The sequence below is a fragment of the Centroberyx affinis genome, unplaced genomic scaffold (genome assembly GCF_046629955.1).
Source record: "Centroberyx affinis isolate AG114_WGS23_722 - 3 ecotype Tasmania unplaced genomic scaffold, CSIRO-AGI_Caff_v1 ptg004355l_1, whole genome shotgun sequence".
NCBI classification, from domain to species: domain Eukaryota; kingdom Metazoa; phylum Chordata; class Actinopteri; order Beryciformes; family Berycidae; genus Centroberyx; species Centroberyx affinis.
In genome coordinates this window covers 129,832-200,301 of record NW_027282052.1, presented here as the reverse complement: position 1 = coordinate 200,301, position 70,470 = coordinate 129,832, and the positions used below count along the sequence as shown (strand labels likewise).

The window sequence follows — 70,470 nt, the reverse complement described above, 5'->3', positions numbered from 1 at the left end:
TTTACGTTTCCCGATAAGCAAGATAAACGTAAACGGTCGGATTTTTAGATGAGTTTTGGCGTGGCCCTCTCTCCACCTAAGAGAGAACGGTATCGGCTAAGGTGAAAAGTGGATAGACTACATGCATGGATATTTTAAAGCAGTAGTAGCCTAACCTATCTCTGCTATCATTATTTTCAATTATATTTTTGTGTATATTTCAGGACGATTCCTCTTCATTGGAGTCTGTGACCTGTTGCGTTGTCCCGGGTTCATCCGCTGAGTCCGTGCGGCCTGTTTTAGTCGGCACCAGCAAATCTGGGGCAAGAGCGTGATATTTCAAGCCGTTGGCACCGTCACCCACAAGCGGAACAGATGAAGATATCATCGGGGAGGCGAGGCGGTAGTCCTGGGTGTGGACGCCTGGATAGGCTCTGAAATCCAGCCTGGCTCGTGGAAGGTACTGGGCTGAGACTGGCGCTGCAGAGAAACTGGAGTAGGGGTAAAAGAAAAACCCTCCAAAGTGAGAAAGGCCCACCAGGTCCTGTTGATCCAAAACAGAAGATAAAACAGATTATAAACTGTTTTTAATCGATAAAAGTCACAGCTCCAGTCCTCAGTTTCGATTGATATTGATATAATATAGCCTAATATTTTAATATCTAAGAATATTAATGCAGTGACCCACGTTGGTATTGTATTGTTCAAGAACTATTTTGCTTGGCGGAAGAATAATTATTCGAATAATGATGTGTTTTTTTTAATGATTCTTGAACTAGCTAAAACCGCTCTAAAACCACTGTCAGTCACAGTGTTGGTTAGAGTTGTTGCTTTTATAAAACAGCGGTAAAACAACATACTAATAAAAAAAAAAGGAATGCAAATGTTCAAGGTTTTTTTATGTTTTAATCAAAGTAATAACTAAATGTTATTCATCCGCCAATTAAAATAGTTCTAAAACAGCAGTTGCTAAGCTAGGCTACACTTTGGTATGAGTGTTTATATATCATAATATTATATTATTACATTTAAAATTAACTTTTATGCGCCAATGTGTGTGTTTACTGGGTATTTTACAACCGCTTCCAAAATGACACAGCAAAGCAGAGTTCATGACTGGAACTATCCGACTTGTTTATTACTAATATCTGCCATAGGCTACTAATGTATTCCAATAAGTCAAACACCGGGTTGTTTCTCCACTGTTTACCTGCACCAGCGCGTGCTGTTGAAGGTTCATGGGAAACCCCGGAGTCCTGACAGGTGACGCGATGCTCACTCCACACGGCAATGCGCTGTCTAACGCCGCATAACCGTATAAAGTCCCTCCTATGTTGACCTGGGCGGGGTGGAAAAGATTGTTGGCGATACTCAGATCATGCAGGTGTCTGGTTAAATCCGGTGGATGGAAATAGCTGTGCGCAAAACCGCTGCGTAATTTGCGTAATTGTTCCCTATCCACAAAGTGTCTGGTCGGCTCCGGGTCTTCTGGTGCACAGCAGCCCGCTGCATCGGTTATGACATCGATGAGATGGTTTTGTCTGGGATCACTTTCTCTCTGTGTCCCGTGCGGGGTGTTTACTGTCCTCTCTGCGTCGTGCGTAATGGCAACGTTTGGCTCAGTTTTGGTTTCCTTGGGAGTTTTACGCACGTCGTGTCCAGGATTGTCCTCACCATTGCAGTCTTGATCACTGTCACTTTCGTGGGCGTCTTGCGTAAAAAAGATATATGTGAATGTTAGGTTTAGGTTCATGTTTGTACACTAGCAAAATGTTGCAATAATAACCCCAATATGGGCCTAAATAAAAAATTAGGCTAGTATTAGGTCAAATCAATATGAAAAAGCCTGGCTGGACCATCTTTGAAAAATGAATAAATACATAAACTTTTTGTACCTGAAGACTTTGAGTTCTCTGAATATTCTGAATCCTTCACAGGATCAGCTGTCATTTCATTCATCCGCATCTCTTTTGACTTTTGTGATGTGTGTTGTAGTTTCCTAATATCACAAAAGAAGGAAAAATTATTTTAAGTGGCATTGATTGATTGTCTGATAAAGCATAATAGTGAACATGATCAGATATGGGTCAACCCAGAGGATAGCAGATGAAAGCATTATACACCACACTATAGTCCTAGATGACAGGTGTTTGTTCAATCACAGAGCTGATATGGCTCTGGGGCAGCTGTTCAATATCTAAAGTGTTAAATGAATTCTTATGGATGTGGGCTGATAGAAACACTAGCACAGTTTGGTTACACTCTAAACTGAACACTGAAGGTTTTGCTGTCCAGAAAAGTTGACATATAGCCTCTGTCAAAGCCTCACTTTTTATTGCATGCTTGCTGAACCAATGCTGCGCTTTTGCTCTGTTGTGTTCTGAATTACATTTTCAGGATGTATAATTGAAAAAAAAAATGTAAATAAATAAATCAAATCACATCAAATCTCTTGCACAAAGGATGTGACAGTTATTTAGAGTTCTATATATGAGTGTCATGTCATCTGGAAGACACTTATGTAGACACTGTGATTAAAACACAAAAATGTGCAGGGCCTGTCTTAGGGATATCGTAAATTTGAGATAGTGAAAAGGCCTTTTTAGGAATTCAAATAAAAAAAGTAGCATTGCAATGAAATATCCAATAAAGTAAAATGGCAAAAAGCTTTCTTGGAGGGTCAATTATAGAGGCCAAAGGACAAAGCAGAGTTCAGATGCATTAAGGTGAAATAGTCCTTTAATTGGTTTGGCGTCCCATCAGTTAACTCACCTCTTTTCTCTCCTCCCATTGCCTGTGTCTCGGAATCCCTTCGCGAAAGGATTGTTGTCTATTTTCAGCTGTGTGATCTGAAAATGAATATAAAAACAAGAACATAATGCAATGCAAAAAAGCTGCTCAGAACTGTAGACTTCCCCTTCAATGTTGATAGAAAAACTGTAACATGCTTTAATAGTATACTTATACTTATATAAAGCCCAAGTAAAAAATCACTGTGCCATCCTCTCTGGCCTTTGGAAAGTTATAGGTCAATGTGTTACATAATAAACCATAATGCATGTGATTATGTTAAGTCTTTTGGGAGTGTAGGTGTAATGAATGAAGAAGCAAACCTACCTTATCATTCTGGTAAGCTGTTACCGCAATGAACTCTGTCTCAGAGAACACATAGGTCCTAAAGGTGCTGTAAGGCAGTTTCAGGATGTCGTTTGCCTTTACTACATGAAACCTCGGTTGGTATTTGTGCATCGAGTTGAGAATTGTCTGCAAATAAGAAGAAGTACATGAAAATGAATAAGTGAAGAGATTTGAGAGATTGGAGAGATTGGATATGGAGAGATTTGGGGAAATAGGCTACAATGTGGAAAAACTCATTTTTTAAAGCACTGTATTTTGTCCTGTTTTATGTTTACAAATAGAGCAGAAACTCAGAAGAGCCAAATAGCCTTTAGACCCAATATTTTATATAGGACTTTATAGCCTAAAATTCAGGTGTTATATGTGAAAACTTAAAAAAAAAAAAAAGAATAAAACAGAAAATTAAAAAAATAAAAAGGACATGGCTTACGAAAAAGAACTATAACAATCAATACATTTAAAAACAGATTAACTGTAGTATTTTATAAAACAACTATAGCAGTTATACATTTAGAATACAGATATCACAGACAAACTATAAAGTATGTATACTATTCTATACGAATATTATAGGAATATTATAGTGAAACTATAGGAGACAAAAAAAGAAAATACCACAAAGTCCCATAAGATCAATATACTGTAGATATTCATTATAGGAATATTATAGTGATACTATGGAAGGAAAAAAAACATGCAGAAAAGTAAGGCACAGAAACACTATTATAGGGGATATTCTAGTGAATTTTCGTTCGGGATAGTGAGAATGTGCAAATAAAATGAAAGCTGAAGCTTACAAATCCGTGCTTGTCAGATATGTTGTTGGTCAGTTTGAGTTTGTGGAAGTTGACCACTTTGGACATCCACTGCTCGCCGGTGGCCGGGCTGTCCGGGTGGATGTACATGCGCTTGGGCATCTCGGGGTCCGCCTTCCCCGCCACCATCCAGCGGGAGTTATGAAACTTATATCTGCAGTCGTCCGCCGCCACGATATCCATCAGCAGAATATATTTGGCTTTCGGGTCCAGCCCGGTACACCTTGCTTTGAACGGCGGAAACATGCGCCTGCGAGGAGGAGAGAAAATAGAACCAAGAGAGTGAAATCTTTCTCGGGGGCATGCACGCATTAAAAAAAACAGAGATTGCGTCACCTTTTCGATATTTACCTCCCGGATTTTGTAATGACCATTTCGGTGCCGCATTTGTGGAACTGTCTCCAAAGCTCCCTGGCTTCCAGGTGAACTTTAGGGTCATCTTCTGCCATGTCCCCCCTCCCCAGTACGCCCGGAGGCCCGCGGAGCGTCGCGGACTGCTCCGGCGGCGATGTGTGGATCACGGGCTCGGCACGGGATCCAAACTGGGATTTGATCCGCGGGACGTCAGCGCGGGGAACAGCGAGGGTCCGGCCAGGATGGTGCCGTGAAGGGCCACATCCCCGAGCCTGCTCGCCGGGAAAGTGTGCGGCACCTCGCCGGGGACGCACGGCTCCGAGAAACTGCGCATCGTCTCCAAATACAGAGGAACTTTTTTTTTTTTTTTTTTTTACGCACGACTATATTCGGGTTACAATCTTGTCGGCGTGCCACATTGAAACATGCGAGGCGAATGTTTCTGCATCTTCATTTTAAGAGGCAGAGGCAATAAACTGCATTGAAGGGTGCAGCCTCACTTCTAAGTCCAACATTATCCTCGTTTCTGGATGTTTTGTCTTAGGAAAAAAACGAGTCCATGCAGTGCGTCCAGCTGCTTCCCAGCCTGTGTGTCCGAGGTGATTTGCTCCTTGACACGTTTGGACTCCGTATATGACACCCAGCAGTGGGTGGGGTTTCCCTGGTATTGCATTGTATGTGAAGGGGAGGCAGCAGGACTATCCTGCTTCAAGTTGCTCCACTTGCTGATGGAGCTCTCCTTGAGAATTTGAGGTTGAAATCCTACATTTTTATGAATGAAAACAGAACCAAATACACAGTAGGCCATAATGCACCGGCTTTTATCATTATTTGGGACTATAGGAGTGGACTCACTGGGCCTTCTTCCTCCTCAGTGTGTTTCAGGCTCATGCTGTTATGTGTCTTACCCCATCTGAGATGTTCATCAGCCCTCTATAAACACTGTAATGAACACCATAACTGCACCATCCATGAAATATGAGTGACAAACCCTAAATTCTGGCACGCACATTCCCTCCGTGCGATTCAGCCTTCCCACATCATTCCAGCGCCCTGCGGTTTTTGACGAGGCTCCGGGGCCCGGCGCGGCCCTCCCGCCGCACGGGGACGGGTCCGCGGGGGTTTCGGCTCTGTGCAGACGAGAGCTCTGCCAGCGATTGTCCAGGCCGGATTAGGCCCTGGGTTCGGTTACAGGCTTTTTATTGCTCAATGGCCCATGACAGGCCAGGAACGTCCCAGTGAAAACTCTCAGTGAGTGAGGGCGGCAGGTTCAGGATACATGGCTGCCACCCTTGATGTCCAGCGTGTGGGACGGCACAGTGTGTCAGCATGGGGAGCTGGAATCATATAAATTCCTGTGAGTAAATGTCTGTCATGCTGCTCTCTATCACCAGTTGATATAGTGCAATAGTGATTCAACCTGTAGTTATCCTTTACATTTGCTGTTCTAAACACCCGGTGTCTGGTAGGTCTTTCCTCTGGCGCACAGGAAGTGATGCGTTTTTACGTTTCCGGTTTGTTTGGAATAAACAGAAGAAGAACTGGGTAGTTGGCATGAGCAGCGATAGCCACCATGTGCAACTCAAACTGCATCAACAGAAAATTCAAGGAGAAAGACGTCACAGTACTGGACACACTGTTTGATTGACAGGTGATCTCTGGGAAGAGCAGTGCAGAAACACCACAGCAATGAGCGCTGAGCAACAAAGATGGAGACAAAGAAAAAAAAAAGGATCTCAAGGATAAGTAAATTATGACTTGATATTTTGGAAAATTCCTAGCAACTCTTGGGTTGAAATAAAGTTGACTTGACTTATTATATATTATCATATTAAGGCCCATTTCAATATATAAAATAAGAAATACTTTCCTCCTATTGGATGACTGCTGATTCAGTTCCCCTCTGTTATCCCCAATGGGAAACAGCCACATTACAAACGACGACAAAAGTCCACAGCATACATAAACTCAATGGTGATAGCAGCAAGAATTAAAACAATGAAGGCAATAGTCGATCAAATAGTTACATAACAATAATAAGGTAATCAGTGAAAAAACAATAATCAACAGTCAATCAGTTATAGGCTTTGTAGCACCATTTATCAGTTTTATTGCACCTGGAACGAAGGAGTTTTCACTGTATTTGACTTGGCCTTTGGGAGTCTGCATCTGCTGCCAAGGAGCGCAAACTTACTGTACAGAGGTGAGTAGGACAAGCTGGGTTTTTTTGCAGATCTTTTCTGGCAGATTTGCTTCAGTAGGGGCAATTTCACTGCAGTGATTTTACTGTCCACCTTTACTATGTCGGACAGCCTGTTTCTGCTTGTGATGGACAGGTTGCCAAACCATGCAGTTATGCAGAGAGTTAAAATCGATTCAATAATAGAATTCTGAATTATAGTAGTAGCAGAATTAGTTGTTCTAGTAGTTGTACTATTAGCACTAGTAGTAGTAGTAGTAGTAGCAGCAGTAGTAGTAGTAGTAGCGGTAGTAGTAGCAGTAGCAGTAGCAGTAGCAGTAGCAGTAGTAGTAGCAGTAGTAGTAGTAGTAGTAGTAGTGGTAGTAGTAGTAGTAGTAGCAGCAGCAGCAGTAGTAGTAGTAGTAGTAGTAGCGGCAGTAGTAGTAGCAGCAGTAGTAGTAGTAGTAGTAGTAGTAGTAGTAGTAGTAGTAGTAGTAGTGGTAGTAGTAGTAGTAGTAGTAGTAGTAGTGGTAGTAGTAGCAGTAGTAGTAGTAGTAGTAGTAGTAGCAGTAGTAGTAGTAGCAGCAGCAGCAGTATCAGAATCAGAATCAGAATCAGCTTTATTGGCCAAGTATGTACACATACAAGGAATTTGACTCCAGCTTTTCCGTTGCTCACAATGTACTTACACAGAATAAATATACAGCTAAAAACAAGGACAACACAATGGACAGAGGTAAACCTAAACATCTAACTACTATGTACAATATGCATATATATATATTTAAAAAAAAAGTATAATATAGTAGTAGTAGTAGCAGCAGTAGCAGTAGCAGTAGTAGTAGTAGTAGTAGTAGTAGTAGTAGTAGTAGTAGTAGTAGCAGTAGTAGTAGCAGCAGTAGTAGTAGTAGTAGTAGTGGTAGTAGTAGTAGTAGTAGTAGTAGCAGCAGTAGTAGTAGTGGTAGCAGTAGTAGTAGTAGCAGTAGTAGTAGTAGTAGCAGTAGCAGCAGTAGCAGTAGTAGTAGTAGGCTAGTAATAGTAGTAGTAGTAGTACTAGTTGTTGCAGTAATATTTGCAGTGGTATAGTTACTATCTGAAGTAGGTCCAGTAGTTGAAATAGTACATGTAGTAGTATTATAAAACAGGCCCATCAGTGATCTGCACACATGAAATGAATTTAGCTTCCCCAGAAAAAACAACTGTTGCTGTCCCTGTTTCACACACTGCCTCTGTGTTCTGGTTGGTTGAGGTTCAGTTTGTTGTCAATAACTGTGGGTAGGTATTTATAGCTCGTTACAAATCCTACGCCGTGGCCTTTGATGACACAATGGCAAGGGGTCACAGCAGTTTTTCTAAAAGCAACACACTGCGGCTTGTATTTCATCAAGGCCTTCGCTGTGAAATCAGGAAATACCTCACTGTGGACCCTTTGTTACGGCTCCCCGACGGGTCTCTGATCAAATCCCTAAGTAAGCACGCTTCTTATTCGGGGGTCATTCAAGATATGCGGCGGGTGGCGGAGCTGTGGATGACCCAATCTTTTTCTGGCGGAGGAGCAGGGGAAAACCCTGCCTGTCCGTCCGCCAGCTTCAAAGACCCAGTGAGTAATCTGAAACAGGCCGGAGAATGACGGCAAACAAAACGCCTGGCTGTTATTTGTGGGTTTGGCCCACAAGCTGCGTGTGAAACCTGTCACTGAGGATAAAGCCGCAGATCTCCACTGGGTCACTGCCCAGTAACACGCTCTCCCCAGTAAAACCTTCCACATAGCTGGATGTCCCGCTTTGGGCATGGGGATAAGGTCCGTAAGGTCTGAGCTGTGGGACACTTCAGAGAGGAACGCTTGATAAGAAGGGGACAAGATTCTCTGCTTTTCTGCCACATTTTCATATAAATAAATGTCAGTGCATTTGCTGTTCTAAACAGCCGGTGTCTGGTAGATCTTTCCTGGGAAAAATCCTCTGCTGCACAGGAAGTGATGCGTTTTACATTTCTGGTTTGTTTGGAATCAGTAGAAGAAGAACTGGGTAGTTAGCATGAGCAGCGATAGCCACCATGGCTGAACAGACAAAGAAAAGAGAAACTCAAACTGCATCGACAGAAAATCCAAGGAGAAAGACGCCACAGTCCCGCCCACACCGTTTGATTGACAGGTGATCTGTGGTGCAGAAACACCCCAGCAACGGCCAGACGTAACTATATCATCAAATCGGGCTGATCAGGCTGCAGAGAGGCCAAGACGAGGAGTGCGGAGAGTGGAAAAGCGGCAGAGCCAAAGAAAAAATCAAACGTGTCAGGCAGTAACACAATCCACTGACACCACAGGAGGAGCGTCGCATATGAAAACATCTGCCAAAACAGCAATTAATCTCCATTTGAAGAGCGTCACCGCCATGTGAAAAGCACCTGCTCTCCCAAAAGGGTCGAGAGGCAAAATGAAAACAAATTCTGTTGCTTTTGTAAAGGATAGGCGAGGCTGTAGTGGAGGGTGACCCAACCTAAACTCAGTTTACCCATTTTATTTGTTAGGCCCACACAAATCTTTATGATGTAAATTCATAGTGTACATCAGTTATTCTCAACCTTTTTCATATCAAGGACCCAAATTGAGTCCACATTACAGCCACAGTAGGACCCCCATTTGATGAGATTTTGTCTCCCAAATCTGAGAATATTTTTATTGTTCGATACGATTTTGTCCAGAATTCCATGACTATCTGTATTGTAGGTAGAGAGATAACAGAGAAACTATGATCAAAACAGTCATTCTTCTACATTCTCTAATTGTGTTAACTTCTTGTAAATGAAATAATGGTGAAGTTTCAGAATTCATCAATTTGCTGGGGACCCACCTGGAACCCCCTCAAGGACCCCTGGTGGTCCCTGGACCCCACGCTGAGGAAGTAGAATCAAACTAATGTAAGTTGTAGGAGAAGAGGTGCTTTAAAGGAAAAACTAAACTAAACTAAACCAAACAAGAACGCTTATTTGAAAATGTAATTGTTTTTTTGCTTCTATTGGTGGCTGTTTGCCTTATGATGATCACCAACTGCAGCTCATAGTTCACCCCCCCTTTGTATCTACCACTGCATCACTGATGATGGTCGGTAACTGGAGTCCCTTGGTTGAGAAGAAGATGACACTTTTATTGACCGACTAACTTCAGATCATGTTATTTTTTTATGGATCATATAGTATTTTGGAACAATACTCCTCACTTCCAGCTTCAGAGTCCATTGCCTTTGAGAAGAATTCAAAACACTGAAGCACTGAGGCTTGAGAAGGGACATTAAGAAGCTGAGATAGAAGAAAAAAAACACTTTATTTTAATTTGACATGGTACAAAAAGATGACATTTCAGCCCCCATCTCCTCTTTTGATGGTGTTTTTTTTGAACCAACTAACCTAAAACGCTAACCTCAAAGACTTTATTCACAATGTCTTTGAGAAGAAAGCCAATCGGCAATCATAAACAACTCCGATCGAGTCTCCCCCCCCCCCCCCCTCCCTCCACCGGCTCTTTCCGGCAAACTTAACTGTCCTCTATAGCTGGAATCCCTCTCTCCGCGCAGCCGGGGTCACTGGAAAGCCTCCAAACCCACTCTGGCCGCGCCGTCTCCCTAACACCTCTGATGTTTGGACAGTCCAGCGTTTGACGAATGGCCTAACGGTAACGGGTTGGTGCGACGGAACATATTTGGGCCTTCGGAGGTGGGAGGAATGTAGTTTAACGGCGGAGCGGAGGTGCTAAAAGAGACGGCGCTGGAGTTGATATCAAACACACACACACACACACACACACACACACAGCGGCCGCATGTCTGGAGGCGGAGCCGGCCGGGGGGGGGGGGGGAGAGAGGAGCCATGAGAAAGTGGAGCGCAGTGCCGTTTCATCATCACTCCTTTCATGTCAGCGGTGGGGATTTTTCACAGAGCGTAAGCGTGGAATATGAAGGTTCCGTTTGAGTCATTTGGAGGTACTGCAAAGGTTTTCATATGAGCTGTCTGTTGTACCCACTTTAACTTTTTCACATCTCAAACTTCTGCCGTGAATAGAACGATATATGCATAACTGGTAACACTTTACAATAAGGGTCACTGAGTTAAGGGTTAGTTAATGCTTAATAAGGGTTAATTAATGCTTAATAAGGGTTAATTAATGCTTAATAAGAATTAGTTAATGCTAAATAAGCATTGAGCATAATAAGCAGCAACAGTTAACTAATGTGTAATTTACTAATGGTGTTCATGTTAACTAAGGTATTAATTTATACATTATTTAATAGTTTATAAAGATGACTATTGAGTAGTGTAGAAATTAATACCTTAGTTAACATGAACATCATTAGTAAATGATTACCAGACACATTAGTTAACTGTTAATTAAGGGTTAGTTAATGCTTATTAAGCATTAACTAACCCTTAACTTAGTGACCCTTATTGTAAAGTGTTACCGAATAACTTTAGAACTTTAGAATCCCAAGATCACAAGAGGGGAACATGCAATTTTGACAGGAATACACCCTAATAAAGTATGTTAAAGCATTTTTTTTCATCACCCTCTGTTAATGCAACATCAATGTCTGCATAATTAACTAAATCAAATAAATGTAGTATGATGTCACATTTCCATTCGCAACTCACTAAACTCTAAAGGGTTTTTTCCATTTTAGATCTCTATCATTCATGGAATAGGCATCCATGTAGGCCACTGCTGCTTCCCCCAATTTTCAACAATAATTTCATTTTGCCAGTGTATTCCTTTTTAAATATGCATTCAGCTGATGCTTTTCAAGAGCAAATTACAATGATTCCAGTAGTAGAATGTGCTACATTCATAGCTTGCCAACATTACAAGCAGCCAGTAGTAAGGAATGCGAGGGCCGGAGCCACAGCGGCCCCCGATACGTATTCATTCACAGTTCAGATTTGCCCGCGAGACACGATTCACACCGAGACGGCTCGGTCCAAAACACGCTTCAGGACGAAACTGTGTGCGTGCAGAGACGAGGGCCGGCAGAAGATAACCTCGGGGGCCGCGGGGATGAGTGGGGGGGTTCTGAGGCGCAGGATTCACAAGGTGGTGCTAAGCATTCCTAGCATTTCCCAAGCTCCTCAGATCCTCTTCGGGAGGTGGGAGGGTGTCAGACACAGTCAAGACACGTGTTCGGTAGGGTCTGAGTATGGAAAAACAATACCCATTAGCACCGTACACATTTTTGGTGTCGTTTTTTGAGGTATCAAAAGGTTTCAAGGTGTCCAAATATTCAAATCTTTAAATAAGAATTTTCTTCTTGTTTATGGGAGTCTGTACAGAGGAATGTAGCAGGTGTGTAACTCTGGGGAAATTGTCTGGTTGCATGCCAAGGACATATTAAGTGGAAATGTATGAATAAAAAAGTATGAGCATTATGAGGGTGTGCAAAATAGCAGCAGTAGAGCATACTGAGAGAAAATGAAAATATCTATGATCTGAAAATACCATATGATTGTGATATTTTTGTACGACATGAAATATATACAAATGAGAAACAATATGGGCATAGGAAGGAAATAAATATGTGAAACAAATTAGGAGAGGAAATAGAGGTGCTTTCATTCAGCAAACTAAAGTATTAGGAACAAAAGTATTGTAATGGAACCGATACTGAAAATCCACAGATACCCAGCATTAAAGTCCAGTTTCATATTTGTCTTAATAAATGTCAGCTATGCCCCTTTGAACCCTGCAGATAAAGCCTGCTGAGGCTAAAGGTTACTCCTCACTGGCCAATGCAAGAACCTAAACTATATGTTCTCTATTATGTATTTTAGACTAGTTTACAGTCTATTTTAAATCTCTTAAAGTCATTTTCCATGTTTCTGTGGGTGGCAAGTTACAAAGTACATTTACTCAAGTACTGTACTTAAGTACAATTTTGAGGTACTTGCACTTTACTTGAGTATTTTGTGAAACTTTATACTTTTCCTCCACTGCATTTATCTGCTGGTTGGAGTTACTTTGCAGAATAAGGTTTTAATGCTTCAATAATTTAACCCTCTGAAACAATGAGTACTTTTACTTTTGATACTTCAGTACATTTTACTGCTAATACTGCTATACTTTTACTTCAGTACAATTTTGAGTGCAGGACTTTTACTTTTAATGAAGTATTTTTCCATTATGGTATTGCTACTTTTCCACCACCAGCCTCCAGTTAGAAAGCCTACATTCCTGCCAGCATCCCATAACAGCAGCCGTGACACACTCCACCTCTGGACTGCTGCATGTTCCTCACAGCATTATCTTTGGAAGGGCCTCGGGTCTCAAAGGTGCTGCTCTACCCACTGACCTTTAGCAACAAATCTAGATGTTTGCTCTGTTGTTTGTCTCATCAACAAACGGGCCGGTGCACTGGACTATAGGAAAACAAGGGTCTGGAGGTGAAAGGGAGTCTCATTTATGTCCCTATCTCCATTTGTTTTCCTGAGGAATTTCAGATGATATTTTGGTGAGAAGCTAGATGAATATAGAAAGGTAGTTGTTGTTGTTTTTTTGCCTCAAATAGTAAATAAACAGCTGAGATTTAGGTAAATTCTCCTATAGATGTTGGCTGGAGCCTGTCAAGTTCCATTTTGCATGCATTCATGTTTTTTCTCCTATCTTCATGTACCTTTCATCAGTTTCATATTACTTACTATTATGTGTAATATGAAATGACTGCATGTCATAAAGATTTATATGAAGCTTAGCTGTGTTCACCCTCCTCTATCCCGGACTGTAATGCAATGAGAATAAAGGTGAAACCACACAGATGTCAAAGAACACTGTTTAGCAACACCGTGGCATTTAATTCACTTCATATTTCATATTACATATTTTCTTTTATAGTACAGTATAAGCTCTCCGAGGGGTTCTCTGAAGCTTTCGACTGAGGTTTAATATTCAGCAAAGTTCACTTTCCTCGGATTGCAAACTTTACACAAAACAAAGGTTTATGTAGAGGAAAAAAAAAAAGAAATCAATATGTTTTTTTTTTCAATAGCAACAAGGCTATAAATCACTTGCGTGGCAGGGTGAGTGAAGAAAGGGAATGAGAAAGAGCTGTGGAGGGAGGAGGCAGAAGGCTCCTAGAAATCAATTTTCACACATTAGAACTATTAGCTTATTGAGAGGTGAAAGACAGATTGACGGCTCGCCGTTAAAGGGAGCTGTAACTGTAAAAGAGCTTCTGCATTGATGAGCTTTCTCTAAAGTGATGCTCTGTGAGGAGCCACAGCCAAATATCTCTTGCTCATTATTTTCCTTCACTCCCTTATGTCCATAGATATAATGCAGTGAAGGACAATAATGAGTTTAAATCCTTTAAAAATGTATTAGATAATTGAACCCAATATTAAGAGTTTTGTTCCATAATGCGATATTAACCGTTTGAAAATATCCACTCTTACATAATAATTTATAGCACAAAATTCAAACAATTACTTTATTATTAATTATTCTGCTTTTTAAAGGATAGTAGGTGACTTATGTTGTTGGTTGAAAAAAATGATAACGCTTTAGATAGACTGGATCCATAATATTTTACAAATATAGAGTGCTAAACTTCAGACTTCAAGGAAAAAACAACAACTTCAAGTTGTTGTTTTTTCTAATATCTAGTTGGAATAGAATAGAAATACAATATTACATGCAGAGTTATTTATATTTCAACCATGCCGTTCTTTTCTGCAGATTCTTGAGCTCTCCCTGTCATCACTATTTTTAATTTAATGTCTCATTCCATCAATAACCGATTTATCCTGAGAGGTGTGAATAGCTTGATTCACAACTCTATAGTTCAGAGGATTTATCAGTCTGGATCGATGATGAATGTCACTACACAACACTCAGTATTGGACAGTTTACCAGTTAAGTGATGAGAACATAGACACCAAAAGACACCATGTATCCCTGGTAGATCATTGACCTCGGTGTTCCATGCTAACACTTTAGCATACACTATGTTGAGTGATAGCAGGCTCCATGCTAACTCTTTAGCATACACTATGTTGAGTGATAGCAGGCTCCATGCTAACTCTTTAGCATACACTGTGTTGAGTGATAGCAGGCTCCATGCTAACACTTTAGCATACACTGTGTTGAGTGATACTGAGTGAGAGTAGGCACCATACCACCACCCTAGGTGAAGGTGGTGGGCAATGGGAGACTGTGTACAGCTAAAAATCACTACACAGTGGAGGAATACGTGGTTGCTTGCCTGAAACAGTTCCAAAAATAAACCTGGCTAGATCTGCTACATTGAGTTAAAGACATTTCATTTTAAAATGTATTAATTAATAACCTTTTATTACTAAAAGGTCATCTTTCTTACTTTGGATAATGCTGGTGGCTTTCTATCACTCAACATAGTGTATGCTAAAGTGTTAGCATGAAACACCGCAGCCAATACTGGGAACACTTGATTTTTTTGTCAATGTTCTCATCACTTAATGGGTAAGTTGATCAATGGGCCAATCTCCCAAAAACTTGGTGTATTCCTAGACTAAGACTATTTGTTATTAGAAATAGGATGTTTCTCCAATAATCAGTGTTTACAAAAAAAAAAGCATCTCATAATGAACAACAATCTTGACAATTAATTAATAATTTCGCATTTTTCATTTCTTGCCATTTTCTAATTTCCTATGACTGAGATAATAATAACACAAATATTTAAAAGAAGCGCTGACGGATAATTAATTAATAGCCCCTCATCTCTCATGCCTATTCATTTCCCTGTCTTTCCCTCCACCGAGCATTCAAGTTTGATGCTCTGAACTGAACACCGCTGCACTTTTCAGCACAATTTACCGACGCTGGCAGACAGTCGCTAATTTTCCGGAGTAGCTTTTGACTGCGTGAGGGAGTCAATATTTTTAAGCAGAAGTGTGCCACACAGTTACAAATTCGTTCAAGGCCCAGACAACTTCCTGCACTCCATCTTTAGCTGGCCAGTGGGGTGAAAATTTGGATAACTCGCGAAAAATGAATTCTCAACTTTCTCTTGACTGATTTTTCTGAACGGAGAAATACTGAACAGAGCTTGTCAAGTAAAGCCTCATGGCACTATATGTTCATTTTGATTAAACAGAAGAACTACGACATTTACAGAGCATGTTTGTAATATCAATTTTCCTCCCTTCGATAAGTAACCTCAGACAAATTATGACATTATAATCAATTTGGTGTTTATGAGATCACCGCGGCTGTGAGATATTGACACCGAAAGTGCCTGGATAAACACGCCCAGAAGAGAAAATAGTTAGGAAATGAGCGCTTCAATTAAGAAGATGTGTTTTTCCTTTTTGTCAGCACAAACAGGGGAGGGAGGGGAAGGCCCATTAAAGCGGATCTGACATGAGGGAGCGGCCATATTTTACCCTGACGATATTCTCTCAGGGCCGTTGATTTTGAATAGTGTGAATATTTATGTCCAGAGGTGTTTCGCCCGTTCTTAATGTCCGCCGTCTTTAAGTAGATAAAGAGGGCAGTTATTGTCTCCCATAAGTGGCCATAGATTAGAGGAGGCTTGTCCTGCCAGAGGAAGCATTAAGGCCTCTTCATTATTTAATCATTCCCCCGCTACACACTGTGGGGGTTGTGTTCGCCGCATATGTGCAAGGGAAAGCCAAGCCACACTGTGTCTGATTAGCAAAGATGATGTACTTTAATAGATTATTCCGTATAGTTCCTATAGAGATATGGTGGTAAATCTACTTCCAGTTGGTGATCATCAGAAGGCAAACAACCCTCAGTATAAAGAGAAATCAATTCTATACTTTAAGACAAGCATTATTGTTTGTTTTTTTTTGTTTTTTTCCCCCTTAAATCAGTGGTTCTCAACGTGGGGTCCGGGGACCGCCAGGGGTCCTCGAGGGGAGTTCCAGGGGGTCCCCAGCAAATTGATGAATTATTAAAGTTCACCATTATTTCTTTTACAAGAAGTTAACACAGTTAGAGAATGCAGAAGAATGATCATAGTTTCTCTGTTATCTCTCTACTTACAATACAGACAGTCATGGAATTCTGGATCAAAATCATATCTATTCATCACTCATCAAGTGGGGGTCCGTGGCTCTAATGCGGACTAAATTAGGGGTCCTTGATATGAAAACGGTTGAGAATCACCACCTTAAAGGACCCTACTCTTGTACAACTTCAAGTTCAACTTAGTAAAATATATGCTAAATTAGGTCATGAACATTTAATGTCATCCCAAAAAGGTAGTGAAACTCTTATTCCCGCAAATGAAAAAGTGTGCAAACTGAGTTGAGGTTGGGTTTACCCTCCGCTATATCCCTGGCCCCTATCGCAAAACTACAGTATGTAATCAGCAAACAACAGGACGGACGGAAGACTGTCTTACCTTCAGTACATTTCAGGCATTTCGTCTGCGGAATACAAGAGAAAGTGTGAAAGATGCACAAATATCAGAGCATGAGGCGCTGATGGTGTACCATACGTGGCCTTGGACTTCCACTGTCACTAGTGAAATTTGAGTATGCCACGGAGCTGATATCACTGCAGATGGAAAAACAAATGAGCAAATGGCGTCAATAGTTGTCAATGCCCATGTTGTGTCTCTGAAGTACTGTATATTATATATGCAGCTATGTATATTATTTCTTCATTTCGAAACGTGTATCGCATGTAAAAGCTACAATGTGTAGAGTATGGTCATATAAAAGTGATGCCATCCACTCCCATGGGCGGCGTTCAACCCCCGATTGTTTAGACGCCAACAGGTGTGGCCCGCTTTCAATAAAGATGTGCATCGAGCGAGAGGATATTCTAATATCTCTCGACCTCGCAAACACGGATTACGGTGCGGAGTCTGGCTCAGCGGGGGCCCGACGCGCCCGGCGACCCTCTACGCTCAATAAGCCGAGGCACGATTTACGGCGAGGCCCCTATGCGCTCTGTATGTGTGTGTGTGTGTCGGTCTCAGAGGCGGATTATGGGATACGCCGATGGGTGATGTGTGGGTGTCGGGGAGACGGCGGCGATGTTTCGAGTTTCAAGGTTCAGCTAGGAATTCTGCGGGGGCCTTTTTTCCAGTGGAAGTGAACCGCTATCTTTCCCCCAGGGGGACGTTTGGAGGAAATACTGCGGGCCCCAGAGTCACTGCAGGATCATAAACATATGATCTACGGCGGTCTTAACACCTTCCTGTTTGCTCTCTTATTTCCGCCCTTATCTCTTTGTCTGCCCGTCCGCCGAGAGGCCCGTCGTCTCCGAGGAGCAATAGGGTCCCCGCGAGTCGGCCGCATTAGTGTGATTCCTCCCAGGATGTTGACACAAGCCCGGCAATTAGATGTCAATACTTGGCCGCGGCCGCCGATCGAAGCGGCCGCCATTGTTTTTACGAGGCCGGGTGAGCGAGCACAGGGGAGAGAGAGAGAGCAAAAGAGCTGAGTCAGATGGATTTCGCCGTTGCCATCGAGGTCTTCGTTAAATCTGCCTTGTGAAGAGGCAAAATGATGGGAAAATGCAGGGTTTCAAAGTGTATTCCATCACAGATTACCGATTACCTGCTTGAAATCAGTGCCATAATCCGCTGGAATATTCATAATCAGCAGTGGTGGAAAGTAGGGCTGGGCGATAATTCAATATTATCATTTATCGTCTTTCAGTGGAATCATATCGTGATGATATGAAGATATTTTGATATCGTGACACACATTTCTGCTGTCTGAATTGATGATGACAAGCAAATTTTACTAAAAAACTCTAGGAATATTATTTGAATATTTCTGTTTTGTTTGACATCACACCTAACGTTACCATTCGGTTCAATGAGATGAACATTCATTTGATTATTTAACGTGATTTTGCATACATGAACCATATCGTGATAAATATTGATATCGAGAAAAATCCTTATGATTATCATGATATTGATTTCAACCATATCGCCCAGCCCTAGTGGAAAGTAACTAAGTACATTTACTCAAGTACTGTACTTAAGTACAATTTTGAGGTACTTGTACTTTACTTGAGTATTTCCATTTTATGCTACTTTGTACTTACTCCACTACATTTTAGAGGGAAATATTGTACATTTTACTCCATTACATTTATTTCACAGCTATAGTTACTCGTTACTTTTCAGATCATTACATTTGATCATCTTTATAAAATAACTATAAAATAGCATTGTTATAGATTAGACTACCCAAAAGTATAGCTAAATTGTTAAGATTAGCTTCACGTTGACAACTTCAAAATGCTGCTTACATGTACGTCAATAAATCAGTATTAATATTCCAATCATTTATGAAAAATATAACTCTAAATGGGGACAGTTTGCATAATGAGTGCATTTACTTTGATACTCTAAGTACATTTTGCTGCCAATACTTATGTACTTTTACTTAAGTAAGATTTTGAATGCAGGACTTTTACTTGTAATGGAGTATCTTTACATTGTTGTATTGCTACTTTTACTTAAGTGAAAGATCTCAGTACTTCTTCCACTACTGATAATCAGTAACATCATCTGATTACTTGCAGTTACATTTGGATTTTCCCCCCAGCCCCATAGAATATGCATTTAAAATAAATATTTTATTCCACTTTACAGACTGTAATTTGATGTTACCATCTGCAACCGGTGTTAGTACAACCAAAAGTTAGTTCAACATATCAATGAGCAATCCAACAAATCTATTTTTAAATTATTTTTTTATCTGATTACTGTGTGTTGATGGGTTTTAGTCATTTGAATACTGCAGCCCCATCACATGTAATCCATTACTCTCCAACCTTGCAAATAGTGGCAAACTTGCAAATATGAAGGCGAATGTGAAAGCAAAATCATCCATCCATTTTAGTCACTCTGACATAATCCAATTTGACCAAAATAATGCCATCACACTTTTTTAAAAACTTTTTTTCCCCCTTTTTTTTAATCCATACAAATACGAAATCAACAAGAATTTTATGAATAATATCAAAATGTGGTAATCTCCTCCTGGAATTGGCTATTTGCTCATTACTTCAGATTGTGTTTCCATATCAGTTAGATTTGTTTGAATAGGCAGACAGCCAGAAGCCTCGAAGGCTACATTTCCATTATTCATGATCAGAAACCTGCATGATCACTCAATCCACATTGAGTGATCAACTTTTTTTTTATTTCTTTTTTTTTTTATAAAATCATGCTATTCAGAGAAACACACAGAAAACACAACACCTACATTTATCTGAATCATAGGGTTCCACGATTTAATAGAGTTAGACTGAAGCACTCTTTTATACACCAGTCAATCCTAAAATTAAATATGGAGCTTAATCCCAGATCAAATGTACGTTGAAGGGCCTTGAATATTGACTTCGTGATTGTTAATATGTTGAATGTATGTATTTTTGTGTCCTGCCTTAATTTTTGTCTTTTCTGTGATGCAAATGGAGCTGCTGTGATGCAAGAAAAATTTCAGACTGGATCTGACAATACAGTATTATCATCATCATCATCATCATCATCATCATCATCATCATCATTTTGGAAAATAAAATGATCAAAGCTGTTATTTATGTATCTTTTGCTATCCATCAGCGTGGTTGTAAATTATGACTTTGTGACTTTTTTGGTATTATTAGGCTACGTTTTGACTTCACCATTTTGTTTTGCACTACCAATGCCTTAAATTGGTCCAGTTCTGTTCAACCCACTCATGATGGTGACCGTATGGGACACTGGACTACTGCACCACTGGGCACTAGGGCTGGGCGATATGGTTGAAATCAATATCACGATAATCATAAGGATATTGATATACATCATGATATGGCTCATGTATGCAAAATCACATGTTAAATAATCAAATTAATCTTCATCAAATGAAACTGACATTTTCAAATAGTATTCCTATCATGAATGCTCAGGTCATTCAGAAGTTCGTTTTGGGCAGTTCTCAGAAGCAGTTCTGATGAAGCATAACCAAGCCTTTAGCCCTTATTGTGTTTGCCTGATCCCAATCATCATGATCTGGAATAGCCATGCCTTACATCATCACACTGATCTCCAAAGCAAGCCATCCATAACAGTTGTATATCTCTAGGTCTTGGGTTGGAACAGTGACACACTGTGGTTAACTGGCTCATAAAACCTTTCATCTGCCATTCAAATTGGTTAACCATTGCACATAATTCTGAAGGAGTCCATGGTCGATAAACCTGTACACACATCATTTTGTCCAGGTCCTGCAGGCATAATACGCATTGGCATTTGTGTTAATTTTGCTCTGGTCCTAGCCACTAATGGGGGTTAAGTCTTGTGCATCGCCATAGTATACATAAATCATATACATTGCGGTATTAAGAAAGATGTTGCCGATGTGTATACAAATGAACATTACGTTAGAGTGAAGAAAATAAAAAAAAGGAAGGAATAAGAAAAATACATAAAACATTGTAAAACATTAAATTCTAATTGATTTTCTAATTGTACTGATTCATCCCAGAGCAACGTCTAAGCATCAGCCAATAGGAAAAGGACTAGAAGCTGACCCGTCCAATAGCAGTTATGGGCGGTGAGATTATTGTGGCTGCATCAAGGTAGGCAGAGTTAGCAGGAATACTACCGGAAGAAGGCGATTTTCCTTCAAAATAAAACGGTTTATGGTTGCTGATTTATTTGCAGAGGTGGAAAGAATAGACGTAGCCTACTACTACTAGGCCTACTTAAAATTTTAAGGATTCTCATTCAAAATGTACTCAGAGTAAATGCCACTGAGTTAACAATACTTTACAAAATAGACAGTATAAAGACGTTTGACCAGTTTCTGATGTGATGGTTACGGAGAGCCTACAAAATCTCAGTTCCATAATGGATGTAATTTAATTTTTTTTATTTATGTTGAAAAGTGTAAATGTTCAGTCATAGCACATTTAAATAAAAGAAAAGATACTGACTTCAAACAATATTTTAAAAAGTAAAAAAACAAACAATAAAAAAACGACTCAAATAGGCTACAGTAGTAATTTATTTTGTCTATCTTTACTCGTACTGTGAGAGAACAGGCCACAAAAGCAGCAAATGTACTCTGATTTCCTTGAGTAAATTCATTTTCACTTCTGTTCTTTACTTTGCATAAACCAAAAAACACCTTTAATAACGGTCGTCAGTGAGGTTTGCATTTTGACAGTTGTGGCCGGAAGTTACGATTTTTTTTCTAGCTAACTTGACAGTAACTGATTAGTTTGAAGTGGGAGGGGAAAAATGGCTGCCGCCGTAACCAAGTCTAATCTGTGTCGACTGAGAAGTTTCTTTATTTCACGTTCAATGTTTCGTTTTAAAAACATCCGTGAATTAACATGTTTGTTTGTTGTGTTTTGTACTTTGATAAGCCAGTCGTTGGCAGATGACGAATACGAGATGGACGACTTTTTGAAGCGGGAGTATTCGCTGACAAAGCCATACCGAGGTAACGTTAACTGTAAACTACGTTAACTAGCCAAGTAACGGCGTTTCAACCAGTTAGTTAAACTCAACCAGGTTAAGTCAACCAACCACTGAAACTGCTTTTATCATTAAGGTGTAGCAAATTCATACCGTCTAGCCCCATTCTAAGGTATATTCGTGAAATAATTAGTGTTAACCAACAAGAACTTGGTTTGTCCGCCTCGGGCACTTGTGATTGCACAACTAAACAAATCTTACAGCACGGGAGGTGACAGTGATATTGTCATTATACTGCTAGATACATGATGAATAATAATGTAAAGAAGTTGAACTTACTCCACTAGTAGCCAGTTATTTCTGCCTTTTAGTGGCAAGCCCCGATACGCGCAGTTCTCTGGTATGGAGAGAACGTCACGCAAAACTCCATTCAAAAGTCTGGCAATTTTAATGTCGCCTTCCCTACCGGCAAATGCACATACCTGGTAGAGCATGAATCAAGACCGTTTACGAATCGGTAGAGTAAACTCTTAAATTCGGCGTACATTAGATATACCGAGCAGCACTTCTTTCAATACAGTTTCAACTCTTAAAACCACTTTGCCTGTTATTACAATTGTCCTCTTCGACCAAAATGTGTGAGCATGTGAGCCAATTCAATATTTTTTTAAGATTGTATTGTAATAAAGTGCTGCTTGGCGGGTCACTTGTATGCCGAATTTACCAGAAGAACCTAATGATTCAGCCAAGGTCTCAACTAATGTTTTGCGAGGTGTTATTTGCCAATAATCAACGAAACATAAATGCCCAGATTTGTGAATGGAGTTTGTTGTGTCGGTCTGTCCATAATTAATCAGCGGCAAACCAGCCTGTTTCATTGTGATCTAATGACAGAGGAACGCTGGATTAATCCCTAAAATGTACCCCATACAGTGATTACTCTAATAGGTCTACTTTATTGTTGTGTAGGGTTGGGTTTCTCTAGCTCTTCCCAGTGGGACCTGATGGGAAGTGCCATGGTCACCCCTGAGCATGTGAGGCTGACCCCAGACCTGCAGAGCAGACAGGGAGCGGTGTGGAGTCGAATCGTAAGTCCACTACAACAAACTGCAAAACCTGCACAAACCCCGACCGCTGTTGACAGTCTGAAGGGCCACAATAGACCTTCAGTTTGCATTGTACATCATCACCAACCATCCCACACCTTACCTCACTCTCACCCAGGTTCACAATGCATGTTTTTACACGAGATAAAGCGGGCCGACCGGTATGAGAAGAGATGAAGACATTCTTGTAACAGCTTTTGTGTGCACTCCCCAGCCTGGCTGTTTACATTTCAAGGTTGTGGGATGACATTTGAAAGAAGTCCAGTGGGAAAAAAAATCATTCTATCTCTCAATAGTTCTTATTCTGTTGTATTTCCTTGCACTCACTCCTACATGATTGTTCTATGGTCACAGGGTTATCATAAGGGCACTAAGGCACTGATATAGGAATTGAAGCTTATTCTACTGTTGCAGTCATTCTAAGTTGCTTTGGATAAGAGTGTTGGTTAAGTGCCTAAAATGTAAATGTAATGTAAATGAGTGCCACGGGACAAGAAAGCCTCTCTTTGGTAAAAGTTTGTGAGCGAGAAAAAACATCTATAGAAGCTCACTTGTTGAAGACTTTCGTTTGAAAATTAGATATTAGATGGCCGTTTGAAAAAAGTGACACCTGCTCTTTACTGATACTACAAAATGAAGACAAATTATGCCACTTCTAAAATGATAGTAGGTTACTTAAGCCCTTTGTTGACAAAGGGTTGTCACCTTTACACACTACTTTTACAGATTGTTTATATTTTAGAGTTATTGAGTTATAGAGTTATACTATGCATAGCAGAACCCCTACATCATAAAGAATAACCTGCTTGTCTTCATTCTTTGTGTGTTTCTAGCCTTGCTACTTGCGGGACTGGGAGCTTCAGGTGCACTTTAAAATCCACGGCCAGGCCAAGAAGAATTTGAACGGAGACGGAATGGCCATCTGGTTAACCAAAGAGCGCATGCAGGGCGGTAGGTAGAGATTGAATCCCTCCCCGGGTGGCAAGCCTCATACAGTGGAAAGGAAACTAGATGCTGCTAATCTTGTGTAATTGCGTAAGTCGTGGTAGTCCCAGTTATCCCGAAGTGCTTCGCTGCTTCTTTGCAGGTCCCGCGTTTGGCAACCTGAACCAGTTTACTGGACTTGGCATCTTTGTGGACACTTACCCCAACGAAGACAAGAACCATGAGGTGATCCCCCATGCCCCAATCTCAAATTTAAAAACGCATAAACACATACGCTCATGATCTTTAAAGGTGTTGCGCTTAGCATTTTGAAATATCAGTATATCATCGACAAGTAAATTGCGATACCGTAGTTTAATTACCATGAACAAATGAGACCACGGCCTAGTGTTTCTGAAAGGTTTTGCTCCAGCTCGACTCTTGCACCCCTGATCCAATTAAGGTGTTGTGAAAATGTGTAGCCCTTAATTGGATCAGGTGTTTAAGAACAGGACCGGAGCAAAACCATGCAGTACACTTGGGCTTTGAAGACTGGGCTGAGAAACACCGGCCTAGATGATTGGCAGGCTGTGTCATTCTAGCGGTATTGTTACTGCTAGTGTTTCTCAAAATTATGACCACATTTCCCATAAACCCAGCTGCTTCTTGCCCTCCATCTCCCTCCTTGGCGTCTTTGGCTTTTACTGAAGAGGGTAAACATGCTGATTCCTCCTCCTTCCACCATCTGCCATTGCCAGAAACTCTTAAAGGCTTAGCTCTGTTTGCGCCCTCTTCTTCTTTTGTGCTGTAAAGCAATCCATCAAATTTCCGACCAAATCTGACCTAGTGGCACACAGTGTAAAATGCAGTGTAGAGGCCGATAAAGGCTGCCAATCTTCTTGGAAGTGGTCTTGCTTGGTAACAGTGATTATGCTAAAATCTCAAAATGAATGTGGTCATGATATATTGATGTTAACATGCTGCATGTAGCGCCTTTAATCGACTGACAACAGTTAGGACCTCCAATCCCAAACAATCCTATACTTATATGTATGTGATCACACTTTGTCATATTTCTTTTCCTTCAACCCTCTTGGATATGCAGAAGAGGCAAACTGGAACTCAGGTAGCTTCAGTAACATCCCAGCTAGTCAGTCCATGAGTTGTTTATCCTTTACCTGAACCAGTGCACCGTCCCACCATGCAAGTTATCTCATCTGGTTTAGAATTTAGAAATTGTTTTGATTCATTAGTGCCATATGGTGTCCCTTAAAGCTGAGTCTGATGGGGTGTTTTTGTGGTTCAGTGGCATCTATGGTGTGTATGTGTTGTGTGTTCAATTCTAGTCATAACCTCCCCCTGTCTGTCTCGCAGAGGGCTTTCCCATACATATCGGTGATGCTGGGGAACGGGTCTCTGATATATGACCACGATCGTGACGGACGACCCACCGAGCTCGGCGGGTGTACAGCTCTGGTGCGCAACACCGTGCACAACTCCTTCGTCCTCATCAGATACTCCAGAAACAGGCTGACGGTGAGAGACACTCCAGGTTCGACTGATAGAGGTGTTTGGAGGCCAGCATGCCACTGATATTTTTAGGTTGAAGCTGCGGATATTTCATATTTCGCGCCAGTATTCAATATCTTTAATATTCAGAAATAAAACACACACAGATTTGGATCAAATAGTGACTGTAGATAACTCCTAGTGTTTGTTTTAACCTTACTGCATCAGGACAATTAAGATAACATTGGGTTACGTTGTCACCTACCCATCCTTCACCGGTGGTTCATGCTGACCCTTCCTCTACCCTCCAGATAATGGTGGACGTAGATGGCAAGCGGGAATGGAAAGACTGCGCTGACATCACAGGCCTGCGGCTACCCCTGGGCTACTTCTTTGGTGCCTCCTCTGCCACCGGAGACCTGTCGGGTATAAAAACCTCAACAATCTATCATCTGAAGGATGGATGACCACTGTGATCCTCTCTTCGCATTAGATTAAATGAAATGAAACTGAAATGGGGTATTAACTGTCGGGTTATGTGTTTGCTCTAGATAACCATGACCTCATCTCTATGAAGCTGTACCAGCTGACAGTGGAGAGGACTTTAGAAGAGGAGCAAGAGGAGGAGGTCTCCATCCCCAGTGTGGACAACATGGCACAGTTCAAAGGTATAAACAGCACGGTCCTTAACAACTCATCAAGCCTTTGCCAGAATATTTGAAAATGCAAAATCTATTCACCACCAATGTCTCAGCACAAATCTTTTTTTTTCCCAGCATGTTCACAGCCTTTGTTTTATAGCTTTGTGCTGAAAGGTTGGTGCTCAATAAATTTGGAGAGACAGACTGGAGAGAAGAATGTGCAACTATCAGCTATATTATAACTATTAGCTTAACTGTTTTTTCAGCATGGTGTCAACAACACCATGATAAGAGGTTTATAGGGTTCAGTGTTACCAGGCAAGCCAAAGTTGTGGTGCCTGCAGTTCAGGATAAAGCCCCAGCTGATGTGGCTTTTGAAGGTGTATAAGGTACCCATAATGACAGTAGAGAAGTCTGAGAAAGCTCTTCCTATGTTTAGGAAGCATTAAGTTTCGCCCAAGCAGTTTCTCAAGCTAAGCAGGGACAAGGATGAACTGGGAAACTGTAGAGAGGAAGAAGCTTAATTGGAAAGATCTTTGGAACATGGAGGCGTCTTACAATTAGATTTAGTGGTGGAGCAACCTATGATGTATTACTGCCGAGCCTAAACCTCAAACCCCATGACCAACTGAAGACCTCACATCTGCTCTGTGTTCAGAAACAGCAACTTTCAGACATTTCCTATCAAGATGCAAAGTTAGTCTTGCCTGAGGACGATGCACTTGAGCGTAACCAGATGTTAGTCTCCAGCAGAGGCAATTGAGAGCAAATTAATTGAAATGTATTATTCAATTTTCTCTTTGGAGGGTTATCAGGAACAAGTTAGGGAAGCTAGGACTTGGGAACTTTGAGCAGACATAGGGCATCAACCTAAAGTTCTGCCAAGAGATAGTCAGCACCAGCCTAAACCCTGACCTAGTGCCGTGGTTGCACCACAGCAGTTTCAGTGTTTACTTTGTAGAGATAACCGTGTAATAGGAAGACAACCTGTTGATCCGTCTCCCAACCGTTTGCCTTGCAGTGGAGGTTCAGGAGGAAGGCATGAGCGGAGTCCAGTTCTTCTTCACCCTCCTCTTCTCCGTCATTGGCCTGGGTGTCCTGGGAGTTGTGGGCTTGATCCTGTACGGCCGGTGGAAGGAGAACAGCCGCAAGCGCTTCTACTGATATCCAGCGATCCACACAGATTTTCACAAATGTATGTTTCTTAATCGACATGCAACGCAACAATGGTAAGACCGCCGTAGCTTTACTCAACCAGACAATTGAATGAACGAAATGAACAAACTCGTGCGTCTCAAGCCAGGAGAACATGAACAGGCGAAGCCATCTGTGAAATTTGCTGGAGTAAGTTGTCTCGTTAGTTTTGACTTTTTTCAGCGTTACGGAAGATAGAAAAGTTAAAGCTGCACTAGGTAAGATTTTATGTAAAAGAAAATACAGCCATGTCATCAGCCTAAAATCACAAAGGGGGCTATAACTGAGAAGAGCGTCCCATCCCCTCTTAATTGAGATCCTGTAGATTCGCCGTATTTACCCAAATGAAATTCTGGTGTCTGGTATGGTCAGTCAAAACTTGAGAGCGAAATCCAAGCTAAGCCAACATTAGATCTTTTCCTCTCTCGTCTCTTTGGTATAAAGCATCACAGAGCGGCCGGGTTGGTAAACATGAGCGAGCTGTGTGCAGTTTACTGACGTCTCCGCATAGGATTTTTTGGGTATTCAAATTTTTCAAAATGTTACCTCTCACTGACCACTCGGGGCTGTCAGAGTAGCCTAGTGCAGCTTTAATCTGAATGCTAGCTGCTGTGAAGACCGACAGTAACCTGTGGATCTCAAAACCTCTCATTGCACTGATTTGAAATGTCCATGCGAGAACATTTTATTGAACTCCCATGGATTTCAGAGAGAAAAACCAGGCAAAGCACTTATGTCAGCAGCAAGTTGATTCCATGTTTGCTGTTGTAGATGCCGCAACAATATTCATGGATACATCATGTTCTGTATTGTACTTTAAAGGAGCGAGCAAGGTAGCGGATACTGTCTGAAGTGCCTAGCTAGGACCAATTAAGACCACGTCTTACTTTACATGTCATGCCCTAGTCTTGTGGTTTGAGCTTCACCTGTATTTTGTGTTTGACATCGCACGACTTCACTCAATTTTTGAAGTTACTGTTAGTTCTCAGTTAGGATTTGATTATTTTCCTAGATCTATTTTTAACTGCTGGCAACCAAATATTGTCCTTGGCACCAGCTTTCATGTTTAGCGCACACAAAACTCAAATTCAAACTAAATCATCAGACCTGTGATAAAAGAAACATTGATTCAAACTAATCATGTCATCAACTAATTCATTTGTGATCAGTTTTCTCGTTGATTTATTTTATTTTGAATTTTTTTTGTTATATGGGGAAAATGCACTGGGTATTTAAATGTCCATCCACCATATCATGAGTCAAATGTGAATTTGAGTAAATTGAAGAGTATGTATGAATGCTGTTTCGCGTTCAGCTGTTCAACCTGTGATATATACTGCTGGGCTTTTGTTGCCACTTACATGCTGGTGCCTTACTCACGTTTCTCTGAGATCAGGGCCTGTTTTCATTAAAGGGGAAGTCCACGGAAATCACTAGGGTTTCACTCTGCAGAAGTAACACTTTTTTTTCAGTTTTATGAGTGTTACACAATGAGTTTTTAAGATCAAGGAAAATAAATCTGTGAGAAATGAAATTGCTTTGCTGGAGGTGGTTGAAAGAAAGAAAAAAAAGAATACATGTATGTTTGTTTGTTTGTTCTAGGAATTCCCCTTTACACCTGTAAGAGTAGCGTTCTACCGGTTGAGTCATATGACCATACGAACTTTACCTAAAGGTATACTGAGTCAGCTTTCAGGGATTTTTCTAAAGCTGAAAGTGTAGGTGACACTTTATTTGAATAGTCCAATGTTGATACTCAACTTCCTATCAAGTGACTATGATGTGTCACTGAAGAGTCCACTGAGGTTCAAGTGAAAACTAGTCTATAGATATTCAGTGTCTGGGCTAGAGTTAATGTTAGGGTTGGGTTAAGGTTAGGATAAGGTTAGGGTTAGATAGTGGAGATGCCCCATAGGTAAGTGACATCTACTTTTTGTCACCTGATAGTTGAGTATTAACATTGGACTATCCAAATAAAGTGCTACCAAAGTGTATTTCTCACATATTCATCTCATCTCAGCACTTCTGTTCCAGTGTGTATTTATCTCGAGAGCTGTGTATTCATCTGTACAGACCTCCTACTAAGACCAGGGGGACATTTCATGGCCTGGTTCCAGTTGTTTTACCTGTGAGTTTACCTATGGAAATAACACTCTATGAGTACTTCATGATATTCTCCCAAATACATTATGTACTTACGAGGATGTAACAACACAGTTAAAGTACAAAGTGCACAAACATAATGTACTTAAATAAGCATGCATAAAAAAGAGCTCCAGCACCGTTAAATAGTCAATTATTTTTCTTATTTTCTACAGGCAAATAATATAACACCACCTTATATATTAAAACCTGTCAGTTTATCACTCAGTGAAACACAAGTAAAGGAAACAGCAGTGGTACATCACTGGGAAACCCTTTTTCTAAGTACTTATTTCTACACTTTACCTATATTGTGCTTTAAATTGTTGTAAAACCAAGCAAGAGATGGAGATTTCCATTTAGTGTTACTGTGTACCTAAAATACTTTCCCATTTGAAAATACACTATTGTAAAGTTACCAAAAGTATTTTCTGCAATTCCTGAAAGTTTGAATAACTTCAAAATATTTTGTGTTTTGGTTCTTATGGCTGTTGCATAGCCATATCAACCCATAAGCGCCTATTATGAAAACCACTTGTTATTTTCTGGTCATGTTTAGAGTTATTCAGTTTACTGACAAGTCCCACTTCTTGAAATTTGCCCTGGCGAGGATGGACACCCATATTGTTGTCTTTCTAATAAGTTTATTTGAGTATATCTAATCTAATAGTGTACTTAGGTGTTTTTTTTATATAGTTCTTTAGTTTACTGTATACCAAGACTAGTGAAAATAATTTATTGCACCATGAGCCATCATGGGGGGAAAATAGCCCTACAGTTGATTATTTAGATGATCATGTTTAGGCAATGAAAGTGTGAATGCTCTTAGCTTTAATCAGACTTGTGAAATCTTCTACTTTAAATCTGCCAATCTAAGCTCTTCTCTGAACATTGTAAGTGAAGAGCATGTACACTTTTCGTGCTCCTGTGTCCGATTTTTTTTCCAATAAAAGTTTCTATGGTGATCTTGTTCATTTGATGATATGTCTATTGTTGTCGGTACTACTAATAGTTGAATCGATACAGTAGCTGTATACAATACATGAGGGTCTATCAGCAGAACTGCTTGGCCCATAATTATCACTGACATATCTTTGAACCCATGAGTCTCTAATCCACACAGCACAATGCCTGAGTAGACATAAGTATGTTCATTCTGCTTCACCCGGGACTCGAACTCACAACCTTCGCCACCAACCTTCGCCGCGATCAAGTTAAGTTACCTGAGAAGTGGGAAAATTAGAGGAGGCTTCACACTATGCCTTAGCCAATCACCAGGGTGCCCAATAACAGCTGTCCATGCATTTACAGGCAGATTTCAAACTAGTGTAAAAAATTCAGCACTCAAGACAAAATTATAAGAATTTGCGTACTTCATGTAGACAACATAGAGATGTCTGTAATTTCTTTTTACAAAGATTGATTGCTCCATAAGTGGAAAAACTGATGTTCAAAGATGCTCTATTTCCATTGACTGCAATAGTTTACATGAGGGCAGAATTCAAAATGCTGTAAAAAATTTCGTTTTTGAGAAACAATTATGAAATTTTACACACTTCATCTACCTTCACTGGAAAATTTTGTCTTTTATTTTCATGAACATTAGATGAACGTTTGATAATTCAAAAATCTGGCTGGATCGTTTGTGGAGGACAGTCTGAAGATGCAGTGTAGCAAGTTTGGTGTCAGTTGAACAAAAAATGTTTTTGAGAAAAACAGTGATGGACTTCATAATTCCTGGCAGCTCGAAGCATCTGAACATTTCTGCTCACTTGGGCCTACATTTTGTTGAAAGTTGCAAAGGCGTAGCACGTACGACTGATTTGTTATGAATTTTCAAAGTTTTAAAATTTAGACGGTTGCTGTAGCGCCACCATCAGGTCTATTGACCCCCAAAGCCAGTTGAGTAAATTTGACATGGGACCGGACCTATGTGCAAAGTTTCGTTTATTTTCATGCATGGGAAGGCAGATTTCCTCGGAGGAAGAAGAAGAAGAAGAAATTGGGAAAAACAATGATGAAGAAAACTATTTGAATTTACAGTGGTTTTTTTTACATCCGTACTTAAAGAAAGCCTCTATGCCTGCAAACATGGATTGTGAAAAATGATCTCATCAAATTAAAAAAAATATCCAAATTTATACTAGACACCAACATTGTTACAGTAGAACAGAACATCTCCAAATGTCTCCTGCCTTTAAAGAGCTGCTATCACTAAAAGAACTTCATTAGTCTGGGTTTCAGTGGAGAGTTTTAGTGTCCCATGATGGTCTAAATGTTGTTTCATAGGCTTTTCCACCCTGACAGGAATAACAATAACAGGAATAACAGGAATAATAATTCTTGGGGAAACACTGTACTTTGATATTGAATATTGTCACAAAATACCAGCAGCTTCAATACATCAGTAAATATCGCTATCAGCCTTCAAAAAACCATATTAGCTGAACCCTAGTCATTTCACACCATGGTGTTTAGCAGCTCCTCTTTTTGTGATTCTTAGGTGAAGTGTGAACGCCCCTCCTTCTCCACACTGTTAGTTGTGTAAATACATGAATAGACATTTCTCCACTGACTATTTTGAGACAGAGGCCTTTGTTGGCTGTCCTCCTCCCTCTTTATTTCTCTTCCTCGTACCTGTCTGTCATTAGTTAACACTGGGAATGTTTGGGAGCAACACCAGAGAACTGGTTACTGCATCTGTCGTAGCAACTAGTGGGAACACTGCTGGGCATAGCCTAGATAAGGTAAGTCTTGAGATATTTAATGAATTAGAATTATTAGTTAAAATGTGTTTAAAGAGATATTAGGAAAAATGTGAGTTGGAGCATTTTGAGGGTGTGTAAAATAACAGCATACCGAGAAAATGAAATGTATGTGGTATGAAATCATTGAACATTGTAAAAATATAGCTAAATGCGATAGAACGGGTGTTTCAAGAGTAGGTATGCATTTTTTTTTTTATAACGAAAAACAAAGCTGTAGAATTTTTGTAAATTTCCTCAATTGTCAGATTTCCAGCCATGACCTGAAAGAGAAAGTGTACCCAGAAACTGTAAAAAAATATTGAATAATAGAGTAAGTATTAATACTTTATAGAAAATTGTATACCTACTTTTTGAAACAGGCTGTGTATAAGTAACAAGAATAGGGAAATTAGAATAAAAAATTCTGTGTTCTCAGCAGGAGGATATCTACTGTACTTTGCTGTAAGCTGCTTTGAGGAAACGACTGTCTAGATATAGACATATAGAGTAGAAACGCAACAATGAGGTTTAATCCTCAATGATTAACCTGAGATGTGACTTGGGCCTGAATAGGTCAAGGGCCTCCATTGTGCCTGATGCCTGTGTTGTCACACCAAACACTGCTGTCCTGTCAACACTCTCTGCCTCCAGGAGCATCGCCCGCTTCACTTGTTTTCCTCCACAGCTTTTTACAGTTTATCTATCAGATCGCCACCTGATCTAACGTCTGTAACACTTAACTTCTCTTATTCAGTCTTACAGGTCCAGAGGAAGACCATCAGGAAGGGAGGATGAATCGCTCCTGTGTGAACTGCTTGAAGACCATGATGATATTGCTCAACTTCCTTTGCTGGGTAGGTTACAGAGCCATACGCATTTCAGCTTCCATATACTAAAAAAAAATGGAATTTGTTAATACGTAATGCCTAACGCAGCCAGTAGATGGGATAAAAACATAGATCATGGTTATGTTGCATCTTGGAATGAAACCCTAAATAATCATTTTGGACTTTGCGGGTCATCTTTTTCTTCTGTAGAATCAGGTCTACTTCAATGAGGGTTAGACAGATATATGGGGCCATATCTGGTCCAGTCAGTGTCGTCCACCTCTGATATGATGGATATGATGCAGTTTGATTGATTACATATTTGTTGTAGAATTGATCAACACGACACTGGTGGTCTACCCTGGGTTCCATTGGAGAGTTCTAGTGTCCCATGATGGTCTAAATGCTGTTTCCGAGGCTTTTTCCACCCTGACAAGAATAACATTCTGGGGGAAAACTATGAATACTTCCACTATCGGCCATCAGAACCCATATCTCCCATATCCCATATCACCCATATCTCTTGTCCCTGCTGTGTGTTGCAGCTGTGCGGTGCGTTCGTGGTCGCGTTCGGAGAGTTCCAGATGATGCACTCCAGGTACGCCTCCCTCGTCACCTCCTTCTGGCCCATCTACCCCGCCAACACCCTGGTGGTCACCGGCACTATAGTGACCTGCGTCTGTTACCTGGGAGTGTTGGGAGGCCTGAGGGAGAACCGCTGCATGCTCATCACTGTGAGTCTGTCACATACACACACACACACGCTTTATGGGACAGCTGTAGTCAATGACATGATATTAAATTCAGTGTAATTTTCCGATGTTTGTCTGATGATTACATTGTAAGGAAAGTTTATCTACACGTCTAATGGGTTTTCTAATGTGCTTTTAATGCAGTTCATATTAAGTGTTACCAAGGTTTGAAATATATTGAGTTCAATCCCATTCCTTTGTATAGATGGATGGGGTTTGCCATACAATGATGGGAAAGTATTTGAAAGTCAATTTAGAATATGTTTCTGTGATTGTCTATCTTAGCACTATCTTAACTGTCTTAAACCCCACCCATCTGGTCCACCATACAGTTTAAAACAAAGAATCATTTGACCCAAATCTGCTCTATACTTCTTAATACTACATACTCTAATTGCAAACAAACGCAGAACCTATAAACTCATTCTTGTTTGAAACTGATTGTATGATTTGCAATGATTGCAGTTTTTCATCCTGCTCTTCATTCTGATGTTGGTGGAACTGGCCATGGCCTGTGTGTTCCTGGTCTACAGTAGAGAGGTACACACATCTATGTCTTAAAGTATAGCTGAATATAGATATATATATATATAAAATACATACAAAATTATAATTGTATGTCTTAAAGGTCCAATCTGCAATTAAAGTGGTTCATTCCAAAGCGCTACATATCCATTTGGGGGGAAAACAATTACCTGATGTTACCTGATGGACTTTCAAAAATACTGGTTATATCATCTAAAATATTACTTTTTTTGTAAGCAAAGGTCTTATGTTACCAATAATTTCACTAATAAGCCCTACAATAAGTTTTACATTAATGCCAGCAATCAGTTTTTTTTTTTTGTGGATTTGCATTTTGGGGTGAATCCCTTGTTGAGACACTGTCAGCTCACAAATGGCTTTGTTTACATTGTGATTTATTGGATTTAAGACATGTATGACCAGAACTTTTGAAAGAAAGACCAGCAAGGGACAGTTCAAGAGTTTTCTATGCAATTTGAGGCTGTAATGACTCATTTCTGTGTGATGCTTTGTGCATGATGGCGTAAAATCGGACCTGTCTTTTGAGTTATGATGGGTGAAGACAATTTTGAAAAGTTTATTTTCAGTCTCCAAATCCAGAATATTATATGAATTTGCACTGATGATTGACCTCGTCTCTTGTGCAGATTGGCACATTTGTCGAGAAAGACCTGATGCGGAGCCTGGAAACCTACAAGGAATCCAGTCCAGATGGGAACCAGACCATTAGGGATGACTTTGACGCTGTCCAGTACCTGGTAACTGCTCCACTAGACTGCTCCGTCCATTTGTTTTCTTCATATTCCCATATTCTGTTTCATTTATACATTCATTCATCTTGATATCATTATATTTTTTTCACTTATTCCATGCATATATTTCATTTTTGCTATATTTACATATTTTCATAATTTTTTTTAGTTGTCTTAATATGTTCTACCGCTATTATTTTACACACCCTAATGATGCTGTAAATCATATTTTTTCATACATACATTTTATTTACGTTCTTCTTTGTATTCTTATTCACAATCATTCTCATTTGCCCTTTATTTCCTTTCATGTTTATTCCCATTTTTATTCTTATATTATCCACAATCCTGTTCTTATACGCATTCGTATTCACAATCTTATGCCTCTTCTTAGAATAATGCGTCACATCGATACAGTTTAACACATTCACACCAGAGGGAGCTGCCCAGCACAACCACAGTCTCCTCCGGTCTCAGTTTCAAATAAACCACATGGTCTCGTTTTGCAGTTCAGGTGCTGCGGAGTCCACAGTGAGGCCGACTGGGAGGGGAACGTTCCCATCTCCTGCTGCGCTGAAGACCCCTGTAACAGCGTCCCGCACACCAACTGGCGGGAGGTGGGTCATATTGTCACCATCTAAACCAGGGGGGTCCTCAAACACATCTCCACATAGACACACATTTGATCCCATTTGATCAGACGAACCTCCAGTTAGTAGTTGCACATAATCCTTTGTCATTTTGAAGTTTTGAGTGAGGAACATCCAGGAACATTTTCATTCCTTTTTTCCCTAAGTGGATTTTTTTTGGGTGTGGAATGAAACGCTCCGTCTGTTGAATGAACAGAAGCGATATGAACTCTTTCTTGTCTTTCAGGGATGTCATGTGAAACTGGGGAACTGGTTTGCCAGAAACTTCCTCAGCACTGGCGCAGGCGTCGTTTCCCTGTTTATCATACAGGTACGTTCAACTGTTTGGCCCAATCCCAATGCCCAGAGTCCTGAGCCCTCACAGACTTAACTGAAGTCATGAGGGCTCGAAATGGTACAGGAGGAACGGGACGGCACTTTGTGGCATCACGCGTTGCCTTGACGACGTCAGACGTTACTATCTCCCGTCAAGTAATCAATTTGTAGTTTACTCTTTGTTTGCGCTTTTGTCTAAACAGCATTATTTTTTTTTTTAACAATATGTTTATTGAAATTTCACAATTGAAAACATAGACAACACATCACGTACATCCTCACTCATACACGCGTCAAAAATAAATAAAAAACAAATAAATAGTGAAATATATATATAATACATATAATAGTAATAATATGAATCATAACAATAACAGAGAAAGAAAGAAAGAAAGAAATATTAAGAAATATAAAAAAAAAAAAAAAAAAAGAAGGCAGTCTTCTGTCACACTTTTCCTTTTCCCTCCCTCATTCAGGCCATATTTGCATTTTTTAAAAAGTCCATAATTGGATTCCAAATATTAGCGAAGTCCTTTTGTTTCCCTCTAGCAATGTATGTCAATCTCTCCAATCCAAGACAGCTTGACAATTCTTTCATCCACATTTTTAGTGATGGAGGGTCTACATTCCTCCAGTATAATGCGATCACTCTCCTTGCTTGAAGAAGTCCAAAGTCTAATAGTTTTGTCTGCTAAACAGCATTATTAAGCTAAAATGAAAAAAAATGTTGATGAATAATTTTAAATAGGCCTAGGTATATGGTTTGCAACATTGCAAAGTTTACACTGTGCTAATGGTTGTAGAAAATACTCTTCATTCTACTAGAGGTTAACCTGCACAACATCATTACAATATGTAAAAAGATAACAAAAAGAAACAGTAGGAGGTATGTTGAAAGCAAACAGTACTTTTAATAAAGCTTAATGAGCACAAATAAACAGATAAGAAAGGCTATATTACATGCTGCTTATATTAGCAGCATCTAACATCCTTCTTAAACGTTTAGGAAAACATTCTTTTTTCTCAAATGAGCTGTTTATTCTGTTTTAATGATGCAATGTTTTCTCTTTTACCTGTATCTTGCATGTAGTTTCACCCTTTCATTCCTGTTTCTCTCTAAGTTCTTGTTAATTTTTTTTTGTGGTTATTTTTCCTTAATTATGTTTCTTTTTTTCTCTTTTGTATCGGGTGTATTGGCTGATATTTTCCACATACGCGAATAGTAACGTCACAAGCGCTATGAACTGTGGGTAATTCCCTCAAGCAAAGTCTACAGAAATGCGGACTTGCTGAAAGTCTGCATAAAGGGCTCATAAAGTCCGCCAGTGAGCCCTCGCGCGCTTAACCGATTTCACAGTGGGACGTCCTGAACCCTCGCGGACTCGTCGGGAACGCGCGTGAAAGTCCGTGAGTCTGTGAGTGTGGACATTGGTATTCACTAAATATCGCGATATTCGATATTATTGAATATCAGCCCAAGCCTCCTGCAAAGCCTCTATAACAATTGTCCCGGTTACTTCTGTCTTACTATAGTTTCTTTACTCAGTTGGAATCTTAAGGACTGCGCATTTTCTTTATCAATTTGCATAGTTGGCTATTCTGTTCTGTTCTGTTCTGTTCTGTTCTATTCTGTCTTTGCATGTAAAAAGTTGTTTGATATTAGTTTTACATTTAATATTTCTTTGCCTTTGTTTGCAGTTCATGTGTATGTGTTTCACCGTCCCCCTGTTCTGCCACTTCAGGCGACGTGGACTGGGTTACAAGTGAAAAACCCCCAGTGGCATCGGCAGTGGATGCTTTCACCACAGCGACTTTCCCATGTGTCAAAAGGTTATCTTCTACACTTTCCCTTTACTACCATGTATAGAATTTCTGTAGAGACCCTTTATGATTTTAGTAGCCATGAATCCCCTAGTTCAGTAAAAGGTAAAATGACCTTTAAGTGCAATAACTTGCCCAGTCTTTTCTTTACGGGTTTATGTGTCTCTTGAAGTGTTGGGGATGAATTCTGGACCATTATTTTGCATCTTTAATCACAATAGGCCTAATTTATCAATATTTCTGTATAAAAGGTTGAAAGTCAATAAAATACTGTGCCATGATTTCCTTTATACATACAATATGTATGCCAACTGTTTGCAAAGACTCATAAGTGGAAATGACCAATTTTTTTTGTGCATTGTTTTTTGCATTTTATTGTCTTTGATATATGGCACAACCCTGTGTAACTTCAGTGTTTGTACTCTATGCTACTTCTCAGCCTCAGGAAGTATGTATGAAGAATGCACTTAGTGACTGAATGTTGCGTGATATGTATAGTCTACTATCTATTGTTGGTCCAGCAGTGTCTCTTTCTACTGTGTGTGTTGCACTACTATGTTAGTTGTCAGTATGTCTCTGCACCAAAGCCACAAAATCCTATATATAGGTTATGCTTAGATTCTCATCAGAGTTGTTTCAGTTCAGCAGTTGATATCAACTGGCTTTGAATAGAGGAGTTTGCTCTATGGGACTCCCAAAAGGGTGTGGCACACATTTACATCTGAATATTGTGTGAAGTCCCTGAGCAAGCAAAGGAGCCCTGCACTACCACCCTGTTTCTGACATACTTGATAATGGTAATAAACAAACAATAGTTTGTTATTTCTTCATTAAACTCAATAGGAAGCTTTACCTTGGAGAGATGTTACTTTTGTGTGGCGTAATGTAAAGTGGAGGAGTATGTAAAAGTAAATGTACAAGTGAACAACATATTCAGCTGAATGCGATCGCAACTATTTACTAAAATATTGAATATTTTGTTTAATCTTTAGTATTGAAAGAGTTGTAATTCTTGTTTGACACCACATTCTGCATCCAAGTTTGATTATCCAACCTTTGATTCAAAATGAGAGAAAACAACAGAGAACCAACTGTAGTAGCAGTTCCTCATATTTCAAAATGGTTTTCTCTGAAATGTAGACAGTTACCCTTCATATCATAAAGAATGTACTTTTATTCTGTTTATTTTGAACCATAAAACCACTGCGATCAGCTACAGCTGCCGGTCAGTCTTCTGTTCTAATGTTGCTTGACCTATCGGCTGCCTTTGACACGGTTAACCACCAAATCCTCCTCTCCACACTCTGAGCTTGGCCTCAGGATCTGCCCTCCGCTGGTTTGAGTCCGACCTCTCAGGGAGATCCTTTAGAGTGTCTTGGAGATTGGAAGTGTCTAAATCCCACTGCTTGTCCACAGGGGTACCTCAAGGGTCAGTGCTTGGACCCCTTCTCTTTTCAATATACACCACCTCACTTGGTGCAGTCATCCGCTCACATGGCTTCTCATTCATATGCTGACGACACCCAGCTCTTCCTCTTCGTCAGACGACCCCGCGGTCTCGGCACGGATATCGACATGCCTCGCCGATATCTCGGCTTGGATGAAGGAACGCCACCTTCAGCTTAACCTGTCAAAGACTGAGCTCCTTGTCATCCCAGCCAGTCCCTCTGTACAACAACAGATCAGTATCCAGCTCGAATCAGCTCAGCTCATTCCTGCAAAGTCTGCCAGAAACTTGGGTGTCATGATTGATGACCAACTAACCTTTAAGGAGCATGTGACTTCTGTTGCTCGGTCATGTCGATTTGCCCTGTACAACATCAGGAAGATCAGACCCTACCTGTCTGAGCATGCGGCACAACTCCTGGTACAGGCACTTATAATAGCACGCCTTGACTACTGGCAGGGCTTCTGGCATGTACGCTCAAACCTCTGCAGATGATCCAGAACCGGCCCAAAAGAGCAGATGTCACTCCGCTGTTCATCTCCCTCCACTGGCTCCCAGTCGCTGCCCGCATCAAGTTCAAGTCCTGGATGCTCGCCTACAAAGCGGCAGCCAAAACCACAACAAGGCCCTAAGTCTCTAGCCAGACTCTTCTCTTCTGTGGTTCCTCAGTGGTGGAACGAGTTACCAAACTCCATTCGAGTCCCTCTCGATCTTTAAGAAAAGGCTAAAGACCCAGCTCTTTAGTGAACACCTTCTCACCTGATGGACTTTGTAATTGCTAAAAAAAAAAATCTTTATCTGCCTCTATGCACCTCTGTCGGGTCGGACTAGAACTTAACTTTATGGCACTTACTCTCGATCCTTGCTTGGTGTTGTATTAAAATCTCATGTGTAATAAAGGTGTTGACTGTTGAGGACTCTTTTGGTGTTTCAGTGGTTGGGCTCATTCTCTATTGTAAGAGTTCACATCGGGGCTAAATATAAAAGCAATGCGTCAGACATGCATCGTGGTCTTTTTTTTAAGTTTTTTTTTTACAGTGCTATTTATGTTTGTCCCCCAGTGCACTTTCTCAGTCATAGATTTTCCATGTTGTGTTGAGAAAAAAAAAAAGGAAGTGAGAAAGGGTGCTGAAGCCCCAGGCGATTTATACTCAGCAGCAGTATGAGAAGGGGAAGTGAGGGCAACAGCAGAGTTCACCGAGAGACGCGTTAACCTGTCTCGATCTTTTAAAAAAACAGAGGCAAACCCGACAATCCACCCGACCAGGTAAGCCCTAAACTTTTATACCAATATCTAACCTGTGACTACACTGTATACGATCTTTAAACTGTTATAGTGTTAAAGTTATCATGTTTCGCTGATGTTTCCTGACTGACGTGACAGACAATTGTTGATGTTACGTCTCCGGAGTGTGTCTGTACTTCTGTAGGTTCTGTATGTCTGTAGGTTTTTATTGACAAGGCAGTAAAACTGGTTCTAAACAAGAAAAGAAAATGTCCTTGATAAAAGCATTGGAAAAGAGGAACTTCAGTGAAATTATTGAAAAATCTTATTATGGCAGCTATAGCTTTAGGAGTGTGTAACACTTGAAAATCGACCAAGAACAATATTATAAATAATTAATAATAGGAATAATTATTCTCAGGCCCTAATAATTATTTGGAAATCAGTACTTTCATTCTTAACCATTAGTTCTTATAGAGCAACAATTTGATTTATTGACACTATGAATGGCTCAAACATATTTGGGTGATAACAGTCAAATGTGTTGGGGAAGACCTTTACCCAAAAAAAGGTCCCTTTTACATTTTGGGGAACTTTTCGAACTTGTGGTATTTCCAAAATATACCTACAGTTGTGGTTTCCCCTTGAAGTGTTGCGCAACATCAAAACTCGAAAAAATTCATTCGACCTTGTCATAATTTACATTAGTCGCATTACGCTTCAAATCTCGTTGAAATGCAGTTTCGGGCAAAGGAAACACAGGAAGTGAGACGCATCAGGATCACTTCCTCGTAGTGTGACTATGACACTTTGACAGCCTTAAGATGGAGGCACGCACACACACACACACACACACACACACGCAACAAACAAAACCGTAAATAGGGGGGAAGTACAGATGTGATTCAGACACTCTGCCTTGGACATTTTCTGGTACCTTGGTCCTTATTGGACGATAACGTGCTAACGTGTTTTTGTCATTTTGATTCTGCAGGTCTGACAAGAGGTTTTCAACAATGGCTCAAGGTTGCCTCAAGTGTCTGAAGTACACCATGTGTGTTGTCAACTTCCTATGTTTTGTACGTATGCCTCAAGTATCATACCACTTACCACGTATTATTATTCTTTTCCCCTCCCTCACTAAGTGTTGTGGAGGAGCCTTTGAGTAAGGCACTGAATTATCTAGAAGTTGATTAAATGGAGGGCTTGGAGCCAAAGGGGCGTAAGTGCGTTATAGTAGATTTTACAGGAGAGCCAAAACAAATTTTGATCAAACTTGGATCAGCTGCCACATACTAAACACAATATTTAAACTTTTAACTTTTTGTGTCATCAGATTGAGCATTACTATAAAAACAATACTGCTACGGTTTAAGTTGAATTATATTTGTTAACTTTTTTAAAAATGGCAAAAGAGTGAAATACGCCTTTTTGGCACAAACATTGTCCCAATACAGCCATGCAGAATATGGGCGTATGTAAGTAAACAATTGTAAAACACATTCATTTTAATACAAATCTAGCAATTACACTTCAATCAACACTGAAATATAAAACAAGATTAGAATGAATATCTTTATCTTGAAGTAATGCTCAGCCACTTTCACCAAGGCCTTTAAAATTGTAGGCTACATGGAACATATCAGATTGATTGATACATTTTTTCTGTTAAAAACTTTTAATAAACCTCTATAGACATAAGAAACTACTTTTTCTTTTGCTAGTATAATACATTTTTGTATGTGTCCCAGGACACATCACTTATTGATGTGTCCTGGGACACATTCAAAGACCTGTAAAACTCCTCATAACACTGAGGGAGAACTTCAGCTACCAGCAGTCTGACTATCAGAGCTCATCTTGACCAGTTCACACTCCTAATATTATAAAATAACATTTTGAATCTATAGGCCAAAGTATTTCATGGTAATATTAACATATTTACATTAATCTAATATTGACCTAGAATATTAATTGGGATATGAATAGGATACTAAAAATGATGTGATCATGCTGCCATGCTAGCATTACTTATGTCAGCATGCATTCTGAGCTGACCTAAGTGCTGTTAGAATCCTCTACCCACAATGCTTGTTCAGTGTCAAAAGTGAGGTTTTGCTTGGGCAGCAAACAAAACCCTACTTTTACTGTTACGGCTTTCAGTTTTTGTTTAATAAAAACTTGTGGGTCATGATTTCAGTTGTGTCCTTTTGGCACTGAAAAGATCTCACTGAGACCTTTCAATTGATATATAAAACTCATATTCGCCCAAAATCTCAAAATCTTTGGCTCCAAGCCCTCGAAATGTTTTTTGTGGTGATGTAGTTGGTATAGGGACGGGACGATATATATCCAAATTCAATATATCGCGATACAAAAATGTGACGATACGTATCACGGGGCAGAAAAATGAATCACGATATTACATGTCATTCTGCTGTCATAACCACAAATGAGACGCTTGACCATCACGATTTCACGAGCTCTCCATCCAAATTATGTTATTTCTAATGCCATTTTAAAATTGTTGGTTACATTCTAGCGAGCCAATGGCATCGCTAGAAAGATTCGTGGCTCAGAGATCAACTGAATTCTGCACAGTCATACTTTGAACTTTTATTTATGACACGGTATCGTGGTTGTATTGAATCGTGAACCCCGTATCGCGAATCCCGTATCGTCCCATCCCTAATAACCGTGTCACTGTGTTCCGTTAACTTGATGACGTGGCACACTGTATCTCACATCAGATATGCGGCACGGCGGTGCTGGGCTTCGGGATCTACATGCTGAACTTCAGGATGGACTCCCTCATGCCCAGCCTGGCCCAGTTCAACATGTCCAGCGCGCTGCTGATCAGCGGCATCATCATCACCTGCGTCTCCTTCCTGGGCTTCCTGGGGGCGCTGAAGGAGAACCGCTGCCTCCTCCTGACGGTACGTGGCCCATAGCTCTCTCCCCGCCCCCCCTGCCCCAAGCGGTCCCACAGTGCAGAATGTATTGGACCATCTAGCTTCTAACCCTAAAGGCCACATGATACCCTAAACATGCTTGGCAGGCCTCAGAGTGAAAATAGGAAGATTTTCAAAACAGAAGTGGGAAGTCTGGGGTTTTCTCTCACCCAGTACATTTTAAGATGCAGAGATCTTATTTCCTGCATTGTGGTGACTTTCCCATGTATAATAGTATAGTACAAAAAAAAAAACTGCATCTGCATTTTTTAATTTAGTTATATTATTTGAAAAATATGAATCAATTCATAAAATTACATATTTAATATCGGGTCCAAGCGTCCCTGAACTAATGCAATACAGACTACATTTTTGGTGGAATGTGTTTTGTTGATCATTCAGTAACAGCAGTGATAGCATAGGGCCTAGACTTTTTGTGTTACTATTTATAACAAATATAGCGAATGAGCAGATTTTGAAATTTAATATGGGAGAAAAATGAGAGATACGACGGGAAGCGATGATACACACATTTGAATGCGGCAACATGTTGGCCTGTTTCCAAAATGGCCCATTTTAAGTATATTCACATACTATGTTTGAAAGAAAATCAGCTTTTTGGAAATTTGAAACTCTCCACAGTGCGAGACTACAGTGGAATAAAGTGGGATCTCTGTTCACAGTTCTTCCTCCTGCTGTTCATTCTGATGCTGGTGGAGCTGACTGCAGCCTGCATCCTGCTGGTCAATGAGGACATGGTAGGCGTGTGTGTGTGTGTGTGTGTGTGTGTATGGTCCATCACTCAGGCCCTGAGTCTTCATTTGAAATTGTACAGAGCTGTAGAGTCATAATAGAATATTTTGTTGATGAAAGAGTGCTGCTGAATGTCCATTCCAGCCCAGCTGAAGATTTTATGCTGCGTTTAGGTCCTATGGAAATACTGTTCACCTCAGCTTTCACATAGTAAATACAACTTGTGGAATGAAGTTTACAACCCGTTTTAGGCTGACACAGCTCTGACATCACCAACAATGAAATACGCGTAGTCAAGTGTAGGGAATGATTGGTTAATTTCAAATATAACACATCAAATGTAAGTATTTTTTATCACATAAGTCATTCTAAAATGCCTTGGCAGGACACCAACCGCTTTCTGGATTTGGTAATTTGTGGTTCACATTGCAGTTTAGTTTCCTAGTAAACATGAAGTCAGATGCATCATCACTAAGTGCATGGGTGTTAAGTGTGAAACTGTGCAATGATGGGACAAGTTACTGATATCGTATTCTTATTGCTTAGATTGGTAAGTGGGTGGAAAAAGACCTTCTCAACGGCTTGAACAGAAATTCCACAGCCATCAGCAAGGACTGGGATCTGGTTCAGAACACGGTGAGTAAATCCCAGACATATTTTTGAACTCGCATAGTAACACAAATGCACACATGAAGGACAACAGAACCCCACATTCAGTGCAAAGTGACAGTTGCAAAACATATGGACAGTAGACTATAGTGAAATACTGACAGCTACTGATCTCAGTCTATTGAAATATGACAGTATATGTGTTTTTTCTGAATTGTATGTTGTAGTTGGATTGCTGTGGAATCCATAATTACACCGACTGGAAAAACGAAGTGCCTGATTCTTGCTGCGTGACAGATCCATGTGACCACCACAACCCCGAATACAAGAAAATGGTAGATATAAATAAACCTCTATTACTCGATTATCTGCTTGGAATAATAAGGTTTGTTTGAATAATCTGCATTCATATTTATTGATCCCCATAGGGAAAAGGGAAAAGTTTTCACACTGAATAGAGCAAAACCTGTACGACCTTTAGAGTTTTTTTTCACCTATACAAAGAAATACTCAGCAACGCGTTCATACGAAATCTCATGGATGTTCTTCTTGTAAAGGGTTGTTTGGAGAAAGCGAAGGCCTGGTTCGAGGAGAACTTCCTAACCACTGGGATTTCTGTCATCGTCATCTGCATCATTGAGGTAAAGTTTCAAATTAGAAATGATACTGAGATATATCATGGCTGGTGCAAGATGTAACATCAGGTAACGAGTGGATGTGTAGCATTTTGGAATTCAATTCTTCAATTTTTTTTTTTTTCTGTTCTTCGACAGGTCTTGGGAATGTGTTTCGCCATGACTCTCTTCTGCCACATCAGCCGATCTGGACTCGGCTACAAGTTATAGACCACATTCTCTCTTTCGACAACCCCCCCATTGTCTATACTTACTCTACTTATTATTACTGTACAGTTCTGTCCCTTAAATATCTCTCTTAATGCCGCGGCGAGATTGCGAGCGATTAAGCTATGTGAATGCTATTTCAGTCTCAGCTATTCGTAATGAAAGCACTTGTGGTCGCGTACCAACACTGCATTTCACTTTCTTTGTTCTTTGTTTCAAGTCAACCTCTTTAGATGCGTTTATTTTTTAAAGTGATTGTACATTTTTGCCAAGGGAATGAAGCTTATGAAGTGAAAACTGTTTGTGTAGAATATTATATATCCTTAACATTCATCTATAAACTTTTCACTGACATCTTTTTGGAAATACATCAATAAAATATTCGAAAAAGTATGACAGCAGTGTGTACACGTGACTTGGTAAAGTGTAAGGAGTGGCACCCAGATGATCAGCGTTTCCCGTCTGCAGCTCACTGATAGGTGTGGTGGAGCTGAGAATGTAACCACTTCCTCTTTGGGTGCTGCTGAACCATGAGTCGGTTCCACTAAGCTCATAGTTTGCTAGGTATGACTGTTAGTCTTGTGTCGAGAGCACCAACGCTTTCACAATTGTTTGACGTGCGTCGGAAGTGACGCCATTTTTGTCGTGGAAGCGCATTCTACGGAAACCCTCAGGACTCCTAAGAATCGAAGAAATTAGATTCCCAAAATTAGGACCCACTCGTGAAAGAGAAAGTTCCCTCAGTCTGCTTTAAAATAGAAAAGAACTAATATAAAAAGGGGATAACATATAAAAAACAAAAACAGCAAAGAACACGGATGTTATTTCTTAAGTATTCCACAGTTTTATTTAAAGAATAAATCCTGCATCAATATTTTAAGACAAAAAAACTAAAAAAATACTAAGATTTCCTTTACATTTTAAAATATTTTTGTTCTTTTTGAAACCATCACACAAAAAATAGAAACAAGTACAATTTTTTGTAATTTAAAAAAAAAAAAAAAAAAAATGTAACTGTACACAGCAGAATATACCATTTATTGCAAACTGAACACCCCTGATACCTCAGAAACTATAAACACAATTATTGCAATTCACCTAGAGATATGCAAAAAAAACAAAAAAAAAAGAACCCTACTCCGATAACAGCTCTCTCGTTCTGTTCTTCTCTGAAACAGACAGCTGTTGTGTTTTATTCTGGTTCCCCCCCCCCCTCCCTCTGCGATGCCCCTGCTAGTCTCCAGAGGCGGCACGGTTATCTTCTGTGTGTCGTTAGCAGTCCATTTCAGGTCCGTCTTTACGGGGATTTCCAGTAACTGTGGCACTTGTCCCCCCCTCCCCCCTCCTCCAGACACCAGATGAAACATTGTCCTCTTTTGGGAGAAAGAGGTACTGCATTCAACTGAGCTGAAACGATCCCAATATCCTCTCTTTAACAGGGGAATCAAGTCTGGGAAAAAACCCTCAACTACAGGGAGATTCACAGGAAACCTAGTCCGGTATTACTGTCTGCAATAGACTTTCAGTAACTGCTGATCTGTTCACTGCTGATCTTTCAGTATGGGAATGACAAAAAAAAAAAAACATGACGTTCTGTCTTTTGCTATTGCTGAATGTTTATATAAAAAAAAAGGAACACATTTGGAAAAGATATGTTTCTATGCGTCATTCAACAGCCTTCAGGCCATTCAAACACTCTTTCTAACACACTTACAACTCATAGGACAGGCCCCCTTTCAAACACAAGTTACCTTCTTTTACTGTATTTTGAATTGTTCACCATACAAATGCCACTGTAGTGAAACCCTATAAACTACGTTACCACATTGCTACCAAGTTTGATACCTACTTTGTGCCGAAGATGTATTTTAATTTTTTTTTTAAAGAAGCCATTCCAAATGCCCCATGCAAGAGACGGTATCAGAATAAAAAGTTCTTTTGGGAGGAGCAGACTGAGACAGTACCGTGCCTTAAAGAAGAACAACATTCTTGTAAGAGAGAGAGAGAGAGAGAGAGAGAGCGCCCAACCCATAACTTAAATGTTGCAAAAGAGTGATCTCTCTCAGTAAACATTTAATCCACCTAAAAAGATCCACGATCGCAGACGGAGAGCATCTGCGAAGACGTCAATAAATAAGAAGTGACAGAAGTGAAGTCTTTCATCCCCCCCCCGACCCTCGTCCACGTCCCACGACCGTGATCCGCCGACATTACTGGAATGAATAAAAACAATGAGGGTACCCAGCCCCTATATTCAAAACATTAAAACATCTAGGTTCAAGCGCCTGGATCCGCCGCTCAGGAAAGCCGTCAGTTGGTTCACTTTGTTCAGTAACCGCTGCCCCCGCCGTTCAGATCCGCGCCAGCTAAATCCTCCATCACGTCAAATACAGTATATAGAAAAGCACGCCCAGCTCACAGGACGTCAAACACATGACCTCAAACGCCACCCTCACAGTTGCCGTCGGTTCAATTACGCTTGAGCGCGACACTCAAAACCGCGTGACTGATTTGTACTGTAAAGCAGAGACTCGTTCCAACCAGGGAGCAGTGAACTTTGCGTCGATGGATTCCTCTCATTCCTGTTACAAGCAACACTAAGCACAAATTCACTGGGGGAGTGGGGATCCAACCTTCAAAAAGAATAGGCTATTTTTTTTTAAACTTCCTACAATATTCATTTAAATTGTTACATTTATATCCAGAGTAAAGACCATTCTTGGCAGCCATTTTGAACACTTCAGGTGGATTCTCCACTGAAAAGGACACAGGTTCACATTTTAATATATTTGGCCCATTATCGCTCACTGCCAGTCTAGCCTAGTTAGCTAGTAGCTTACTAACTAGTAAGCTAGCTAACTAAGCTCCCTGCTAAATTCAATCAGTTGTTCCCGAGATTGCTAGCTAAATTGAGAACTGTTTGGTCTATCTGAACTCTTTGCTAACGTAGTAACGCTAGTTTTATATATTTATGGCAATCTTCTTGGTAGAGTTTCTCACCCCAAGAGTTCAAAATGGCCGCCGTGTGAATAAGGTCAATGGTGTGGCAAACTGAAACTCAAGAGAAGCTAATGTGACCATAAGGGCTTCGGTTCAAAACCTTGGAAGAGCCGGGACAATTTGGACTCAACAGCAATGTTTCCATCCAACTATCGAGCAAATTATAAAAGGTGCAATAAGTACAATTTTCACTGTCCCGTAGCACAAAATGACCAGACTATATCTGCGGGGGGTTGACAGGGTTCTTGATCAATACCAATGACTCAACCATTACTTCGGCAGTTGCTGAGATTTCTGGTTTTCAAAACTCACTTCTCTCTATTGAATCCATTTTATAGAAATTGGCCATTTCTAGGGAGGGAACGTTATATCGAAATTCAATATATTGCAATGCAAAAAGGTGACAATACGTATCGTGGGGCAGAAAAATATTACCTACATTTTACTCTGCTTGTAGTAATCACAAATGAGACGGCTTGCACATCACAATTCCACAAACTCTCCATCGAAATTATATTATTTACACTTTGTAATGACATCTTTAAATTGTTATTCTAGCAAGCCAATGCCATCGCTAGAAAGATTTGTGGCTCAGAAATAAACAGAATTCTGCAGTCAGACTTTGTCGTTGAACTTTTACATCGTATTGTGGTTGTATCGAATTGTGAACCCCATATGGCGTACTGAATCGTATCGTGAGATATTATCCCATCCCTAGCCATTTCCTTCATCTTTTCTTATTTGATACCTTACAACTCGCATACAACTACTTGGATGGAAACCCAGCTAATAACTACCTAGATGTGCTTATGCAAGGCATTTTAACCCCCAAACTGCTCCAGTGGAATTGCACAGTGGCCAACAGTACAAGAGCGTGGTTGTACTGGCTGGCTATCGGGTGCGAGTGTATTTACAGTATATAGCCATTACTCACCCTGAAAGCACTACCATAGCCCCGGGTGTTGGAAGTACTCTGTCAACTTGCCTGGTTAAAGGAGGATTAATAAAAGGTATATTATAAAAAAAAAGAAAAACCCTACATAATTCAACAATTATGGCTTATATTTGTTTCTAACAAATCTGACGAGTTCAGCCATATCAATTTCTATAGAAATCATATCTGAGAACAAACCAGATGCCACGTGATAATAACTACTCTGAAGCTAAACCCATACCATCAACACTGATACTAAAAGGGTCAAAGCCAAAAAAACAAAAAACAAATGCAAGAAATACTTTCCACTTCGACACTGCCATGTTGCTTCATAGATCACAAAGAAACTGAGAGGAAAAGCAGCTCCAGGGAACGGTACGAGTAAAGGAGATGCCGACAAAGTCCCACCGCCATGCACAGTTCTGGTGGTTTCGCGCTGGTGTGCCGTGCTTCTGCGTGGGATTAGGCCTATAATCCCTGACGGGGCTTGACCAATTCTAAAAAAAAAAAACGACGAATTGGGTTCCCTGCGATCTCTTAAATCCCATGATACATTTCTTTCTTGATGGGAGAAGTGTTTCCCAGAGGGCAACACCCCCATCAACAAGGCACGGGCGGTCATCCAATGGTTTGAGGAGGATAGCGATGTTAGCCAAATGTTAAGGCCTTCCCAAAGTCAAGGTATGATCATAATTCACCCTTCAGCGACACTGGCCTCCAACTACAACCATGCCAGGAAAAGCCCTGCACACCATTACAGATCCACCATCATTACTTAGGAATGTCTTTATGCAGCTGTACCCTTTATTTTGACCGCATCCTGTAGTTACGTAAGGCAGCTTGTTTTAACCACTTTAGCCAAAAGCTAGTACATTGTCTGCGTCAAAAATGAAAACACCCATTGGAAACTGCTCACTGCGTCACGAAACAGTATACACCTGAGCACTGGACATTGCCTCGGGGGTCAAGAGAGCGATCCTGATCAGACAATGCAGATTGCATCGCTCCAGCTACTAAAATTATCTGGGGAAAAACATAAAACCTAAAGAGCTGAACAGAGGCCTTTGCCTCGCCAACAGTCTATTTACCATGTTGGTCAATAGACAACACAGCAGCTTCTGATATGCGTTAACACATATGCCTAACCGTGCGTTCACACTGCGAGCAACACGATCAACAAGTCACCAGAAGTCTGTTCATTTCCACGGCTGAAATTTTCGCGGTCGTTGGTCGTCAACATTCACTAATTTTCGTTACCCGCATATTCCAATTCAGCATTCCAGCATACATTGCTTGAAGGCAGGGGAAACACCCTGGACAGATGGCCAGTCCATCACAGGGCTTATACAGGTAGACAGACACTCCCGCTACACATTCATAAATATAGGCAATTTAGAGTCTCCAATCCATCTGACTTGCAGGTTTTGGGACTGTGGGAGGAAACCCATGAGAAGTTGATTCCAGCCATTCAAAGCTTCCAAACTCTCTACAACTTTAACTTGTGAGACTACAGAAATAAACGTCTCAAAAACGATGCTTGGAGAACAGTTGCATCCATCAAGTTTTTCCTGTTTATTTTTCATAAATGCTACCTAATTAGTGCTTGCTAGCAAGCTATGTCAAGACATCAAAACAATGTGATGCTCTGAAAGGCAATACCAAAGCAGCAAAAAATACATAATTTGCCTGTTCAAAACTTTGTAGCTGCAGACCGCTACATAGATGCGATCAGAGCCTGTCGCACCGTCCACAATCGGTCCGAACAGAGCGACCCATCAACCAAGATGCTCGCAGTGTGAATGCACCTTCAGCAGCTACAGTACTAGAGAAAAAGTGTATGTATGTATATGCATGTATGTATGAAATATGGGTGACCAGTGGCCGTTCCATGGCGCAATGTTAGAGACAAGCAGAATGTAAGCATTGAGAATATTCTTTTAAGACTAAAGGTTTTTGTGGCCTTACAGACTACAAGAGACGTTTTAATAAAAGATGTTTGAAAATGGTACTGCAGAGGCTACGTGCCACGGCGGTGTGCTCGAGTCCCAGTATGCTCGCCACGGAGGCATACGACAACAAAAAAAACAAACCGTTGTATAGCAGCAATACAACTTAACGTTTATATTCTAAGACTGCATCTTACTAAAGTTTGCCAAATCCTCATTATGTTAAAATGACAATAACTTAAAGAAAACACGATCGTAAGCAAAAAGTCATCTCTTGTCTGCAATCCTCCTCTCTTCTGAAGCTGATGATGACATTGTGGTGAAACTAGTGAAAGGAATCCGTGGGATAAAAGCCTTTAGGCTTCCATTGGCAAGCATGTGTTGGAATGTGGTCCAATAGATCCAGGTACATCAGCTGATTGGGTTGGATGCTGAGTGTTATGCTGATGGGTCAGGTGGAGAGCAGTAAGGTGAGTGTGCCTGAGTGTGTGAATCTGTTTGTATGTCACTGTGTACTAGGGGCAGACCGATATATCAGGTTGCTTTTGGCTTTTTATTAAAAATCAGATATTAAGCAGTCAGTGTGGTCCACCTCTGATAGGACGGATATGATGCAGTTTGCTTGATTACATATTTACAGTGGAACTGATCAATACTACACTGGTTGTCTATGGGAAGACCTTAACCTGAATTGATTCAACATTTTGATCAGATTCCACAAAAGTACGCATCAATATTTTGTTATTTTTATTCTCCTAGGTCTCAGTGGAGAGTTTTAGTGTCCCATGATGGTCTAAATACTGTTTCAGAGGCTTTTCCACCCTGACAAGGATAGAATTTCGGGGGAAAACGCTGAATACTTATAATTTTTTGGCATGAAAATGGTCAAATTTAAAGATATTGCATATCGGCACAACATAAAAGGTATCGACAGCTTCAATTAAAAAAAAATATTGATAGCGGTCTTGAAAACCCCATATCGATCAAACCCTACTGTATACACTGCAAAGTATGATAATCCTAACAATTCAATGAAGTATTCAGTCTTAAATTCTTAAACCAAGTGAAAAACAAATCCCTTTGGCCTGAGGTAAATGACATTAGAACTTAAGTGAAATTAAAATTTCAGAAATTTTCTTGAAATCAGTGACAGGACCTTGAAATGAGGCACAAAACCTGCTTCAAAATAGTGTCACTTAATTTAAGAAAACTTGTGAAGTGGGGTGACCTTACCCTGTTGGCAGATTTCTTCCCAGTTGTTTAAAGAAAAATGTTTTAAGACTCAATACAAAATTAAATGACTTAAGATGCATCATTTTGCAGTGTAAGTGTGCACTGCAAAAAATGCTAATTTTTACTTTTTCCTTAAGTCAAAAAATCTCCTAGTAGGGTTAAGTTTCATTTTTCTGATGCAAATCAACTTGTTTCATAAATTTTTCTCATATCAAGTAACATTATCCTGAAATAACTGGAATGATTCGACTTATTTCAAGCAATTGTCACAAGAATATTTCTTGACACAAGTGACGCTGCATTGGAAACGAGTGAAAGTTTCTCACCTCATGGCCTGAAGATTTTCCACTTGTATAAAAGGAAAACAAGATTTTAAGACTCAATATTAGACTGGAGTTTTTGCAGTGTGTTTCTGGTGGAGTGGTTGGTTGGGGGGAGGTGTGTGCGTGTGTGTATGTGTGTGTGTGTGTGGGGGGGGGGAAATCAGGGCAGCCAGCTGTGGCCTCTCTGTGGCGGGGGGGGGGGGGCCGAGGGGATGGTCTCTCCGCCCGACGGTGGTGTTGGTGGGAGCTCAGAGGGGCATGAGCCGGGTGGTGTGGAACAGGAGGGGGTTCAGGTCCTCAGCGTGGACGGCCCGGTGGAGGGAGGGCTCCGAGGCACTCCGCTCGATTTTTGGCAACAGGTCCTGAACCTGCTCGATGGCTACCAGGATCTGGTGAAGGGCAGAAAGGAAACAAAAAAGGAAAAAGGGCAATAAGAGATTTGAATATGATGTTTAAACCTTTGCTGTGGTAAATATGTCAATCTTACTAGTCAATTAGTCTAGCAAGTCGTTTTGCATTTGGAAATTATCTTGTCAGCATTATTTCTCATTTGTTCTACTTACTGTACTTTAGAAGATGCAACTAAAGGTGGGTTGCCAGTCTCTAGTCTATCTTACTGCCATAACTGAGGTGAAGATTCATTTTTGACCTTCACACTGCATATTATGACTGTTTTTAATCACTTCCTCTGCACCATTCTGTGTAACCTCTAGAGATTGCTGTGCATGAAAATCCCAGGAGATCAGCTGTTTCAGAAATACTCAAACCAGCCCGTCTGGCACCAACAGCCATGCCACGGTCAAAGTCACTGAGATCACATTTTTTCCCCCCATTCTGATGCTTGATGTGAACATGAACTGAAGCTGCTGACCTGTATCTGCATGATCTTATGCAATGCACTGCTGCCACATGATTGGCTGAATGGACAATTGCATGAATAAGCAGGTGTACAGGTGTTCCTAATAAAGTGCTCAGTGAGCGTATAAAATATTAGGAACCGGTTTTTCATGAAAGATAGACCAGGTGAAAACGACAGTGTGATCTCATCGATTTCTCCTATTAAATCCACTTTAGTCACTTCAGAGGGGTCAGGAGGGATATATAACCTTATGACAATTGAGAAATTGATAGTAAACAATTCAAGATAAGTCTATGACCAGCTTGGTGTGTTCTGGGAGAAGCCAGCATGCAATTTTTTTTTTTTTTCTGGGACCCAACCGACTGACCGATACTACCTACTGGTTGCAGCTAAAAAGAATGTTCAACTCCCTCTTTAGTACATTCAGTCTATATTGTACAATGCTATACTGCTATGCCCCATTAAGTATGTACATATGTTATGGGTTTCAGGTTGACAAAAGCTAAACCCATGTGTGTGCACGTTGCTCTCACCTGTGGAAATAGGGGCCTCTCGTCGCGTTTGAACTTCAGGCAGTCGATGATGAGCCTTTTCATCGACTTGGGTGAGGTACTATACAGCTTACTGAGGTCTGGAGACAAGTAACCGCGTCCAACCATAAAGATTATCTGAGAAAGGAAACGGAGGAGTCAGTTGCTGCCATCTGAGAGTGCAATAGCTGTTGATGTCTGTGGGTGGTGCCGGCGCTATTAACTTCAGCCTTACTATGGTTAACAAACAACAGGGTAACAGATTTTGTGACTTGCCGACCGCCTCAAGGTCTTCATTTCACACAGTTGGTTAATGTGAGAGGGCCACCAACCGGGTGATCATTAAAGTTTGGGGTGACGATTATTGTCTCAAACAGTTGCGATGAACGATTTAATTGACTTTTCCCCAAGGAGAGTGAGAAATGAATTGGGCACATGAAATAACAGATAAATAGTGAGATACAAAGATCACTAGCCCATCAGGCGAGTGACATTTGCCAAGATGTAAATACACATTTAGGGAGATACTAACTAAATGCAATTTCACTGCTGCCAAGTCACACTGACAATGAATAGGCTGCTATACAAGCCAATAAGCATCTAAGCATCTGCCTTCCAAGGTAAACACAATGATGACAACACAAAGCGCCAACGTGAGAATATCTCCATGTTCAAAACAACAATGGCCACGGTGGTGAATATCGATGTTGCAATTGAAGTTGTTTTGAAAAGACTTTCATTTGGTCTGTGCTCGCTCATCATTGGCCGCCCTGAGGCATGGATAATCAACGAGAAAAAAGAGGGCCCCGAGATCTACAGAGACCGGCTGTTTGGTGTTGTCGCAGATGGTGTTGTCGCAGATGAAGTCCACATGGCATATAAATGGTAGGCTACTTTATATGGAATCTACCTGTTTCACTACATGAGGGGTACAGTGGATAAATTGAATTTGGTCGCATCATTAATATGGGAAGCAGCGTTTACCTAGTTGTTCACCTATTACTTGGCAGATCATGCTGAAATGAAGACTACAGGAAAGAGGTAGATTTGAGACCTCATAAGAGTTGACTGCACTAACCCAAAAGTTTGTACAATTACACCCAAGTTGTTCTACTTGTTATGTTAAGTTGCCCTTTTGAAAAGTAATACCGCACATAAACGGCAGGTGTTTTTAATATATCAATCGACATCGCAGCGGCTTTCCTTGATAACTAGCTAGCTGGTTATCTGAAATCAGTTAGTGTTTGGTAAGTAACTGAAACAACGAAACCACAATGAAATCGGGGAGGGACTATTTATCGGCTCCGGCCCGTCCGTCCATCACACACAGGACGGGAACTAGATTAGTTTTGAGTCTCTAAGATATTTGAAGGCCTTGAATTTTGATCATTCACTTTAAACATTTTAAGGCTTTTTAAAAGGACAGCATGTAACCTGGTCTCTGTTGTTGATATTGGAGTAAGGCAGGGTCCCTGACATCAGCTCAAACAGCACTACTCCGTAGCCGTAGACGTCAGACTGGAACGTATAGGGGTTGGTGTCCTGCATTCGGATCACCTCAGGAGCCTGAAAACACAACAACAAAAACAAATAAATGTCCCGTCATAATCACCACGATGTATTAAACACAACCACTTATGCTAATGAGGTCTTTCATTAAGCTAATTAATGCATTAATTAGCACATGGATCACTTATCACATGGATTGTATTAATATGAACTCCTTAACTTAGAGCATTAAGGAGTAGTGCAGTAGTTCCAAGAAAATCAGTTTTAATATGCAAATTTATGCAGAAAGGTGTTCCAAAATCTAATCAGATCATCTACTCTATAGGGAAACCTGTGGTGTACGTATGACTTTTTTATCATGTATTGCTCTTGAGTTACTGTGTTCACAAGAATGCTTCTACAGACATGGTGGTGTCTGTCTGTCATGTCCTGCATACCATGTACCATGGTGGCGGAATGTAAACAAAAAAAGATAACCCCCCCCATCATTCTCAATCCCAATTAATGTGCTAATAATTTAACTGGCCATGTGAAAGCACATGCTGATACATGTGTATACACCACTTAAAATTTTTGGTATTGTATTATTCCACAGAGGCAGAACACCACACCTGACTTTTCAACATCAGTGCTTTTCAATGGTTGGCTGCATCTATGGAATAATAACAACACATTGAAACAGAGAGTAATGTGTTGGCTAAATGGAATAAGACCTAAACTGTGTTTTCTGAGGGACTAAATGCATGCCTGGGCTGCAGGGTAACTACAGGCTTCTGCAAATCAAAAGAATCTCAATTCTGAATCAAAGTAAAAGGGAGTCTTACCATCCACAGAATGGATCCGCTTGGCTGTTCTACCTGTTGAGAGCCGCTCCATCGAGACTTCACTGTGGCCAGGCCGAAGTCACCAATCTTAACAGTCCAGCCCTCGTGGAGAAAAATATCTAGCAACGGAGCTCAGGAAATATGGTAACAGGCAACTAGCATGCATATTCAGGGAGGTGATGAGGACAAAACTTAAAAAAAAAACAGTAGGAAATGATGGGAAATAACCAGAAAAAAGGAAATCTCCAATACAAATGAATGGAAGTGTTATTACGAAAGCAAAGGTTGAAATCTTGAACTCAAAAATCACATTCTTGCATATCGTCTCTGACTAATGCCATATTTGTGAAGTCAAGGGGAAGTGCAAATTACCTTCAGAACAAAAGCTCTGTATTGCCCTACATGTAATTATCTAACATATGGGATTACTTCTGGTATACAGTGGAGGGAAGATGATCAGCAAGTGAAATTAAAGTTAGGCATTTTATTGCATTTGACAGGGACAAGGGGGAACTGGTAACACAGTTGGAAGGCACTCACACGCAGCATCATCCACATTAACATGCTGCAGAATTGGTGTCAGCATGTAAGTTGGTGTTGCATCACATTTGTGGTAAATAAAACCCTTGCTAGCTACAGAACATGGCATTTATAGTTTGTGTGGTTACTGGTTGAGTCTACAGCAACCCAGTTACAAAGACCTATATAGATCACACACAGACAGTTTGCAGCAAGCAGTAAGAAAATTACCACTGGACAGCAAAAGGATACTGTTTGATTTCAGATCTCGATGAATTATGTTCTTCGCGTGAAGATAACTAAAAAGGGAAGGCAAATCAAAATCATTATTTGTGTCTGTAGAAGAGAGAAGGCACAGTTCAAGGTTTTGAAAACATTAAACCCCACTTACAGCATCCTGCACAAATTTAGAAAATCGCAGTGAAAGGCCTACAATCTTAGTTTTGTTGCAGTACACTAATCTGGACGTTCACATAATGAATTGAAGAATGTTAATTGCGTTCATTGCTCAGCCACAACAATGGCTGTGCAATGAAACAGGAATTTGCAACCACATATCTTTTGCACCTTCAAAGTGACACTGTTAGAGACACACTACTATCGTTACTGGCAATGTGTTACTTGGTAAGTTGATATCAGCCAAGAGCAAAGTGGTGTGATTTTCTGCCTTTTTCAGTACTTTACATATCTCTGATGGAGACTAACTCTTTACATCTCCATCAGTTTTGACACCAAGCTCATGTTCCAGTATAAAGAGTTCAGTAAAGGATTGGACTATTTTCTCCCCATGCTTTTCATTCATACATTTCAACTTGATATGTTCTTAAAATACTGGATCAAATCAGTTGTGTTATTTAATACTTCCAAATGGTTATATAATTTATACTTTATGCTGTATCCTATTATTTTGCTGCTGCAATAACCCACTTTTCCCTTGGGGATCATTAAGGTTTCTCATCTTTATTGTCAGTGAATTTCCTCACAACTAAACTTCGATTTTCTGCCTCTTTCGCACCTAGATGTTACATCTCGACCAAAGTGTCTTGGTCTATGGAAACCACACTTCAACTGACACTTAACGTTCAGCACTCGGAATCTGTAGCAGCAGAGTGTTAAGTGGTATCGGTGTATCCCTGAAGTGAAAGGGTATCTAGCAGCAGGTCTTACTCCATGCCCTGTGCCGTCTGCCTGGCCACGTCGATGCGCCGCATGGTGTCGAACTTGGTCTCTGTGACGTGCAGATGGCGGTACAGGCTGCTGCCTTCGCACCACTGCGTGATGATGGCGAAGTTGGGCTTAGTCATGTAGCCCATGAACAGCAGGATGTTGACGTGGCGAGTCTTCCTGCGGAGAAACCAGTGGTAGTCACGTCAGAAATGGCAGCATCTCACCCAGGACTGGATTGGGATGAAGTTTTGAAAATTGTTGTTGTTATAATTCCAAGTTTGATAAATAGAACGTGATGCCAATGCTTTTAACACTTCGAGAAGAACGGCAGCATGTACCAATTATGTCAAAATGGAATAAAAATGTCCCTCTAAATAGAACAAAAGCAACCCCCCCCCCCTTGTGTACTGCATATTTTTTTCCTTTTGGTTTTTGTTTTTCATTATTATATTACATCATCTTCTTTGGCATATATCAGTAGTGTTTTATAGTCATCATCATCTGATCACCCATCTGATCTGATCACTCATCATCACTCATGCATGTTCATTTGATTATTCCTGTCTTCTATTCCCTTCCCATCTTCAGACTGACGCAATGCAAATATTGTTATTGATGCTTAAAATGTTATAAAAAAAAACCCCAACATAAAACCCCATTTGAAATGTATACATTATTAGTCAAAAGTTAGTTAATAAAGTAATGATCACCAGTTAATGTAATACTGTGATGTTATATTATATTTTCAGGTAACAGCTGTGGGATTTTAGGCCTACTCCATGTCTGCACCTCGCTGTGTGTGTGTGTGTGTGTGTGTGTGTGTGTGTGTGTGTGTGCACTCTTCTCTTTACCCAACTTTATTCTCATTACATTTTCAACCCATTTAGAGGGATATTTTACATTACATCTACCAAGTGACTGCATTACCCACAGGTATGCCTTCATCAAGGAGAGCTGTGGTAGCAATGTAATCATTAATGTATCAAGGGAAAAAAAGATGGCACACTCCCTCGTTTCCCATGCAATGTTAACATTTGGGCAGACTGCACAGGTAAATTAACAGCCTGTGAAGTAGATTTTTGTTTTGGATTCATTTCAGGTGCCGTGATGCATGAAATCTGGCAGTTCTCGCCAATGTAGTTGTCAAATAATCAAGATTTTGCCTAATGCTGTCAAGCGCCTGAAAGCTTGTTAGTGAACTACAATGACCATAACTCATTGCACCTATGACACAGTGCATCTGTGCCGACACAAACTGGATGGAGAGACAATTTGAAATATAGCTTTGATAATGACATAGTACAATTGACTGAGAGACTCCAGTGCCTGAAAAAAAAAATGAATTACTGGGCTCGCAAATTGAAACATCAATAAAATGTCGTCAATAACCCCCCATCTTGATGCTGCCGAAGTAAACTGACAATCTGTGGGAAACACTGTATTCTTCTCTCAATTGTGTGACGTTTACTGACCACCATTGTTTCACTGACTAAAGCCTTGTGCTGAAACGTTGGTGGTCAATAAACATCACATAACCGAGGAGAAGAGTGTGAATATCTTCTATAATATAATATGTTCCTGTTTGAAATTGATATGCTCCAGTTGTCAGCATCTCACTGGGTGTGCGCTCTTTTTCCAACATTTCATTATTCATTTGGCAGAAAAATTACTTTTCCAAATGAAAAAGACCAAAAGGTAATTTGTGAGAAAGAAAGAGTCTACTCACCGCAAGACCTGCATTTCATTTTTAAAGGCCTGTAACTGCTCAGGCGTTGGCTCGGTCACTTTGAGGATCTTGATGGCCACGTCTCCATGCCACTTGCCCTTGAAGACCGTTCCAAAGGAGCCGGCGCCTATTCTCTTCTGGATGTTGACTTCTCGTGAGTGGACCTCCCAGTAGTAACTCGAGTCTCTGTAGCCGCCGCGGTGCTGAAACAATAGAGGATCAATACAATGCATCATATTAGAGGTCCACAGCTCTTGGCTACAACGGCTAAGAACAGCTAATTGCATTTCTAAAATTATGACTAACGGCATGGAATAGACTTGGTTAATTTCTGTGCTGTTTTTGACTGGGATCATTTAATCACTGATACATCTGAACAATTTTGATTTTAGATCATGTTAGTTTGTTAGCTAGCTAACCATAGTGTCTGATAAATTCACCATCACTGTTGTTGATCAAACATCTGACTTGCCCATTAGCTAACCTTATGCAGCTAGCAGTGGCTAGGAGCTACATGTTAAATTCACATCAGTTGCTTTGCTTAGGTGGCTTTCTGGCTGGTCAACAAAGGCAAAAACCAACCGTTGACTTCACAAACTACAGTGTTTTGAAGAATAGACTAGGACTAAAGGCAACACAGTTTACTGTGTCACAGTAACCTACATTTGGAAACAAATCTACATGCACCTTATCAGACTATTCACTTTAATTTATAATGTTACTGAATTGACCTGCACCCACATCACAATAACAAATCTTATTCAGGTATCTCCCTCTTTCTAGCCTTATTATTATTATTACATATTTAGCCATTATTCGTGCACAGCGAATTTGCCAATAGACCTTCATGATGGTGCCAGCCATGCTTACTGCAAAGCCTCCTTACACCTGCAATTAACGCCTCTCTGAAGACAACGTACCACTTTCTTTTTGTCGTCAGACGAGGAGGGCTTGCGCTCCTTGTGCTCTGAGGGGGACTTGGGCGGTTTCCTCCCTGGAGAGCCGAGAGAGGAGGGCGGGCTGGTGGAGGGCTTCGGCGAGGGCTCAGGACCTGTGGGAATGCCAGACGGTGCAGCAAGAGATGAGCCCAAAGGGAGAGTAACAACACCTTATGCATTACAAAGGAAGACTGACTCTGAAATGTAAGTGAAAAAAAAAAAATCTAAATCATACCCATTGTATTGTTGAGTTTTAGTGCTTCCTAAAAAGAGGAGAAAAACAGCATAATAAATTTACATTTGATCGCTTAATACACATAGCTTAATACACATAATATGGACATTGAGCTCCATGCATTCACACTGCAAGAAACACGATCAACAAGTCACTAGAGGTCTGAAGTAATTTTTTTGAGTTTTTTCTGTTTGCTTTTGATGAATGCTACCTAATTAGCGCTTGCTAGATAGCTATGTTAATACCAAAGCAGTGAACAATACACGATTCGCCTGTTCACAACTACATAGCTGAACGACACCACTACATAGATGCAATTGATCCTCCTGTTCCTAATAGCGATCCCTCAATCAAGTTGCTCACAGTGTTAATGCATGGTTAGTCTACTAATGTTGTGCGCTCTCCAACTGACCTCTATGATGCTAGCACCAGCAGGGCCCACTGTGCTGACCATATGAACGTTGGGAGTGGAGGTAGAGCGATGCCTCTGTAGAGACTGGCCTTCTCCACCGGGCATGGGGAAGCGAAAGGCCGAGGTCGGGGACAGGAGCCCCATCCTATTAGTACATGCAATCAAGAGTGAATTAGCCACAGAAGACCATGCTGTCGTTCACATATGAATCACATTTGTTGTGTATGGGAGCTTACCCAGCGGGCTCTGGGGTTAAGGCTATGTCGCTCTGCGATATGGAATTATCTGGCATTAGTATGGATATCTGAGGGTACTCATCTGTGCAGGGATTGGGATCACACCTGGACACAGTGCACAGCACAAATGAGAACATATGGGAACAGTGATTGGACAAGGACATGACATGAGACACATGATGAAACAAGGGATCAGACATAAGGCACATGTCCTGCATCAGCTGAATCAGCAGTGTAAACTGGCCAACACCCAATGCAGAAAGACACAATGTGACAAGTAAGCAGTTCGATGGCTAAATATATACACATTTTGTCTGCAGTGTAGAATCTTCTGTTTTTATCTCAGCTTGGGTCAGTAGAGCACTTTTGTTGGGATCTAGCAGCACTTGGTGAGCTATTTGTGTGTTACTGTTACTATCTTTCTGTTTTAGTTAAATCTGTGTTTAATTTGAAAGTGTTTGGTTTGGTGCCTAGTAGTTGGCTGGGGAAGGCCAGTTGCCGTTCAAGTAGTTGTTGCTGTTGTTGCTGGGAGTGGCTTGAGCTCCTCACCTGGATACTTAAATTGAATTAATTGTGTGTTGAAGTCAGTACACATTTTGTCTGCAGTGTAGAATCTTCTGTTTTTATCTGAGCTTGGGTCAATAGAGCACTTTTGTTTGGATCTAGCAGCACTTGGTGAGCTATCTGTTGTTACTGTGCTATTTTTCTGTATTTGTTTTAGTTTTAGGCCATGTGATCTCCTTTCATGGCTTCTCCTATTACTGCGATGCCGACGACACTCTACCTCCCTCCCCTCCCCCCCCCTCAGATACACAAATTGATGGACACATCTCCGCATGTCTCAAAGACATCAGCGCTTGGATGTTTGTGCACCACCTCAAGCTCAATCTTGAAAAGACGGAGCTGCTCTTTCTCCCAGGGAAAGACTGCCCTCTCACAGACCTCTCCATCTCCATTGACAACACCACTGTGTTACCCTCTCAGACTGCCAAGAACCTCGGGGTGATCCTGGACAACCAGCTGTCCTGCTCTGCCTACATTGCAGTAGTCCTGGTCCAGGCACTTGTCATCTCCCACCTGGACTACTAACCTTGAACTAACCTATCTTCTTACCCTTCTTAAACTTAAAAAAAAAAAAAAAAAAAAAAAAAAAAAAATTCAACGAATGCTACTTATTCCTATTAAAAGTCTTAGCTGATGAAGACTGTGATGCACAGTTGGTTTTACTACTGTTGACAGAATGTACTTATTGTAAGTCGCTTTGGACAAAAGTGTCTGCTAAATGACGTAATGTAATGTAATACATATTAAAAAAAATACATTCAAGGAGAGCTTGCACTCACGAATGTTAGAAAAAAAAACTTCTCAAACCAAAATGTTAAAATGCAAGTTACCTTTTTTTTTCATCTAATGAATAAAATGCACCAACGATGGAGTAACTCCAACACATTTTGCACTCCACTTGAGCATATGTCATTTTATTGGTCAGGTGCAGAATAAATAAGGTTCCTTTTGAGAGTGCAAGCTCCCCTCGCATTTACTTCTTCATTGGATTTTTGGGCCTATACACCTCTTTTTACATGTCCATCTAGTACAATAGCCGCAGACTGAGTTTGTGCTATTCTGATCAAGTGCATCAAAAGAAACATTCAAAGTCCATGTACATTTCCTTATCTATTAAGTTGTTCAGATGCATTTTTTTCCTGATTTTTTTCATGTTATGTGTGTGTGTGTAAATGTTGCTGGTCCACAACATCAAAATTAGGCATGAATTCTTGGAAAGGGTTAAGTTATCTAAACTAGATTTTCTGTAGTAAGCTACATTAAAACTATGTTCAAATGCAGATATGCCCTTCGTTCGCTGTTGTTTATTTTGTTTATGTGTTATGTTTATTTTGCTGCTGCCGCCACCTGTTTAGGTACTTGAATATGGCAGTATACTCTGCCCTTGCTGGTATCTGCCCTCATATGAGCAGGAGGCTGCCGTGTGCCTTTAAATGAGTACACCCACTAATAAACTGAACAGACTCACTGTATGGCACCGAGCATTTCTTCTCCAACTCACCGTTTGGTCACAGTATCCATGTCCAAGCACACAGTAGGGACCTTGCTGCTGCAGTGCTGATGAAATTTGTAGCCGCATGTCTGACATCTGAAGCCATTAAAAAGAAACTTGTGGCAAAAGTCACAGTACGCCAGCTTGAAGAAGGTTTTCCGTACCTGCACAGATAAACAGGTCAGTGTTCACCTCTGTATCAACAATGTTTAATTATAATTTCAGCAATAAAGACGCTAACATTCCAAAATCTCCAAATTTAGCATTGGTGATTTTCATATTTTTACTTGAAGTTAAAGTGTACATAGTGTTAAGTTTGAGTATGTTCCATGACCCCAAGGGTAACAAATGCATAGAAACCATTTGGTAAGTAGAATTTTTCTAATTCCTGAAAAGTTCACATTTTGGAAGTATGAGGTCTTCAATAAACTAAAATAACAGGGTACATTCGTTTGCAGCTACTTACAAAGTTGTGCATGGTGAGGGGGACATCATCCAGAACCTCGACCAGAAGCTCCTCTCCAACCAGAGGAGTGATGTCAGTGTCCCATTCTGTCAGTCTCTTACGACTGGAGAGAGCAAGACAGTACAAAAACAAAAGGTAAAAACATTAAGTGAGAGAAACCATTTCCATTTCAAATATGTATGATTGATCAACATTACACTGGTTGTCTATAGTAAGCCATCAACTTGAATTGATGTGACACTTGTGTGAACATTAGGGTTGTGCGACGCCCAACATCGTCCACTGAAACATGTCCGGTGGCATCGGGAGCAGCAGGGAGCCCAAGGGACCTTTGTTCCCTCAGCCTGCAAGCTAACCTAGTAGCTAGTTTTGGAGAAGTGACAATAATTTTGGATTTCTTCTTAAAAATAGTAATTGTTGTATCCCTAACTACACACACTTCAGTGATGTTTTGTCAATGCTAAAATATTTATAATTTGGGGAGACGAAAAACTGAATGTTCTCTTTTATTAAATAAAAAAATAAAAAAATAAATATTGTCAAAATGCCTGAAAATATTGGGATATTATTTGTAGGCAATATCACCCACTCTAACCACAACTACATAAAATATGACGTGTGTATTGTGTGTATTGGACTAGACAGCAATATTTTTCCAGACTTAATATGCAATTCCCTTACTTATTTAAGACCTTGGAATTATAAAATCAATTTCCTGTACTTTTCCAGACGTGTGTAGGAAGACCTGACACTGACCATCATATGCAGCATGGGAGCAAATATTGGAGACACTCATCACTGCTGGACATATTCTTCATGTTCTATTAGTAATTATTGAATAATAATCTTAGTCTACTCTCTAGTGTGATCACAACAAAATCATGTTTTCTGTATTACCTCTGCCTATATATATATATATATATATAGATATATATATAATCAAATTATTTTAACAATTGGATGGTGCGCATGATTGAATGTCTCCATTGATGGGGTCTCTTGAGATACGAAAATTTATAAGAAATATAGGGATGATGTATGACTTGCATTGTGTATTGACTGTGAAGGAAAAAAAAAACCCACAATCACCAAGTGGGTGCGCATCAGACTTCCTACTCTGCCTTCAGTTCTGAGATCTTACAAATACTGTACATCAATAAACCATATTGTACGATATGTAGATCTGTGACTCACAGCAACTGCTTGCTGCCGCCCGTCTATCTTCAATGTAGGCGATGTGGAATGCAACCTATTAGCCCTATATGGAGTGGGAGAACATTCAGTAGGCAATGATGCAATCTTACCCTTCTAGGAGGCGAAATACAGCGCAGCAATCCTGGCTTAGGCCTCTCACTTTGAGCGCTTTATCTAGACTCTCGTACACAGTCTGTCCTTGGCGAACATTTACCTGAGAACATGAAACAATATTTGAACACGTGTGACTTTGAGATGACATTCAATGGCCGCATACATAAAGATAGTAGCAAGGAGGCACATCCAAAATGCTGACCAAGTGTTTGATATAAAAGCCAACAGAAAAAAAGAAAGACGCCCACAGACTGAATAAATGTTCCCTTGGCGGATCATTCACGTTTTTACCTCAGCTGTTCTTCGTCAGACATACAATATTGCTTGAAAAACACCAGATATCTTTTCTCACAATCATGCCGCATTCACATTGTGGCCAAAACAACAACAACAAAAATGCCATACCAGGCAGCATTGTGGGATGTCAGTCAACCAAAATGGCAAACTGCCGGCTCATTGCCATGGTGATTTTAATAATCACTATGGCAATTCTGTGTGCACTTATACAATAAGACCCGATTTGGTAAATAGTATTGTGTGACTGTTAGTTTCATTTCATGTCATGTCATGTCTAATAGATTATATTTAGCAGAAATAATTAAATATGATTCCCAACATAAATGAATAGCAAGCCAAGCAGGGAACTGGAATGGTGCAGCCAAACCAAAATTGGCAGTACATCTTTCTCCCAGAAAAGTTTTCCTGGATTCCAAAATGGTCAGTTAGTCAGAAGAAAGCTCTTGTGTAATTGCTTTTTTATCTTCGCTGGACGAGGAAACGAGAGCTGCTGCAAAAATGCATGTGGGTGCATCCATTTTGCAAGATTTTTTTCAACTCTGGGGTTGTCTTCAGCACCGCAGCAGAAGTTTTGAAAATTCGACTTCTGTCGCCAAGTTCTACCAGCGACTTTGTGCCAGTGTTGGCCGGGTTTTCAGTCGTTCTGCTTTTGAAAAACAATGAACATCCAGCTTGCCGTCTACCTCATACCACCAACAATGTGAATGCGGCATTAGAGCACAGAGATATGGCTGGCACAGAAAATATACAGTCCTCCACACAATTCAACCGTGCCTACTGCATCGTTAATACTAATGTGACAATTTAGAGCAATGCTACCATGACAAATCTAACATTGATTAGAACAAGAAAACACTGCAGTCATGGCTATGGCTATCAGAGGAATTATAAACCTAATAATTGAAAGACGGAGGCAGGCACCATCTGGCAAAAGCCAACTGTCCACTGGCTTACTCATTACCAAGTTGTGAAATATAGCAAGCTTTGTGAGAGTAATTACACTTACAAGCAACAGTGTTGGCAAAATTAACTCTTTCGTAGAGGTGATGATTGCCATGCATCACTTATTAATCTAGCTATGACATATTCATATTTTATTTGTTCAAGAAGCCTGCTAGAGCTCATTCTTCCAACATGAGTTAGTGCATCATTGATCTTGTGTAGAATGCAGCCGAGCATCTCACCACTGTCCTCTGTTTGTTGGGGAGGAAGACGCGGATGGTGCCCCCACCTCGGGGCACATCCTCCGGACTGGTCTCTCCCGAGGAGGAGTAGGAGGAGGAGGTGGAGGACATGATGAGTGGCAGGAGGAGCTGGGGGAGGCAGCGCTAAGACACCACGACCTCAGGAGAGCTTCATGCACCGGGGATCCAGGAGAGTTAGCCCTTTATCTAGAACCTGCGACACCACACATTTTAGTTATGACACTATTAAATCACTCACGTTTAAAAAATAAAAAAAAGAAAGATTATGGAGGTGATGCAGTGGACAATAATGGATTTGCCATCCTAGACGCCATGATAATAAAATGAGCTAAGGGTGTAGAGGCTCCTACTCAAAGATTCTGTAAGAATCCAACATTTTGAAGAACCACTGATGCTTTAAAATGTATATTGTTATCCATCCCCAATTCCTGGAACCCAACTCCATTTGAAAATCTGGCAATTTAATGTGGTCTTGCTTATTAGCAAACAGGACTTAAAACAGTTAATTTGTGAGGGCCAAACTGGTTGATTATATTTACATGTTCAAAGGTTTTTGCTATTGGTTTGAACTGATTTATGAACGGTGAGAAACCTGAGGCCCACAGTGATAGCCATAGTTGTTTTGGAATATGCTTTGTGAATAATGCTAATTTTAAATATTGTTATTTCAGTATGTCTAACTGGATGGTGGATGTACTTCAGATGACATTATTTGAAATTATAATGCACAGTATTGACTGACAGTGAAATTCTATGTGATTCCATTCTATGTGATGTGTTTCTATGTGATTACAACACCACAATGATTAGAAATTAGGTTCACCTGGCAATCTACCTGTCCCCTATAAATAAGGAGCGTATTCCTTCATTTGTACACACTGATGAAGGCCGGATGGCCGAAACGTTCTGTGACAGATGAACAATTAAATCAAGTGAATGATATATCTCTGAGTGCAACCCTCTCTTCACAAAATGGTTATGCATCTAGGATAACACACCAGGTGGTCAGAGCACAGTGGCATCCCTGCAAACAAAATGAGGGCCAAACTGGTAAATTCAGCATCCACATGATCCACTGAGCAGCATTTTATTTCAAGTAACTTGTAGAATTAGTTAACACTGTTCGGTACCGGCCGCCCAGTGTGTTTTGGTGGAGGAAGATTGTGGAAATCATAGACGAACCAATCCTAAAGGTTGAAATTGTACTGAAAAAAGGTCATGTTCTACCAGATATGCCAATAAGCAAGACAACACTGCCAGATTTTTCAGTCAACTTGTCTGTGATGTTCTCTCCATACAACTGAGAGTGGAATGTATCAGGGATAATTGTTACCAATATTTTCTCCAGTAACATTACCTATATTTTAACAACCAGCCCTGTTAGTTATTTGTCATAGAAGACAATTTATGTTCACAATGGCAAGGAAAAAGTAAGCTGTCAAATCAGATTACTAGCAGAGTGTCTGTTAACAGTGTCTTGAGTGTCTGTTGACAGCTGTTGAATTAAAATACGTGAAAACAAATACAATTTAAATGAGAATAGAAATAGAGCTCGTAAGGAAGCAGTGCACCTCTGCTAATCCCGATAAGCGCCGCTCTCTCTCCTATGGAGACTATGTCACGCCAAACTCCATTAAAAAAGTCTTATTGCTTAATGTGGCCTTGCTTATCGGCAAAAAATCATAACTCGCAGAACACAAACGAAGACCTTTAAAGAATCAATAAAGTCTTTTAGTAAATTCGGCATACAAGTGATCCACCAAGCAGCTCTTAATTTCAACAAAACCGCAACTTTTACAATTGATTCACCTGTTATTTCCACAATTTTACTTCCACCAAAACACAACTTGGAGGGCGGTAGCGAGCAGAATGGACCATTTAAAATGTATTAATTTTATTCAAATTAAGTGTTTTTTTTATTGAATCACTTCTACGACGAATAAGACCACAAGGGCTTGTAAAAGGTTTTCAGTCATTTTCTCCAAGGTGTGAACGATAATGCAAGGAAACATTATCCGACTTTTGAATAGTTTGGCGTGTCGTTTCTCCAACAGAGAACGGCACGTATCGGGGCAACATCTGTGTATTTAGCGCTGCAGACATACGGCAAAGATGTTTCATATTTTGATATACACAACAAATACTAGTCTACGTGATATAAGTGTACAGCTGTCAGGCCTAACTTTGTGTTGAAATTCCACGCTGACAGTCAAAGCTGCAAACTTGCTAACTAACGTTACTCGTATGATGCTAATGTTAGCTGACGTTACGTTAGCCAGTTAGCTTAGCATGGGATTTGACTGCTGTGCAATATGACATTTCGAATTTTAGGAGGCCATGTTTGTCTCAGTGCTCCAGTGAGAAGACGTTAACTATCTAGCCAACTACTTTTAATGATAGTTTGATGGAGTGACAATATCATGTCGACGATGCAGGGTTATCAAAAGTTTTTTAGATTCCCGTCAGATGTTTACCAAGCTCGATTTGAGGCGGTGCTAGCTGGCTAACTGCAAACTGTAGGGGGAAGGGGATTATCTGGCTAACTCGGTGGCTAGCTAGCTTTACTGGCTACAGCTTTAATGCTAACCCTAGCCAGCTAACGTTAGCCAACTTGGGGGGGTTTACCAACGCGTCAGTTTGTCAGCTACTTCTGGTGTCTTGCTAAAACTCACTTATAATGACTTATTTGACTGGGATGCGTATAACAGCACACACTACACTGACATTTACCAGTAAATGAGCAAAAACACCCATCAACAAACTGTTTTAATGCAGTTTGGCTCTAGGTTAAACTCTTACCTGGAGCAGCCATCTTGAATCCTCTCAATCTGAAGTCGGATCTGTCAAGAATTTCACGGAAAGCGGAAAACCTCCGCAATGCTCGTCTCTCATTGGTTAATTCTTGTAGCTAAGCCCTCTCATTGGACAGCACAAGCGGTACATTTTTAAGGGGTGGGATTTGTAAGTAAACAGTTTTCTCAGTTAAAGGAACTATATTAAACTGTAGCCAGGCTATAATAATACTAGTAATAATAATATTAATAACAGGAACATGTGTGTGTTATACTTGTATAAATATAATATATATACAAATATAACATATAGCACATTACATTACACACATA

General features: G+C 40.4%; 5 protein-coding genes across 5 annotated transcripts; 3 read left to right on the top strand and 2 right to left on the bottom strand.

The window, feature by feature from the left end:
* Positions 1–2,747: 2,747 nt before the first annotated feature.
* Positions 2,748–4,381, bottom strand: tbx3b (T-box transcription factor 3b). Its single transcript, XM_071543603.1, has 4 exons — positions 4,284–4,381; positions 3,915–4,182; positions 3,097–3,243; positions 2,748–2,828 (listed from the first exon to the last, which is right to left on the bottom strand). Exons 1-4 carry the CDS (start codon positions 4,379–4,381, stop codon positions 2,748–2,750), a joined length of 594 nt encoding a protein of 197 aa, XP_071399704.1.
* A 17,329-nt stretch (positions 4,382–21,710) lies between these two features.
* Positions 21,711–30,364, top strand: lman2lb (lectin, mannose-binding 2-like b). Its single transcript, XM_071543602.1, has 8 exons — positions 21,711–21,915; positions 22,860–22,978; positions 23,830–23,947; positions 24,084–24,166; positions 25,295–25,456; positions 25,741–25,855; positions 25,981–26,097; positions 27,092–30,364. The coding sequence occupies exons 1-8, from the start codon at positions 21,711–21,713 to the stop codon at positions 27,232–27,234; spliced, it is 1,062 nt and encodes a 353-aa protein (XP_071399703.1). The 3' UTR covers positions 27,235–30,364.
* A 1,636-nt stretch (positions 30,365–32,000) lies between these two features.
* On the top strand, positions 32,001–40,154 carry LOC139664683 (leukocyte surface antigen CD53-like). The gene is made up of 8 exons (XM_071543606.1): positions 32,001–32,153; positions 32,908–33,007; positions 33,526–33,714; positions 34,198–34,272; positions 34,905–35,015; positions 35,519–35,626; positions 35,886–35,969; positions 37,673–40,154. The coding sequence occupies exons 2-8, from the start codon at positions 32,945–32,947 to the stop codon at positions 37,739–37,741; spliced, it is 699 nt and encodes a 232-aa protein (XP_071399707.1). The 5' UTR covers positions 32,001–32,153; positions 32,908–32,944; the 3' UTR covers positions 37,742–40,154.
* A 200-nt stretch (positions 40,155–40,354) lies between these two features.
* On the top strand, positions 40,355–46,001 carry LOC139664685 (leukocyte surface antigen CD53-like). Its single transcript, XM_071543610.1, has 8 exons — positions 40,355–40,509; positions 41,462–41,546; positions 43,218–43,403; positions 44,102–44,176; positions 44,718–44,807; positions 45,008–45,115; positions 45,338–45,421; positions 45,554–46,001. Exons 2-8 carry the CDS (start codon positions 41,484–41,486, stop codon positions 45,623–45,625), a joined length of 678 nt encoding a protein of 225 aa, XP_071399711.1. The 5' UTR covers positions 40,355–40,509; positions 41,462–41,483; the 3' UTR covers positions 45,626–46,001.
* Positions 46,002–47,815: 1,814 nt separating this feature from the next.
* araf (A-Raf proto-oncogene, serine/threonine kinase) lies at positions 47,816–70,168 on the bottom strand. Its single transcript, XM_071543598.1, has 16 exons — positions 70,145–70,168; positions 67,325–67,538; positions 65,840–65,943; positions 64,536–64,638; positions 64,079–64,233; positions 62,014–62,118; positions 61,778–61,922; positions 61,366–61,393; positions 61,113–61,243; positions 60,193–60,395; positions 58,467–58,643; positions 57,552–57,598; positions 56,781–56,899; positions 55,882–56,013; positions 54,451–54,585; positions 47,816–53,447 (listed from the first exon to the last, which is right to left on the bottom strand). The coding sequence occupies exons 2-16, from the start codon at positions 67,433–67,435 to the stop codon at positions 53,307–53,309; spliced, it is 1,836 nt and encodes a 611-aa protein (XP_071399699.1). The 5' UTR covers positions 67,436–67,538; positions 70,145–70,168; the 3' UTR covers positions 47,816–53,306.
* Between the last annotated feature and the right edge of the window lie 302 nt (positions 70,169–70,470).

Excerpts from the sequence above, each read along its gene's own strand:
- lman2lb (XM_071543602.1), top strand. The coding sequence starts at position 21,711 with ATGGCTGCCGCCGTAACCAAGTCTAATCTGTGTCGACTGAGAAGTTTC. Across the intron at positions 21,916-22,859 it reads GCTGACAAAGCCATACCGAG|GGTTGGGTTTCTCTAGCTCT; the intron begins GTAACGTTAACT and ends ATTGTTGTGTAG. Across the intron at positions 26,098-27,091 it reads CAACATGGCACAGTTCAAAG|TGGAGGTTCAGGAGGAAGGC; the intron begins GTATAAACAGCA and ends TTTGCCTTGCAG.
- tbx3b (XM_071543603.1), bottom strand. The coding sequence starts at position 4,381 with ATGGCAGAAGATGACCCTAAAGTTCACCTGGAAGCCAGGGAGCTTTGG. Across the intron at positions 3,244-3,914 it reads TATCTGACAAGCACGGATTT|ACAATTCTCAACTCGATGCA; the intron begins GTAAGCTTCAGC and ends TCTTATTTGCAG. Across the intron at positions 2,829-3,096 it reads CAGCTTACCAGAATGATAAG|ATCACACAGCTGAAAATAGA; the intron begins GTAGGTTTGCTT and ends ATTCATTTTCAG.
- LOC139664683 (XM_071543606.1), top strand. The coding sequence starts at position 32,945 with ATGAATCGCTCCTGTGTGAACTGCTTGAAGACCATGATGATATTGCTC. Across the intron at positions 33,008-33,525 it reads TGCTCAACTTCCTTTGCTGG|CTGTGCGGTGCGTTCGTGGT; the intron begins GTAGGTTACAGA and ends TGTGTGTTGCAG. Across the intron at positions 35,970-37,672 it reads TTTCCCTGTTTATCATACAG|TTCATGTGTATGTGTTTCAC; the intron begins GTACGTTCAACT and ends CTTTGTTTGCAG.
- LOC139664685 (XM_071543610.1), top strand. The coding sequence starts at position 41,484 with ATGGCTCAAGGTTGCCTCAAGTGTCTGAAGTACACCATGTGTGTTGTC. Across the intron at positions 43,404-44,101 it reads ACCGCTGCCTCCTCCTGACG|TTCTTCCTCCTGCTGTTCAT; the intron begins GTACGTGGCCCA and ends CTCTGTTCACAG. Across the intron at positions 44,177-44,717 it reads TGCTGGTCAATGAGGACATG|ATTGGTAAGTGGGTGGAAAA; the intron begins GTAGGCGTGTGT and ends CTTATTGCTTAG.
- araf (XM_071543598.1), bottom strand. The coding sequence starts at position 67,435 with ATGTCCTCCACCTCCTCCTCCTACTCCTCCTCGGGAGAGACCAGTCCG. Across the intron at positions 64,639-65,839 it reads GTATTTCGCCTCCTAGAAGG|TCGTAAGAGACTGACAGAAT; the intron begins GTAAGATTGCAT and ends TGCTCTCTCCAG. Across the intron at positions 58,644-60,192 it reads AATGAAATGCAGGTCTTGCG|GAAGACTCGCCACGTCAACA; the intron begins GTGAGTAGACTC and ends GTTTCTCCGCAG.